This window comes from Rhinopithecus roxellana, chromosome 8 (assembly GCF_007565055.1).
Source record: "Rhinopithecus roxellana isolate Shanxi Qingling chromosome 8, ASM756505v1, whole genome shotgun sequence".
Lineage (NCBI taxonomy): Eukaryota > Metazoa > Chordata > Mammalia > Primates > Cercopithecidae > Rhinopithecus > Rhinopithecus roxellana.
The window spans coordinates 113,419,474-113,491,562 of record NC_044556.1 but is presented as its reverse complement, the minus strand read 5'-3'; the positions used below and the strand labels follow the sequence as shown (position 1 = coordinate 113,491,562).

The window sequence follows — 72,089 nt, the reverse complement described above, 5'->3', positions numbered from 1 at the left end:
TACTTATCTCTCTGGGATGATGTTTCCATGTTTCAAGGTCTTTATTACTATGTAAAGATTTTTCTTAGTATCTATTTGCAATTGCTCCTTGTTTTTTTCTCAGCTTTAAGTCCTGAGTGTTTTCCAAGTATACTGCTAAGGAGGTTTGCTCCTTCCAATACACTCTGCCAAATGTGTGCTAATTACTTACCACATTAGGAATAGCTTCGCTATTTGTCTGCTTGGTGCTACAGCTCAGCTTTCTAGTCCTTACTGCCTGTGCAATCAGCACTCTTCTCCACCGGATCTATATGCCAGGGTGAGAGGAGAGTGTTTCTCACCTTTTGGGGAGGAAGTATTTATTAAGAGCCTGATTTGAAAATAAATTTCCCACAGAACAGAAACACTGTTTCTGAAACACATTTCATCCATTCATTCCTCCTCAAATTATTATTGAGCTCCTGTTATGTGCTAAGCACGATACTAGGCCCTGGGAACATAACTGTGAACAACAAAAAAATGTGGAAGTCTAGAGTGGAAGTCAGCTATTTATACAACCATTCCAACAGTGTCAAATGTTCTTGACAGAAAATGATCAAGTTGACATGTGAGAATGCCACAGAGGGACTCTGAGATTAGGAAAGACTTTTTGGAAGAAATGATATTTAAGCTGAATAGTATTTAGTAAGCTTAAAAGAATAGTGTGAAAAAGGGATGTATGAAACAGCACGCACGAAGGTCCCTAAGGAGAGATGTAGAGGATGATATAATTGTGGAAATGAAAAGAATATAAAGGAGTCTTCAGTAGATCCACAAATATCTATGGAGTGCCTACTATATGCCGAGCATTGTTCTACAATCTGGAGGTACAGCTTTGAGTATTATATACACTGAGGAGGAACTTAAATCCTGGTGGAGGAAGACAGACAACAAATAGGGAAGTATTAATAAGCTAACCCCATGTATTGACAAGTTCATTTTAAAAATATAAGGTAATAAGAGACAAATTGAGTGGTGTGGGGGTAGGGCTGCTTTAGCTAGCCTTTAGCCAAGGTAGTCAGGGAACATGTCTTTGAGGAGGTAACATTGTGGTGAGGGCTGCATGTTGAGAAGCAGCAGCCAAATTGAGGTTTGAAAGGGCAAGAATGTCATGAGACAAGGAAGTTCTCAAGAGCTTTGAAAGCCATGTTAAGAGTTTAGGCTTTATCCTAAATGCAGTGGGAAAACAGTAGAGACTTTTCAGCAATGGAGTAATATTTTATTAAAATAGTGATTATTTTGGTTTTGTTGTAGAATCTGGACTGGAGAGGAACAAAACAGAATCTGGTGGGTGAGTCTGAGGAACGGAGAAAAACAATTGGGCCAAACAATTATAGAAGAGAGTTGACAGGTGTGCTGATTGAATTGTTGTGGAGGATAAGGGAGAGAGGGATGAGGGAAGGCTTTTTTTCTATCACGTGCAACTGGGCGGGCTGGTGGTAATATTTGCTTTGAAGAGGAGATGAAAATGATGAGTTCTATTTAGGAGGAATTGAGTTTGAGGTGCCTATAGTATACCCAACTGGGGTACCCAGAAGGCAGACAGATACATGGGTCTGGGGCTCTAAAGAAAAGTCTGGGTTGGATAGATGGACTTGGGAGTTATCCGAAGAGCAGATAATTAAAGCCAAAGGAGAGTAGGAATTATGAAAATAGAGCCTTGAATACAGCCCTAAGGACAACCAGACTGTGGCTGCTCAGGAGTATGACAATTTTCCATGCTTGATATTATGCACACTAGACATCCTCTAAACACATCTCCTGGCAGTTGTTAAAATACCTGTCTAGTGCATGATGACTTTCATCCTACAAAAGTTATTAAATACCAAGCATGCAACAGGTCCTGCGTTAGGCAAGGTATAACACATTAAGCATACCTCTAGAAAAGAAATGTGTATAGTAGGCCAAGTATGTGAATAGAATAACAAGGATATGAGGATTTTCCCTGCATATTGATTAATAACAACAATAAAGAGTAATTGAGTACCTTTGTGTCAGGCACTGCATCAAACATTGAATGCGCTTTTATTCTTGAGCCCAAGAAGCTCACAGACAATGGTACAGTCATTCAGATAGGAGTTTAATAGTACCACACTGTGGTATATGAAGAGATAGGTAAAGGATACTGTGGGACATGGAAGAGAGGGTAGTGGAAATGGTCACTATGGAGAAAAGATGATGATACAAGGTTATAGGCCAAATTCCTAACCCTAGGACACAGTTAAAGTAATTATACTAATCCTTACCAGTACTCACAAGGATAAGGCCCTTAAAACTCTCTAGGGTTCATAAAATATTTGTGACCTGGTGGGTATTTTGAAACTGTTTTCAAATACTACAGTACTGAAAGCTTTATATGGTATTGATACAAAATAATTTAACTAAATGTCAGCTCACTACCTCCTAGCCCAGATCAGGTAGCTGAATAGGAATCTATGTTCTAAGTAGGAAAGCCAGAGACTGCTTTCAGGAACTGCTGATAACTTGTTCCCTGTACCTGGGTAAACATGTGTCATTAAACTTCTCTAGCCCAAAGATCTCCTACCTGTAATCTAGGTTAATGGATATGATAATTTCTACATTTTGAGATGATCCAGAAACAGACCAAATATTCACAAGATCCTGAGTGTTCTTGTTACCCTGGTAGCACAAATATACACTTCTAGATATGTCTTCAAGTCAGGCATTGCATTTGAAATACATGAGACTGGGCATTACATCTTGGGATATCCGTTGACTTACCCAATGAATTAATAACATTATTTGCACTACCCATGAATAAACGTATTGAATAGAAAGTACAAGCAAAACCATGTTTTTGGTGGGGCTGGCTGAGATCTCCATCTGATGGATGTGGATAAAGAAAAACAATAAGAAAAACAACACAGTTGACCTTTGGACAACATGAGGGTTAGGGCATCTAACACCCCACACAGTTAAAAATCCGTGTCTAACTTTTGACTCCCTCAAGACTTAACTACTAAAAACCTACTGTTGACCAAAAGCCTTACCCATAACATAAATAGCCGATTGACACATATTTGGTATGTTATAGGCATTATATACTGTATTCTTACAGTGAAGTAGGCTAGAGAAAAGAAAATGTTCTAAAGGAAGAGAAAATATATGTACTAGTTCTTAAGTGGAATTGGATCATCATAAAGGTCCTCATCCTCATCTTCATGCTGAGTAGGCTGAGGAGGAGGATAAAGAGAAGGACCTGATCTTGTTGTCTCAGGGGTGGCAGAGGCAGAAGAAAATCTGCACATAAGTGGATATATGCAGGTCAGACCCCTGTTGTTCAAGTGCCAACTGTATGTAGAAGCTGAACCCAAATAGCCTAAGGTTGGCATTATTAATTAGCAGAAGTTATTAGTAACCAGGTGATAAGGTTGAAATTTCTCTGGGGTAAGGAATTGTTTCTAATCCTAACAATGCGATGTTATTTAGAGTCTTTAACAATTCTGGCTGAAGCCAACATATTAACACTAACTCTGCCTTTCACATTACTTTTCCAGTCCAGCCTTTCCAAATAAATCAAGACATTTGTTGATTAACCTCAGCATAAATTTTCAGTTATTTTTGGTGTACTAATAGCCTACTCAAGTCACATAGGATTAAGTAAAGGGAAGGCGATAATGCCACCTTTGAACACACCAAAAGGGTTAAAGAAGGACCAGCCAGACAGTTGAAGAGCTTACAGAGTGAGCCAAGAGACAGAATGTAAGAGTGAATGTAATGGCATTAGTTGAATAGTCTACAGAGATTTGGGGCTCTAAGGGCTGGACCCTGCTGTAGCAGGACCTACCAAAAAGATGTTCAGAGCAATTATTGCCCAATATAGACTGGAATATTCTGCTGACTTTTTAAGCAGAGGAAGGTCAGATCCATCTGTTCCATCCTATGGAGCAATTTTGGAGTTAGGAAGTGTCTGTCCTTATTGTCCAGCTCCTTCAGTAAGAGATCCTCCTACTGAACAGCAGCAATCATGCCAGAAAGACCTAATTTCTTCTGAGTTTTGAGCTAGTTTTCTCTTTTGGCTGCCTTCTCATGAGCCTCGGGAATATGGATAAATGAAAAAGTGTACTTTTCATTCTCAAAAGTCAATAAATGTACACCTCTAACAGCCACACCAAACATTTTGTCTAGTACAAAAATGAATCTGGACATTTTACAATCACATCCATGAAATGGGAAGAGCGTCACCTGCCCCTCTGAGCTCAGGTGCAGTATGAGAACTGCAGCCATCGGGCAGGGCACGGTTTTCTCTGAGCACAAGCTCTCTGAAGGCTGGTGGGATCCCTCCCACCACCGCACAAATCTCTGTTGCCAAGTAATGCCAATGAACTTCAAAAATCTAGAGCAAGCAAGTGTAGTTTAGTACATTTTTTAAAATTCAAATTCATTACCATAAAAATGAGCCACTTCTCTGTCGCAGTTTGCAATTCTCTCTGACATTCAATTGACTGATCAGCAGACCTGTGCTTTATAGTAGGAGACTTTTTGCATCCCTCTTTGATCTGATTTCCCTCTATTTAATAGACAATTATAGGCTCTTTAAATCCCAAAGGTTCAGAGACAGCAAATAATTACCAGTAGTAATTTTAGAATAAAGTCAATCTAAATGAGTTCAGTTAAATTATGCAATACTAAGTAGTGGCTTTTTTTTTATTTTAAACAAGGACAGCTAACCAAAACCCCAAACAATCGTTACGCTGCCTCAAATTTTTCCTGACAGCTGCCTGTTAAACTTCTGACCTGTTAGTAAAAATCTGCACACCATCTACCAAAGGGATACACACATGATTGCAAACTTCTGTTCTAAGGACATTAAATAAATTATTTCTTTAAGATCATATGGCAGATCTATAATTAATTAAACCCACCACGATATTACGGCAAAATAATTTAGCTTTTCTAAAAAGGTAAATGTAATTTGCCGATCTGGTATTTGGAAGAATGCTTTGCCCAAAATCAATTCCTTTAGTTTCTAGAGAATAGAAACTAGAGGCAATCTCATTTTAATTATATCTCTTTATTGCTAACAAAGGAATGATTTATGCAATTAAATTAACTGGCTAGAAAATTATTCTCAGCTGGGCTGTCCTAATTCTTTGCTTTCTGAATTGCACGCTCTTATACTTTCCTATGTAGATTAATTTTTCTGATATGCAAACAATGCCTCCTGTGTTCGTCTTTTCCTTTTTTTTTTTAATTCAAAAGTCTCCTTTTCTTCTTGCCAATGACATGAGTAATATTTGTTGAACTGTTGGGCTTTGACTAGTTTTTTTTCTTTTTAATGTTGAAAAGATGAAAAAGATCTTTTTTTCCCAGTCTCATTATTCCAGAACAGAGCAAGAGTTGAGGGTTTCTTATCTGTGGTACTGGAACAGCAGCAGGAACATGGAAAAATTGTAAAAATGTCACAGGCTGCAAAATTTGAAAGCAGTTTCAGCAGCTCCAGAAGTTGTAAATTAGCAAATGCTTTTAGGGTCATCTTTCCTCACTGCTTCCCTCTGTCTCTGCCTTCTCTACACCTCTCTACCCACATCCTAGTCCTTCTCTGTCTGTCCCCATTATTTTTTACAAAATGCAACCAGGTAAATAATGCATTACAATATCAGCAGTCACAAGTCAACATTTATAGAGTGACCTCAGTGAGCAGAACACTGAATGAGATTGGGTGGGAGTCAGGGTTACGAAAAAATTCAAACATACTCCTCTGTCCGTAAATAATTGATGACACAGGAGTCAATTTTTGGTACACATTCTTACGAAACAAGATTCATTTCTGTATTCATGAATTCAAGATAGAATGATGACATTATTTGGGGACTGACAGCATTATTTAGGGCCTAAATTTCGGTTATTTTCAAATATTCTATATATGTTGTTACTCATTCTTTTTAAGATAGGATGAGGTAAGGAGCTGCAAAATAAGCAGGCTGGTAAATGTTAAGACAATGTTAAGAAAATGACAGTAAGAGATCAGGTGTACTTTTCTTTTCAAAATTGAAAATAGCCGGGCGCGGTGGCTCAAGCCTGTAATCCCAGCACTTTGGGAGGCCGAGATGGGCGGATCACGAGGTCAGGAGATCGAGACCATCCTGGCTAACATGGTGAAACCCCGTCTCTACTAAAAAATACAAAAAACTAGCTGGGCGAGGTGGCGGGCGCCTGTAGTCCCAGCTACCTGGAAGGCTGAGGCAGGAGAATGGCGTAAACCCGGGAGGTGGAGCTTGCAGTGAGCTGAGATCCTGCCACTGCACTCCAGCCTGGGCGACAGAGCCAGACTCCGTCTCAAAAAAAAAAAAAAAAAAGAAAAGAAAATAGTAGCATGCTTCTCTGTGCATTCACCTTTACTTACTAGTCCAGGAATGGCAACCTTCCTTTGTAAAGGGCCAGATAGCAAATATATTTGGACTTATGATCCATATGGTTTCTGTCATAGCTACTGAACTCTGCTGTTATAGCAGGATAGCAACCACAGACAAAATGTAAGCAAATGATCCTAGCTGTGTTTCAATAAAGCTTTATTTACAAAGTAGATAGTGGGCTGGTTTGACACGTGGGCTGTGGTTTGCAAACACCTGCACTGGCCCCTAGCAACTGCTTTTTGCTTTATCTGAGGAAAAGAGCCCTATCTATTTCAAAAATCAAAATCAGCAGGGCACAGTGGCTCACACCTGTAATCCTGGCACTTTGGGAGGCTGAGGCAGGAGGATCACTTGAGCGCAAGAATTTGAGAACAGCCTGGGCAATATAGTGAGACACTGTCTCAACAAAGAAAAAAAAAAATAGGTGGATGTGGTTGCACATGCCTATAGTCCCAGCTGCTCAGGAGGCTGTGGGAGGATTGCTTGAGCCCAAGACGTCCAGGCTGAAGTGAGCTGTGATTGTGCCATTGCACTCCAGCATGAGTGACAGAGCAAGACCTTGTCTCAAAAAAATAAAAAATAAAAAAGCATTAAGTGGGCCCTAATATGTACAAGGCATGGTGCTAGGCCCTCAATCATGAATAACAGACATTTTTGCCTTCCAGAACCTCAAACTCTAGTATATTAAACTTTTTAATGATTTAATGGTTTTAGTGCATTAAACAGTTAATATTCAGTGGAATAAGTACTATGAGGAAAGTTGGGTTTTTTTGGTTTTAAGTGCTGTGGGAGAAGAAAGAAAAAAGACAAACCACAAATAGAAGACATTTGCAAAGCATACAACTGATAAAGGATAGTATCCAGAATTAAAAAATATGTATCTTTGAAAGCAGCAAGGAAAAAAATAAGCAACCCAGTAGAAAAATGATCAAAAAATAAATAAACGGGTAATTCACCAATGAGGAAATGTAAATGGCCAATAAACATATAAAAAGATGTTTACCCTCACTAGTAAACAGACAAACAAAAAGGAAACCTGCAGAGCAATATCATTTCACATCCATCACATTGGCAAACATTAAGAAGCCTGTAGTCCCAGCTACTCGGGAGGCTGAGGCAGGAGAATGGCGTGAACCCAGGAGGCAGAGCTTTCAGTGAGCTGAGATCCGGCCACTGCACTCCAGCCTGGGCAAACAGAGCAAGACTCCATCAAAAAAAAAAAAAAAGAAGAAGAAGAAGTCTGATTATCCCAGTGATGACAGAGATAGGAAGTAACTTAGTGCTGCTAATGTAAAATTTGGCAGACTACTTTGGGGACCCCATAATTCTACTCTTTGTTATGTATCTCAAAGAAACTTTACCATGTATGTGCAAAAATAAAAATAAATGTTAACAGATTTTCATAGTGCACAGCATGTTTATAATAGCAAGAAAAAAACAGAAAGATAAAAAGCAACCTAAACATCTTTCAAGAGGAGTATGTGGCATAGCCATGCACTGAAATACCATTCAGAAGTAAAAAATGAGACAGGATGAGTTACACATATAAATAGAAAAATTGGTCACAAATATAATGCTTATGTATTCAAGAAATACTTGAGTTCCTCCTATATGTCAGCCACTTTTCTAGGTTCTCTGGATATAGCAATGAACAAAACAAAGTCTCACTCTTAACTTGCTCCCATTGAGCAAAAACAGCAAGTTGTAGAATGTATAAAGCAAATCATTCAAAGTTTAAAACACGCAAACAATACTATATATGGATAGAGTTACTTCACAGAGTCAGGAAAATTCTAAAAAAATTCATGGGAATAATAAATTTATATTTCAGGATACTGGTTACTTGAGAGCAGTGAAGGGGCTTGTAATTGTGGAGGGCTACAGAAAGGGCTTCTCTGGCAATGCTAATGTTTTCTTCTTTAAGTTAGGTAATAGCACACAGATGTTTATCATTATTCACAATGTGGTAGTCTTGTATAATTCTGGAATAATTCTGGAATATACCTATCTTAAAACAGAAATGTTTTCAAATCCAATCATTATGTAAAGGTTTTCATTATTAAATGTTTCAATCAATTTTTTTAAAAAATTCAAAATTAACAGTCCCTTTGACATTCTGAAGATTTACTTCCAGAATAGGAATATTTGACTAGCTAATGACAGATGAAGTACATAATGGAGTTTTTATTCCATTGAACACAGTGTTGGTTATTGTGGCTTGGCAGAGTATCAATTGATGTGTAGACTTCACTTCTGTTGTATCTGAATTTCTGGACTGAGACCCCATGTCAGATGTCTATCATTTCTTAGAAATTTCCTTTTAACCAGGAAAAAAAAAGGATGGGGACCTCAGGGAAAACAAAAATGAGGAATAGTTTTAGCCAGAAGAGTTAGGGAAAACGTCACAATGGGCAATTAAACGTCTGGACCTTAATTCCTAACCCTCTTTCACTGCAGCGATGATACCTGCAAAAGAGTTAACTTTCCTCCCAAAAGTGACTGCCGATTACCTATTATGAAGACTTTCAGGCAACACGCCCCCTGGGGTTGATGGAAGCAGGGCTGACTTGGAAGGCCTGGCTTATTCTGCAGTCACTTTTGGGAAGAAAGTTAACTCTTTTGGACGTAGTTTGTACCTGTCAAATCATTGGAACTAGTGTAAAATAGACTGGTCTTGAGTCCTCAAAGAAAAATTGCAATGAACAGACATACATAGTGCAAGGAAGTTGGTGGTAAATCTGAGACTGCTACAATAGAAATGACAGTGAGAAAAGATTCATGTTTGTCTTTCTTACACACGAGTCTGAGCAAAAGAGCTAAATTGGTCTTCCCCAAATTTTCAGATTAAATCTCTAGAATTGCACCTGGCTTGTAGAGTTTAGGATATGGGTCCCTGAATTCTGGAAAAGTGGCTAATAAATATCTGATTTCTTTTATTAAAAGTTGGAAGAAGGTCAGATCCTATTTGGAAGCAAGCAACTCATGGTATTGTTCTAATACATGTTCAACTCAATGAGGAAACATTTGATGAAAAAAAATATAGGTCCAGTTTAAAGAGGACTTGAATGCCAACTAAGTAGTTCAGACTTGAACTAATGAGGTCATTGGCAGTCGTTTTAGGTTTTTGGGCAAGTGAATCAACTGGTTGCCACTAAGAACCTCTTTGAGCCAAAGTTCCCCATCTGTTTCACAGGAGATAATGAGTGCCTCATCTACTAAGTCGTGCTGTGATCACATTAGGCAAGTATAACATTCCAGTCAAGAAAAAGGTACATTGTAAGAGATGCACTAGTGTATTGAGAAGATATATTCAGCAGTGTGAGTAGACCAGTCAAAGGAATAATTCCCTAATTTTATATTACCTTAAAATATTATCTACATGCTGGTGGTAAGGGTATAGAAGTCCCAGTCTCCAGTACAGTGACTGGGGAGTGTGGTAGCCAACTCTACAAGATGGCTCCCAAAGAGCTCTGCCTCTTGGTATTTACACTTTTATGAAGTTCCCCAAAACATACACATTGTACCATAGTTGGTCTATGTGAAAAGTAGAACATGGCAGAAGTGATGGTATGTCATTCCCAAGATTAGGTTATAAAAGACATTGTGTCTTCCATCTTGGTTCCTCGCTCTCTCTCGCTCTCTCTCTCTCTCTCTCTCCCTCCCTCCTATCTCTATCTGCAATCATTTGCTTTGGGGAAAGCCAGCTACCACATCAAATAGCTGTTTGAAGCCTGTATGGTGAGGAACTGAGGCTCCTAATAAGACGCAGCAGGAACTGAGGCCCCTTGCCAAAAGTCATTGGATTGAGCCATCTCGGAAGCAGATCTTCTATCCCTAACCAACACTTCAGATGACTGCAGCCCTGAAGGTCAGATTAACTGCAACCTCATGAAACTACCTAAGCCAGGACCAGCCAGCCAAGCTATTCCTATATTCCTTGACCCTCAGAAATTGTGTGAGATAATAAACTTTTTGTTTTAAGCTACTAAGAGTTGGAGTAATTTGTTACATAGCAATAGATACAGGGATTTTGGCCAAAAGAAAGACTAATAATACCTGGATGAAGAGAGAGTCATTAAGAGTTTACTTTGTCCATGGATAATTCTTGAGAGCAGGAATTCTCTTTTTCACTTTGGCTTTTTCCAACACACTCAGATTGGGCCTGTGTGTAGTGCACTCTTACTATGTATCTATCTCTTGAGTTATTGAGGGAAGAAGACCAGCCCTAAATACCGTGAAAGAAAAGAAGCCTAACCATGGGTATAAGAGGAGGGTTGGGCCAAATAGAAGCTTCATGTAGAGCACATGTCCAGAGAGATCAACCATCCTCGTTTGCCCTGAATGAGGGTTGCCTTAAATGTGGGTTATTTAGTGCTAAAACTGGGATAGTCCTTAAATGTGGGTTGTTTAGTGCTAAAACTGGGATAGTCCTTAAATGTGGATTATTTAGTGCTAAAACTGGGATAGTCCTTAAATGTGGGTTATTTAGTGCTAAAACTGGGATAGTAAGAGGACAAAAGGAACTCATCTAAGAAAAACTGAGAAAGTTCAAGGGATAAACTAACAAAAGACAGCCTATTATTTCTTTGAATATAGTAGGGTTTCTTCATGCATTTGTTCAGCACATATTATTTTGATTCTATTACATGCTAAGTTCTGTAGGTACAAAATGAATTATAATCTCTGGCTTGAAAGAGCACGGATATAGAGTTGTCCTGATTATATAAGAATACATTTGCCCTCCCTGCTAAAATGCAATTCCTCTCTAAAAACTTTTGAAAAGATATTGTTTCTGTAACTCTTTTTTTTTCTACAAATCTAGTTTTAAATGATGGTTGTAAATTTCTCAGTACTTTCTGAGTCCTTTCTCCTTTGACGGGTGATACAACTGCTAGCAACAAATGAACATTAGTATTCTAATGGGTGCCATGTGATTTTTTTCTTCCGGGTAGAGTCTATCTCTTTCAAACAGTAAAAGCTCACATAACACCTGTTGCAGTCATTTTTGTCGCTTTATTTCTTTGGTTTTACTAGCAAAAATGGCCATTTCCAAAGAGTGCCAAGCAGTTTACATTTATTATCTGATTTAGTCCTTACAACAGTCTTGTGAAGTAAAGACTACTAAACTCCTCAATTTGAAAATAAGGAGCCTAAGCCTCAATGCCATTCTGTTTCATGCCCCAGTTTACGAAGCTGGTTAAGTTGCAAACATGGAATTCAAATGTTTGCCTCTCAAAAGTCCACATTCTGAACCATTGTACTAAATACCTCCACATAATTGCTAACACATGTAATGTGCTTGACCATGCACTGGGTGCTGTGCCAAGCATTTTACATCTCTCATCACCTCAGTCTTGAAGGGTAGAGAACTTGGTGATGTAAAGGTAGAATCGATGATGAGAAGCAGGAAGGCTATTCAAAGTGTGGTTTGTGGTCCAGCAACCTCAGCGTCTCCTAGGAGATTTTTAGAAATGCAGGATCACAGGCTCCACTCCAACTTACTGAATCAGACTCTTTATTTTAACAGGATTTCCAGGTGACTTGTAAGCACATCAAAGTGTAAGAAGCATTGCTATGGAAGACCTGTGAAGAATCTGACCCCAGGTGTGGTTAGATTTCTCTAATGCAGTGCTTCTCTAAATGTTGATCCCTGAACCAACAGCATCAGTTTTCACCTGGGAACTTGATTGAAATGCAGATTATAGAGTCCCACCCTAGACCTACAGAATCAGAATCTCTGGGGCAATAATCCGTTTTACTCCTCCAGGTGATTCTGATAAATCCTGAGGTTTGAAAATCCTCTTTCTAATGTCCTGCAATCCTTACACCTATGCTCAAACAGAAAAGAGGAGTTAGCAGTGACACCCAGTGGAGCCAAGCGAAATTTGCAACTTTTAAAAATGAGCATACCTGGTTCTTTTTTACCCTGGTAGGATAAAACTGTCATGATCCTTGTTCTTTGCACTAAAAATACAAGGCTGACTTCTTTTCCTCAAAACTCCTTGCTTTAGGGTCTCATTCCCATTTTGTATATGCAGATACGTTCTTTAATTCAGCAAATACTTATTCACCACTAACTAGATATAAAGAATTATGGAAGAAGTAGTGCAGAAGATATAAACCATATCAAATTGGCCCCAGAGCAGTCTAACAGCATCAGCTACCATTTGAGTGTTTGAGGTGTGGCAGGCACTTTGCTAATTGTTTTCCAGAATTCACTCAGTGTTTTCACGCTCGAGATACACATTTGACCATTGAACAACATGGGGTCAAACTTCACAGGACCATTTATATGTGGATCTTTTTCAATAAGTTACTCCTAGATTGCCTGCCTCCCCTTTTACCTCATCCACCTCTTCTGCCTCTGCCTCCTCTGAAACAGCCATACCAACCCCTCATCTTCCTCCTCCTCCTCAGCCTACTCAACATGAAGACGAGGATGAAGACCCTTGTGATGATCCAGTTCCACTTAATAAATAGTAAATGTATTTTCTCTTCCTTATAATTTTTTAACATTTTCAGTTCTCTAGCTTTATTGTTAAGAATACACTATATGATACATATAACATATGGAATATGTGTTACTTGACTGTTTACATTATTGGTAAGTCAACAGTAGGCTTTTAGTAATTTTCGGGGAAGTCAAGAGTTATACGTGAATTTCCACTGTAAGGAGGGTTGCTGCCCCTATCAGTCACATTGTTCAGCACTCAACTGTATTTGTTATTCCTGTATTTGTTATACTACAAGTAGTGTGAGGACTTATTCTAGTTTATGCTGTCACACAGCAGTTCTTAAAATAATCTCCAAGGATTATTGTTATTAGAATCATTTAGTATGTTTGTTTCATATGTAGAACCCCAGAAACCCACCAAATCAAATCTCTCGGGGGTGTGGCATATTTAGCAAGTTTCCCAGGAAAATTTTACACACACTACAGTTTGAGAACTGCCATACCACACTATATGGTCTCCATCAAAACACTGTGCTTTAAAGTATTATGCGTTAGCATCAAAGATTTGTAGAGCAGTGGGGAGAGATGATCATGTTTGTATTTTAGAAAGTTCTATGTCATGGCAGTAAGAATGGATTAGAGGTTGGTGGTGGTAGGAACTTACTTTATAGGATTACCAGAAGAAAAGAATGTTACACTGAGAATCCCAGGTGATATTCTAGTTTCATTTCCTAAGAGACTTGCTTGTTGTATGAAATCGCAAATTCTTGTCTCAGAAAAATTCAATTGTAAGAGTTACATAGAATCTGAACTAGAAATTTTGAACCAATTACTAAGAGGATGATTTAGACAAAAAAAAAAAAAATATATATATATATATATATACACACACACACACACGTAATCTTTAAAAGATTACATATGTATGTGTATCTTTAGAAGATTATATATATTATATATATATAGCAAGAGAGACAGAGATGGAGTCTCACTCTGTAGCCCAGGCTGGAGTGCAGTGGCATGATCTCAGCTCACTGCAACCTCTGCCTCCCGGGTTCATGTGATTCTCCTCCTCAGCCTCCCGAGTAGCTGGGACTACAGACGCATGCCACCATGCCTAGCTAATTTTTTGTATTTTTAGTAGAGACAGGGTTTCACCATGTTAGCCAGGATGGTCTCCATCTCCTGACCTCATGATCCACCCGCCTCAGCCTCCCAAAGTGCTGGGATTACAGGCATGAGCCACTGCACCTGGCCAAACTAATTTTTAAAAGATAATAAACATAAGGTCAGAATTGGAGCCTTGAGATGAGTCAACCTTTTAGCAAAATTTTAAAATAATCTTAGGATATGATTTAGAACCTATTTCAACTTTAAACAGATTATCTCTAAATTCTGACACTTTTGTTTTTTGCGTTGTTACTATAATTTAAAAATTTTCAGCTTTTAAGTTTCAAACCTTAAAATCCACAGCTATTTTAGCATTGGTTATGCAAGTTATGTTATGCCCCCTGGTGGCAATATGGATAGGAAGATTAGAAGCATATTTCAATCAAAGGGAGAGTGCCAACCTAATTCAAGTAAGTGGCAGGCCCAGAATTTGAAATGGAATTTCATATAAAACTTTTCTGGTCTTACTAAAAATAGGAAACATACCGTTAAACTAAAATCAGATGTATTAACTTCAGCCTGCAAGGTGCATATTTCAATTTCCCTTGCTTTGTCATAAAATGGATTAGCTCCTTGAAATATGTCAGTTGAACTTGAAATTAAATATTTGCTCTACATATAGCTAAGTACCTGAACTCATAAATGATAACTAAAGTCTGTGTCTGAACAGTATTTCCTTTAAGATCAGGCTTCACCACATGCCACATACCATGAGGCCACTTGCTTCTGCAGAGTATTGATTTTCCCACATTAATAAACTTTAAAAGATTACATGGTCCAAGTAGTCATTTTCAAGAAGGTGCTGGGGAAAATCCTAAATTTACTCAGTTATTCTTTAGTCAAAACAGCCAAATGTGGATTATACTGAAGACCTCTTAAATAAGGCTTTTTATTCTCTTTGGGGGCAAAAATAGAAAGTGAAAATATCAAACTGCTGAAACATATGTTGTTATTCGGCATAAAAAGATGCCTAAAAGATAAAGTTTCTTGCTGGGATAAGATACACCTGGCCTCAAGGTTATATGCTTTGGTCATAGGAGAGAGATGGCTAGTCCTTAAGTAAACATTTAAGTGACTACCAGATGCTTGGTTGCATGCTGGAGGAGAAATATTAAAACAGATGAGTCACTGACCTTGAAAAACCTGAAGTCCAGCAAGGTGTAACATGTGTAAAAAAAATACAATATAATGATACAAATTACAGTAAAAATAAAAGTAAAAAGGAAAAGCTGACAGTTAAAAAAGTATTAGATTTGGCTAGGCACCGGTGGCTCATGCCTGTAATCCCAGCACTTTGGGAGGCCAAGACAGGCGAATCACTTGAAGTCAGAAGTTCAAGTCCAGCCTGGCCAACATGGCAAAACCCTGTCTCTACGAGAAATACAAAAATAAGCTGGGTGGGATGGCGTGTGCCTGTAGTTCCAGCTACTCGGGAGGCTGAGGCACGAGAATCATTTGAACCTAAGAGGCAAAGGTTGCAGTGAGCCGAGATTGTGCCACTGCACTCCAGCCTGGGCGACAGAGCAAGACCCTATCTCTCTCGCACACACACACAAAGTCTTAGATTTGGAAAACAAGTATTTTCCAGTTGAACAAAGGAAAGACATTATAAACTATGGCAAAAACAAAACAAAACAAAACAAAACAAAACAAAACAAAACAAAACAAAACAAAACAAAAAACACGTGTAAACACATTAAGCGTGAAGTACTGTGAATGCCAAATAGCTCAGTATTGCTTAAGGACAAAGTTCAAGTGAGAATTGACAAGAGAAAAGGTGAGAAAGTCTAGATTATGAAGGGTTTTCAAATTCCTGTAGGTTTACTTTATCCTATAAGGGAATGCTCCTAAGCAAAATAATTAACGTTCTGTTTATTAAATAGTTAGGTCCAGAAAACTTAATAAGCATTTATGTCCTAACAATGAATGTTTTAAAATAAAACACAGCCTGGCGCGGTGGCTCAAGCCTGTAATCCCAGCACTTTGGGAGGCCGAGATGGGCGGATCACGAGGTCAGGAGATCGAGACCATCCTGGCTAACACGGTGAAACCCCATCTCTACTAAAAATGCAAAAAACTAGCCGGGCGAGGTGGCGGGCGCCTGTAGTCCCAGCTACTCCGGAGGCTGAGGCAGGAGAATGGCGTACACCCGGGAGGCGGACCTTGCAGTGAGCTGAGATCCGGCCACTGCACTCCAGCCCGGGCGACAGAGCAAGACTCCGTCTCAAAAAAAAATAAATAAATAAATAAAATAAAACACAAACTGAAAGAATATTTTTATTATTTTTACTCTTAACCAGTTACTAATTGGGTATCTGTGCCTACTACTCAAACCTTGGAATCAGACTAAACATTGTTATCTTCATTTCCTAGTCTATGATTTTCATGTGATACTTGCTTACCTCCTCAAATTCCAAACCCAGCTGCACAAAGATAATTGTGTCCGGAATTGGTGGGTTCTTGGTCTCACTGACTTCAAGAATGAAGCCATGGACCCTCGAGGTGAGTGTTACAGTTCTTAAAGATGGTGTGTCCGGAGTTTGTTCCTTCAGACGTTCCGATGTGTCTGGAGCTTCTTCCTTCTGGTGGGTTTGTGGTCTCGCTGTCAGGAGTGAAGCTGCAGACCTTTCGTGGTGAGTGTTACAGCTGTAAAAAGCAGCGTGTCTGGAGTTGTTCGTTCTTTCTGGTGGGTTTCTGGTCTCGCTGGCTTCAAGAGTGAAGTTGCAGACCTTCCCGGTGAGTGTTACAGCTCATAAAGGCAGCGTGGACCCAAAAAGTGAGCAGCAGCAAGATTTATTGCAAACAACGAAAGAATAAAACTTCCACACTCCGGAAGTGGACCCCAGCAGGTTGCCGCTGGCTGGCTCCGGCAGCCTGCTTTTATTCCCTTATCTGACTCCACCCACATCCTGCTGATTGGGCTATTTTACAGAGAGCTGATTGGTCCATTTTGACAGAGTGCTGATTGGTGCTTTACAATCCTTGAGCTAGACACAGAGTGCTAGAGGGAAAAGTTCTCCAAGTCCTCACTAGGTTAGCTAGACACAGAGTTAGCTAGATACAGAGTACCAATTGGTGTATTCACAAACCCTGAGCTAGACACAGAGTGCTGACTGGTGTATTTACAAACCCTGAGCTAGACACAGAGTGCTGATTGGTGCACATACAATCCTCTGGCTAGATATAAAAGTTCTCCAAGTCCCCATCCGCTTCAGGAGCCCAGCTGGCTTCACCCAGTGGATCCTGCGCCAGGGCTGCAGGTGGAGCTTCCTGCCAGTCCGGAGCCACGCCTGCAATCCTCAGCCCTTGGGCTGTGGATGGGACCAGGCGCCACAGAGCAGGGGGCGGTGCCCGTCTCCAGGAGGCTCAGGCCGCGTGGGAGCCCACCGCAGGGGGAGGAGCTCAGACATGGTGGGCTGCAGGTCCCGAGCCCTGACCCGCCCGGAGGCAGCTAAGGCCCAGCGAGAATTTGAGTAATTTGAGTGCGGCGCCGGTGGGCGGCATTGCTGGGGGACAGGTGCAACCTCCGCAGCTGCTGGCCAGGGTGCAAAGCCCCTCACGGCCAGCGGCGCCAGCCGGCCGCTCAGTGTGCGGGGCCCACCGAGCCAGCGCCGGCACTCGCCGGAACTCACATTGGCCCGTGAGCGCTGTGTGCAGCCCTGGTTCAGACGCAGGCCTCTCCCTCCACACCTCCCCACAAGCAGAGGAAGGCAGCTTTGGCCTCAGCCAGCCCAGAGAGGGGCTCCCAGGGTGCCATGGCGGGCTGAAGGGCTCCTCAAGCACCGCCAGAGTGGACGCTGAGGCCGAGAAGGCGCTGAGAGGGCTGCTAGCACATTGTCACCTCTCAATATGATGCCATTGAAAGGAATGTAGCATGCTTTAACAGTGTAATTCTGAATGACCTTCAACTAGTAGTTTGTGACGGCGTCCCACAAATATCAAATATGTTGTTTCCTTTGGAAATTTAAAATATTCCATGATTCCCCTGTGAGTTCACTAATATACCCTGGCAGGACAATTTGAAAAGCTAAAAAACTGTACAAATGACAGACACTATCTAATTTGCATGGTAGAATACTCGAATGCCTTTATAGAAATGGGTTGGAGACTGGAAGCCTGGTAAGATTATTGCAAGCACAGTAATGATGAGGATGCAACTTGCAACATCAGCAAAGGAGATGTGAAAGGGAAATTTGGGTACATTAATGTGTAGTTCTTGCTAACTAAATGGATATAAGTGAGGTGTAGTAGCATAAGAAAGTGGATGAGTCCCTTGTCCACCATGGCACAAGTGTAGTTAGTGATACTAGTAACCATAATATGTTTTTAAATATTTGATAATCATATTTGAATCTAATTGGTTTCCCTTTTTATCCTGTATTTTATATCATGTATTAAACCCATTATTCTGAAAGGGTCCATTATTAAGCTTCATCAGAATGCCAATAAGTTAAATACACCTACTGGCCGTTGGATGTGCAAGTCTGAAAATCAGGAGATATGACAAAAGAAACATAAATGTAGTTAAGTTTACAGGTGTTTAGCTTGCACTGGAAGCTGTGGGTATAGATAAAAGTTTTCAAGGAGGAATATAGAGGTTACAATAAGGAGAGGCAAGGGTGGAAGCACAGAGAACGGAAACACAAGAGGTGAAAACAGAATGAGGCTCTAGGGTGGAAAAATTAACAGGGAATTAAGAGAACCAACAGAGAGGTGTTACTGAGACAAAATGAAAAAAGCACTGGATAGGTAGAATTTGAGGAAAGATTAAAAAGTGTCCATGAAATTTTGGTAACTAGGAATTTTTTGGTGACCTTAGAAAGTTCAGAAGATTAGCATGGATAGAAATAACATTTCCGTGATGAACAAGGAATGAAACTAATTCACAAGTATAGATGAGGTTTTCTAGAAATCTGGTTGTGAAAAAAGGTGCAGTAGTTAAAGGTGGAGATAGGTCCAAGGGGTCAAACTTTTTAAAATATGAGAGATATTTGGTGATGTTTATACCTGTTACCTTGCCTTAGAGGCAGCCCTTTCTCTGAAGGAAAACTCATGAATATTTAAAGAGAAGCTAGGAAGGGAAAAGGCAATAGCTCAATTTTGTATCCCCATCTGTTCTTCCCTGCACACCCAGTTTTTGCTGCTCCTTCCATTCCAGGGCTTTCCCTTTCATTGAAAGCCTGGTCGCTCCCTAAAATAACATTTTATTATCTCTGACAAAGGAAAGTACCTGGAGCTTCCATGACCTTAAATACTAATAGATAAGAGCTATCGAGTATTTACCATGTGCCAGGCACTGTTTTAGTCACTTTACACATATTAACTCATTTTTCTTGAAAAAAATGCCAGTCGCATCAATGAAGAAATTGACTACTAAACTCAAACTTTCTCTTTCAGTTAACTACATTGGAAAGTGTGGTACATTGAAACATTCTAGACTTCAATATCATACACAGTAGAGTTCAAATTTTGCTTCAGCTATCTGATCTTTTAGGACCTTTATAATTACTTTATCTATGTAGTAATAAAAATATCTACTGGATATTTTTACTGGAATTGCTTAAGTAAGGATCAAATGAGATCTCAACCACAATGCTGAGGGCACAGTCTGGACTCAATAATGCCACAACTCCCTATGTCGATAAACAAAACAACAGCCATTATAGTAACAGAAAACATATATATGTATTTCAAAGGTAACTAGTTTTGTTTTACTCAAACTATTTACAACAAAGGGCAGAGTAGAGACATGAATGGCTGCACAAGTTATTTTAATTATAAATTAATAAAAGCCTACATTAAATTCATCTTATTAACTACTTATGAGAGTGTATAAAAACTGACGAAGCCAACATTATTTGGTACTTCTGTTACTTCCATTCGCTTCAACTTAACTATTCTTTCTAAATGGAAAATTAAAAGATGGCAAGCCATTTGTAAAAAGACATGCAATTTTGTTAATCAGGTTGACATTTTGAACATCTTCCTCTTCAGTTCAGCTGTCTTCTCATCTATCTTAGCGTAAGAGTCCTCTGCTGCCTTTTCAATACCGTCGTGGTATTTCTCCAAAGCAGTTTTCAAGTTTAGAAATATTTCCTAGGTAGAAAATGAAACAGAATAATAATTATTCCATGCAACAACCTAAACTACAAATGGTTATAAGAATTCCAAGTTTATTCATATTTATTAATATTTTAAAGCCTAAACTCTTATGCACACACATACAGATGTGCATGTCCATGTCTGCTTTTATTAAAAATCATTCTGTAAGCTGTACAAACACATCAAAAAGTTTGCTACTTAAAGAACAAAGGAGAGACATGAGACAAATGGTTTGGATTATAATACATTAAGAACAAACATATTTATAATTATCAAGGAAAAATTTACTTTAGAGCTTTCCATGTTAAACATGGAAAATAACTTCATTACTGTAGATAACTACACTCTCTGCATTTGACCCTGATTATCATTTAAAAGGTATGTAAACAGATTTATTAAGCAATCTATAAGACTGAAAAATATATTAATACCTTTTAGAGTTGTTTGAACAAACTGATCAGATAGTTCAAGCCTATATGGATGTGCTAAGAATTTTAAAAAATAAAAAAACAATTTTTATAGATGAAATAAGAAGCAAATTAGCCTGTACACATTTTCTTCCATTTCATACTCGTCAAATATAACATTGATCCTCCTTTCATTATTTATTTCTCTTAGACAAAACAATTCTCAAACTGTAATATACATAATACCACAAGAAATTGGTATTTTACAAGGTTACAGGATGTGTTTTGCCACTGAAATGAAACAGCCATCTTTTTCCAATGGGGGAAGAAAAGCAGTATATGAATACAATGTTCTCAATTTTAAGTGTCTCTCCCACTAAATTTTTCTTAAGCCTATAATTTTGGCTACTATTTATCTTAGTTTAAATTCTAGCAGAGATACTATCTGAATAAATTATATAGATTATAATTTGATATAGTATAAATTCAGTGTTCTGAAAAAGAACACTATTTCCAGCAACTCTGCCACCTATGCAAGTTTGAGAGCTATTACTACAGATTAAGTGAATGTAAATATATGCTTAAGACTAAACATTCTCCAAAAATCCAAACATAGTTATTAAATCCTAACACAAAAATAGAAGAGTGTGTTTATATTTCTGAGATCTAAGCAGGTATCAAATTACTACAACTATGATAGAATATGAACCAATAGGAAAATAAATCAAAATTTTTGAAGGCTTTATTTCTTAAATCTTGTAGGAAAAATAAGGTGAATTAGTTGCTAGCTTGTGTGAATGTCATTATAAAAAAAAAAAAACAGCACATTCAGCAGCTATAAATCAATTTAATTTTCTAGTTCTATATGAGTATATGTTTATTCATTCCAAAAAAGAAAGCTGAATAAATTTGGTAGAAAGATATTACTTATGAGAAACTATCAAAACTAAGTGTGACTAAATTAAGATATACAATCTGTATGTATCTGAACCAACCATTTCAAAATACCCAAAGGAATACTTTCCTTCTGAGAACAAATAACACTCTCAAGGAGGAGCAAAATCCTGCTGTTAGAGCCACAAGTGAATGAAACATTAAGGTCCAATTCCAGTGGCACAGGCACAGAGACAAAAACATTTGAAGTTCTAAGCCAACCCTCACAAGATGTTTAATGGTGACAGATCGTATCCCTGACAAATACTATGTATTTTAGCATTTTCAATTAAATTCTATATCCAAGTGGAATTTTATAATATTAATCCACCCTAATTCACATATAATAAGTAAGTCTTACTGTGATGGCCTCATTGAAGCTAAATATTTTTAAACTCAAAGGCTAGTTCTGTGCTGTCGAATATAGCAACCAGTAGACATATGTGGCTACTTAAATTTAATAAAATTTAATTTAATCAAATGAAATTAAAAATTCAGTTCCTCAGTTGCACTAGTCACACGTCAAGGACTCAACAGCCACATGTGCCTACTGGCTACAGTATTGAGTGATACAGAAGAACATTCTCATTACAGCAGAAAGTTCTGTTGGACAGTGTCAGTCTAGGTAACTATCTCACTTTTCAAATCAGAAATATTTAAGACTATACACTATCCATGGAGTCTTATAGCCAGTGTAGCCATTTATCACATATGTATAAATTAATCAACCCAATATATTATTGGGTACTTTGTATAAGTAGCACTGTAAATAGTACAATAGTACAATGAAAGATGCCAGTTATGCTTTCTTTCCTAAATGAACATGTAACCAGAACAGACTGGATATTGAGCACCTGAAATATAGCTAGTGCAAATAAAGAACAAAAATTTTTTATTTTATTTCATTGCAATTAATTTAAATGTAAATAGCCACATATTACTAATAGCTGTCCACTGGACAGCACAGATCCAGATTATTTGAAATAGACTGAGAGTGCCATAGTATTTGAGAGAGGAGAGAAAGATACTTCAAAGAAGTAAAAGAAAGTTATGTGGAAGACGTAATTTCTACTCAGCCTTAAATAATGGAAATGATTAGCTTAAATAGAAAATTTTAAAAGTCCTAAGGTGGAAATCATTCCTGCCATGTTCACAACTTACTCTCTGAATCAGGTGTGAAGCCTGACACCTAGCAGATACATTGGCCATTTGTTGAAATACTGACTGGGTGAATGAATGAACTGAAAGAAAATGGCCCTAGTTTTGAACAAGAAAGTGTAGTATTGAGAATAATATTTTAGCAGGATAAATGTGGTAGTACTTAGTATTCAAGGCATATTTGAGGCAGAAGAATCTAAAATCAAAGAAACTTGGCAAATGTTGCTGTAATCCATGACTACTACAAAATTATGTGATAGATGTATAATAGAGCGCTGTATGTATGAAGGGCTATGTACATGTATGAAGAGTACCACCATGTAAAAGCAATCATGAAATTAACTTGGTGATTATCTGGATGTCAGGATTATCTAAAGCAAGTCCAAAATTTCAATGTTTTGTGATAGAAAATGATGCCATTGAGAAATACAAAGAAATTTATGAAGAAGTTGAGCAAAAGAGAGAAAAAGAAAAGGGAAAGACAGAAAGTGAAGAAGAGGTCAGATGTGGGAAAATGTTGAATGTAATTTTAAAATATTATTTTTGTTGTGAGTGGCCAGAACAAGAAACATAGATTTTTGAAAGCTATCCAAATGAAGATAATAATTAAAACTAGAAGAGATAAATTATCTATGGGAAAGAATATTTAATGAAAAAAGACTATGATGATCACAAAATGCAACAGAACTGCACAAAGAACAATTTGGCAATCATAATATATCCTTTTTTCTCTTCAAGGATGATTATAAAGTAAGCTAAGGAGAGTTCTTTGACACAAAGTATTTGATTTTACCAAAGTATTTAGAGACCTTCTCATTTGTGTAACAAATAGATATCACAATGTAGCCTGAATCAAGGTAGGTAAGAACAACTTAGCAAGTTGAACAATTGTACTCAAAGTTTTGATCAATAGTTCTATGCCTCTAGGATGAAAAAATTGCAATGCAGCAAAGGACCTTGTTCTAGTAAACATTTTTATTTTGAAGAAAAATGTATGCAGATCAAATCTGAGGTGACACTAAGCAATGAGAAATAGTTACGGTGGAAGATAGAATGATAGTTTTAAACTAACCTTGACATTTTGAAATCTAGGTTGAAAAAAGACACTAAGCAATGAGAAATAGTTACGGTGGAAGATAGAATGACAGATTTAAACCTTGACATTTTGAAATCTAGGTTGAAATAAATAAAATAAAACCTAAAATAGTAAAATTCTGAATTAAAAGTAACAGTTGCACTAAAGTATGGTGAAAAACTCTTAACATGGCAGAACTGTATGTGGAAAAGACAGGAGTCCTTTAGTTGATCACAGGGTCAATATGAGTCAAAGGCGAGATGCTGTTGCTAAAAATCCACCCCAATATTATGCTTTATTAAAAATGTGTTTTGGGTCTTGTTGGTCACATCATTATTTTGGAAGATTGTGTTTAGCAATGAGTTCTAAACCTTAAGCAGAATAATGACAAATAGGAAATAGAGATGACAATAAATAGGACAGTAATAAATCTGAAAATGAAGCTATATAAAGAATGGTGGAAAACTGGGACTAATTATCCTGAATATTAGAAGGCTGAAAGAAACCATGATCATTATCCTCAAATGTCTGAAGGGTTATTAAGCAGAAAAGGATACACATTTGCTCCACAGAGAAGATCTGGGCTGACTACAGAGTATAGAAATAAATATTTTAAACTCAAAATAAGAGACAGAATTTAAACAATTAAAGCTGCCCTAGTAGAATAGCTTGGGTGACCATACCCATTGAAAACTCTATACCACTGAAAACAATTAAGCCAAGCCTATCAGTGGTTCTCAAATGCCACATTAAAAAACACAATTTCATGGGCCCCATTGCTGGAGATGCTAATCAATGTGTTTGGGTGAGGATTTGTTCATTTTAAAATTCCTCACTGAATTCGAATACACAGCTAGTTTTAAGAAACACCATGCTAGATGACCTTTCAATTCTATAAATATTTCTGGAAAGCATACTACACATAAGGCAGCATTCTAGGAATGGTTTGACATGATATGCTAAGGTTAACATTAGACAGTTGCTACCGTTAAGAAATGGCAAATGTAACTGGCAACACATACAGGCATAAAACTCAAAGTAATATAAGGTAGGCATGGGTATTTCATAACAGACAAAGATGCCTCGAATTTCAGTTAGTAACTAGTTACTAATTTGTTAGTAACTGGTTCACTAACTGTTCCTAGACCACATTATAACATATAAATATTTGTTGATTAGATTTGGTTAAGAAGCAGGACTAAATATCTGCTAAGTCTTTCTAATCGCCATACTAGACAGACTGACTCTTAGTGAATATCAAGTTAAGAGGCAGGAAAAAGAAAAGTAGTTGAGGTATACAAAAAAAAAAGGAAAAAAAAAAAAAAAAGAACAGAAAAAAGCAGGCCAGTGTATTGGGAAGACCATGGAAGTGAAATCCCAACCATTTTATTTCTTTTACTTCCAGTTTCCCTCTTCCTTTCCTTGCTCCATTCCCTTTTCTTTCCTTCCTTTTAATATTGCCTTAAGATAATGCTCACATGTGCAAGTGCTAACACCACAATTTTTCTGGGGGATAAGGTACTGAGAACAGATAAGGGAATTGTCTATTGTGGCTCTGTTAGTAGTAAGAATTTTTACAAATTGGGTGTGGATAGCAGAAAGTAATGGCAGCCGATGTTTAAATATTTATCAGGTATCAGTGGTTTTAGAAATCTGGATGTAAGTTGTCAATGTAGACAATGTAGACAATGTAGACAATGGAAAAAAAAATAGGCTAAGGGATTTTGCATAATAAATAGCAATTTTTTGTGATTTCTGGCAGAGCAGTTTGAATTATTGTTCTGGTAGAACACTCTTGAAGATATAAATCAAACTTCAAAAGATAAGGAGAGAATAAATATATAATAAATATATCAGAAATAGACTACTTGTTAGAGACTGGCAGTTAAAAGGATAGAAACAGGCAAACCTTTTATGTTTAGCATTGTACTAGCATTTTTAAAGATAAAAATGTAGGAGACAAGACGCCTGTTCTCATTAAACTTAGGACTGTTTGTGAAGCTTTACGGTAAATATATTCAAAACAAGAATAAAAAGTAATTTTAGGTATCATTAAAAGTCTCATTACACACAGAGACCAAGTAAGCTGTTTTGTTTCAGTTAACAACTCAAATACATATGAGATTATCTGAAATTAACTTCTTATGAACACATATTCACCTGGGACTTCAGTTTCTCCCTTTCAGCAGCATCTTTTAGTTGTTGAATTCCAAGTTTAATTTTTTGGATTTCTTGATTAATTGTGGTTACTCGTTCATAGACAGCACCTCTTTTTTCTTGAACTTTATTGCAATCCCTAAAAGACAATCAAGACAGCTAATATTTAATCTTCTTCAGTAACTAAAAAGGCAAACACAATTCTAGTTTTGATTCCAAAGTGACCACGTGTCAGTATTTGTTTGACAAACCTAAAACTCTTCTCAAGATATAAAAGCAAAGGCACGAAAACCCCAAAGAGTGGTGCTATAATCACATCATAACATAGCATGAACTATTTCTCTCAATATATTAATGAGATTTTTTTTTTCCTCATTGGTGGGTCAGTGAATGAGTAAATAAATAAATAAACACATTTTTTAAATGAAGATTTTTTAAGTTACATTTCCCCAGTTGTACACACTTAGGTGTGAATCAGTTTAACTTTTCTACAAGGCAGTTTGGCAACAAATATAAAATCCTTAGGTTCTGCCCTTTTTCATATGCATGAGGCAGTATGAAGGAAATACTCAATGATCTCTAACATACCTTTTAGGAACTGAAGGAATGGCATCATAGACATATCTGGGGCAGGTATTTTAAAAACACATTCTTACAACTGATGGGTACTTTACTAATAAAGGACCCTAACATACTGGCTAAAAACATACTTGCATACTTAGGAAAGTATTACTTCTTACCTGAATATAAGACTTTTTCCTCAAAACACAAATGTTGTAACTCTAAAGACCAGCTGGACTATAAGATAGGCCAGTTAGTTCATTCTGATGCAAGCTAAACCACTATCTCTAAAGTGCACTGAAATAATCAGTAGCATCAGAACCCTTCTGAAGAATGATGCAAAGGAATTGGAACTGTATATCTAGGAAAAGAGTAGCTAAGCCATCTCTATATCTAGACCTAGCAGTATAAGTTTTACAATTAACTCATCTATTTTAGTCAACTAAAAGTGAAATAAAGATAAAACTGTTTAAACTCTTTTTGAAAATAGAGGTTTTGAAATCCTGGGGGAAAAATGTATTTGCTTTTCATAGTCACTTTCTAATACACTAAAATTGAAAACAACTTCATACTCAATTACTGTGCGTTTGTATTGCTTAACGTCTTCATGTTTCTTATTTATTTTGAATTGTGCTGTGGCAAGTTTCTCCTTCTTCACAATCATCAGCCTTTTGAACGAATTTTCTTCAGTCTTCAATTTCTTCAGTTCTGACTCATCACTCTCAATTTGGTCCTCTAAGTTCAGGCTCTGTATTTTATAAGAAGTATTTAAAGTCAACATAACCAATGAGGATTTATAAATAAAATGAAAGAGTATTTTCTAGGATGAACTATAATTAAACACAATTTTTAAAAGAGATAAAACTCTAAAGCCTGAAAGCCTGGCAGAAAAATGCAGACGAACCAGAAGAGACAACAGGGAGGCACCAGAGATACTGAGAAAGGACATGACAACTAGAGAGGTGTTTTCATCACGTTATTCTATCAGCACAGACTGAAAGGGAGGCATGTTAAGAAGATTAGCTAAGAGACTAGAGTTGAGGGGGTTAGGATCTGAACTAAAGTAGTAAAAATAAAGGGAAAAGGGTAGGTGTTAGAAACAATTCAAAGCAGTAGATACACATCTCTTTTGGGTGACCCGATGGCAGATGGGGGACTATGTAGTTGGGAAAGAATACCTGGGGCAATCTCACCTTCTAATCCCTACTTATCTCAAAAAAGAAATTGTTTATCAAATGTAATGTTAGTTATCCTGGAGGTGCAGTCTGGATGAAGATGATCAAGTTAAGAAGTAAAAAAGGATTTTCAAGCTTGTAGCCTGAGAAACTGCCATTAGCTCTCATTTCTTCAGGGCAGAGGACTACGTCATAAACTTTAAATTTCTCCATAGGTCCTAGATACAGTGTTGGGCACTAAGTTGGAACTTTCTTTCTGATGCTAACATCATTTCCAACTGGTAGAACAAATTTAAAATCCCATGACAGTAGTTCGTTCTCCTTATCCATGGCTTCACTTTCCATGGTTACAGTTATTCCTGGTCAACTGTGGTCTAAAAATATTAAATGGAAAGTATTAGAAATAAACAATTCATAAGTATTAAACTGTGTGCTGTTCTGAGTACTGTGATTAAATCTTGCACCATCCTACTCCATCCCACCCTGGATGTCTGTGTGTGTGTGCTTTTGAGATGGGGCTTCACTCTGTCACTCAGACTGGAGTGCGGTGGAATGATCATAGCTCACTACAGTCTTGACTTCCTGGGCTCAAGTGATCCTCCCACCTCAGACTCCCAAGTGGCTGGGACTACAGACATACACCATCATAGCTGGCTAACTTTTTAAATTTTCTGTAGAGATAGCATCTTGCTATGTTGTTCAAGCTGGTCTCCAACTCTTAGTCTCAATGGTCCTCCCTCCTCAGCCTTCCAAAGCTCTGGGATTACAGGCTTAAGCCACCATGCCCAGCCCTGACCCTGGAAGTGAATCATCCCTTTGCACAGCAGATTCATGCTGTATCCACTACTGGCTCTCTAGTCATCAACATCCAACCGTCAACATCATAGTGCCTTGAGGATCTAGGATCACATGAAGCAGATGATCCTTACTCTGATGTATGGTCAGAAGGTTAACAGTAGCCTAGCAATATCTCACTTCAATTATTTATCTAGGCATTTTATCATCTCACATCATCACAAGAAGAAGGGTGAGTTTAGTACAGTAAGATATTTTGAGAGAGAGATCACATTCACATAACTTTTATTACAGTATATTGCTATAAATGCTCTTTTATTAGTAATTATTATTAATCTCTTACTGTGCCTAAGTTTTAAATTAAACTTTATCATAGGGATGTACGTATAGGAAAAAACATAAATATAGAGTTTGTTACTATCCACAGTTTCAGGCATCCCCTGGGGGTCTTGAAATGAATCCCCTGAGGATAAGGGGGAGCTACTGTACTATTTTCCAACCTATACACAGCAATGTGCTGGGTTAGTTATTAATTTCATCTGAAGGTTAAAAATTGGGTCTTGCTACTGCTATATTTAAAAAGAAAAGTGTCATTTTCATAGCATACACTGCCACATCTATTATATTGTAGAATGACCCTGCTTTTCTTTAGGAAAACAGTAACAAAAAGTGAAAGCAAAATCCAAGGAACTATAGTAAACTGTATATAACAAAGACATAAAAATTCCATACAATACAAACCTCCTTTAAGATACTGGCTAATTTTTCCCTATTATCTGAAAGGTCCTGTATTTTCTTTTGATACAACTGCACTTCCAACTGACATGAAGGCAGACAGTCAACTGAATCTCCATAGACTTCATATTTCTCCACCACTTCTTGCTTTGAAAGACAAAAAACAAAGACCACAGTTTGATATTCTTTTTAATGAAGCTGCAGTAATATCAATTTGTTTGCTCTTAAATAATTTCTGCATTTAATACTGAAACCTTAAGAGCAGGGAATAATTAAATTTCTAGGTCAGTAATACAGCATTATTACTGACATGTGTTTAAGCACAAATAATTGTTTTTTAATTGCCAAGTATCTTCAAACAAAGGAAAAGTGCCATAATTTTACTAAATTACTCGATGAAATACCTTCCAAAAGTTATTAATGATGATATTAAAATAGTTTATTTTGCTAATATTCAAACTATTTCTGATTACTCCTGGGCTATCCATCATATTACTCATTTATAATCTTCCTATTCATTTGTATAATAACAACTACTACAGTTAATTCTTTTAAAAAGATTAACTCCTCATCTAAAATTACAAAATGAACATATATTTACTTCAACCATGGTAACAATACAAAGACTCCTTCCCTTATTCTCACTAGCCTACCCCTCGATCTACCTAATTTTTTTTTTCTTACTAATTTGCAATCTTTGCAAATCATGGATATAATCCCTCTACCTGTCATATGCACTGTAATTATGTTCTAATATGTCTACTTTTCTCTCTAGATTTTCTGTTTCCAATCTTAATTTAAAAAATCTATCCCAGTCCAAGATTATATAAATGTTCTCCTAAAATCAGTAAAACTTAAATTTTTTAAGGTAAATTTTTAATACATATAAAATTTATTTTTGTAAAAGAGCAAAGTGTAGGCCCAACACCCTTTTCTTCTAGATGAATAGCTAATTGAGCCAGAACTGTTTCTTAAATAAATCATCCTTTTCTCATTAATACTCAAATCTATTTCTGGGTTCTCATTTCTGTTCTGATGATCTTTGTCTGTTCTTGTGTGATAATCTTAATTTTCAAGAAAGAATTGGATAACAAATTCAAAGACAAACTACATGTTTTTTAAATTAATAGTTTAAAAACAATGCTTCACAAAAGATGGTAAATTGTCTGCCCACTTCTAAGTTTGTATTGCACCACATCAATCCAGCTCCTACATAACCCATAATCTTGAACATACCTTACTCCCTACTACCTCACAGAATTCACATATGCTGTTCCCTCTGCCTTTCATGTTCTTCCATATACAATGAATTGGGCCTTGGTACTGCTATGTTTAAAATGAAAAGTGTCTTTTTTTAATGCTAGCATCTGAAGAATGGTAGCATTCTTCCTTCCCTCTTCCACCTGTACTTCCAGCCCAACACTAAACTGGGCTCTCCTTATTACATTATTTCAAAGCACTCTATACTTCCTTTCCTCTCTTTCTGATACTATTAATAGATTTTAATTTTTCAAGCAGTTAGACAGTCACAGCAAAATTAATCAAAAGGTACAGAGATTTCTCATATACCCCTATCCACACACATGCATACCTTATACTTTGTTATAGTATATATTATAATTTATAATTACAATTGTTTGTAAAATTACTTAATACTTTTCTCCCTTGTAATAAAGTAATTAAATCTCATGACCCAGCATTCTGTTTTGATCCCCCAGAGCAAAGCCTCGAAAAATTGTTGCATAATTGAACAAATGTCTTGAAATTATATTTATTTTCCCCATATCCACTCTAGAGAAAAGCTACAAAGAAATAAGGTCAAAAAAAGTTTAAGAGGAAGTATAGATAATTCAGAAATCCAAAAAATAACACATAATTAAACAAGAATTTGTTTTGTTTTTTTTTTAAAGATACAAATGCATTAAAATAAAAAGAAAACTCACTCTGGCGTTTTTAAGCTTCTGGACCGTATCTTTCATTTTTTCTTTATAATTCTTTAGCTTTTCTGGAGAATCCACAATTTTTGTTTTTAAACTCTCTTGTATTTCTTTCAAAGAAACCACTGACAATTTTAGTTCATTCTGTTGAGAAAACATTTTTACATATTAGATATAAAAAACTTGGTGATTTACCATTCTAGTATAATGGGAAAGAACAAAGAAATTAGGTCCATGTTCTCTGTAATGGGGGTAAAATTAAATTCTGAACACATCACTTACCTACTTAATTGCTCACATTTGTCTGTAGGCCAAAGATCAAGCTCCTCCTTAGCAGGACATTCAAAGCCTTTCATTACATGGCTCTTACTCTCTTCCTGTCTAGTCTCATCTCCCACCAGTTCCCTACTGCACCCTACAATCTGGTAATTCTGACCTTATGTTTAGACAAGTATAAGTGTTCTTTCTTTGACCAGTAGGGTCCTCCTAGAATATCATTATCCCACTCCTGTCTACCTGCTAAATTTGTACTGATCCCTGAAAATCCTGCTCCCATTTTCTCTACATTTCTTCTTTAAATAGTACAATTTTTATACGTGCAACTCTATAATTTTGTACTTGATATGTGTTTCGTAAGACTGAGCAAATTGGAGTTGTGAAAATGTATCTTGGTTTTCCAAGTACCCAAATAAAGTTACAGCACTGAGAAGGTGCTCACTACATGCTTGCTGAATGAAAACAAATTCCCTTCTCCTGAATTTCAAAAATGAATGTAACTATTCAAAGAATTGAAGTGAAGGGTGGCTGGAAATTGTCTTGAAAGTTTGTTGTTTTAAGTCTGAAATTATGTCAAAAAAATTCCTATAAATTTTCTTCTCAGATATTTGTTGATAAGTTGTATTTACATTGTCTGGGGACCCTCTATGACTCTATGTACTAACAGGAAAGATTTTCCAGATATATTAAGTGAAAGAACCAATTCACAGATCAACATATAAGACATAAATACATTTCTATAAAAACAGAACAACAAAATAGTGACACATGATTATGTGCCTCTATATGTGTATGCATATGGTGTCGGAAAAAGGAAGGGAATAGTACTACCTCAAGGTAAAATGGGCTGAGAGGAGGCCTTTCACATTTCGTACCCTTCTCTCTCTCTCTCTCTATATATATATATGTATACTCCCCTCTCTATATATACATATATATACGTGTGTGAGTGTGTGTGTATGTAAAGAGAGAATATTTCATAACAAGAATGTATTACTGTGTTGTGTAATTTGTCTAAATATTTTTAACTTAAAAGAAAAGATTCTTACTTTTTGATCAGCTAACTCAGAGGCCAAAACTGCATGTTCGATATAATGTATTCCTATAATTTCTGTATATTTTGTTATTTTATTCTTAGAGTTCTGCAAATCACATTATCTACTCTCTTTTAATGCTCTACAAGATTAGAGGTTATTTTCCTTACAATAGTGTTAACTTTCATCACTTGTCTCCTCTTTATAAAAGGTCTAAACTTGATAAGTACAAAGTGTTTGTTTTAACTTGGATTTAAAGGGGACAGAAAGAAGTAAATAATAAAATTGAGCCATAGGAAGTACTACTCAGATGAAAGCATTTCCCAATTTAAAAAATGATAGAAAAATAAGGGAAATATAATACCACAGTAAGTTTCTCAAGGATCTAAAGTATACATGTTAAAATAATAAGGAAACTATAAAAGTATAATGAGAAAATATAGTATTAAAAAATAATCTGATGAATAGGGCAGTCCTTTCTATGTACACAATTAAAGCCAAAAAACATAAAGGCCTTATCTATAAATTTTATTACATAAAAACATAAACCTTTTAATGGGCAAAAAATATATAAATTTGACAGACAAATATATGGAGAGCTAAAATCCCTAATTCATGGAGTTTATTGAAAAATAAATAAGTGGCCAGGTGCGGTGGCTCACACCTGTAATCCTAGCACTTTCGGAGGCCGAGGTGGGTGGATCACTTGAGGTCAGGAGTTCAAAACCACTCTGGCCAATATGGTAAAACCCTGTCTCTACTAAAAATACAAAAAAATTAGTCGGGAATGGTGGCAGATGTCTGTAATCCCAGTTACTTGGGAGGCTGAGGCAAGAGAATCCCTTGAACCTGGGAGACAGAGGTTGCAGTGAGCTGAGATCATGCCATTGCACTCCAACGTGGGCAAAAGAGTGAGACTCCATCTCAAAAATAAATAAATAAATAAATAAATAAATAAATAAATAAATAAATAAGGTACACAAACAAGTAATATACAAAATAAGAAATTATAAGAAATCACTAAGCAAGATTGCCAAAATCACTAGAATTAAAGGAATTAAATTAAAATGAGATTTTTTTTGGCCTGGCGTGGTGGCTCTTGCCTGTAATCCCAGCACTTTGCGAGGCCAAGGAGGGTAGATCACGAGGTCAAGAGTTCAAGAGCAGCCTGCATAATATGGTGAAACCCCGCCTACACTAAAAATACAAAAATTAGCTGGGCATGGTGGCACGAGCCTATAGTCCCAGCTGGTCAGAAGGCTGAGGCAGAATTGCTTGAACTCAGGAAGTGGAGGTTGTGGTGAGTCAAGATCGTGCCACTGCACTCCAGCCTGGGTGACAGAGTGAGACTCTGTCTCAAAAAAATAAATAAATAAAATAAATAAAAATAAAATGAGATTTTTTTTTTCAATATAACAGTAACAAAGATTTTAAAAGCCTGAAAACATCCAATTTTGGCAAAGGTGTAGGGAAACGGACAGTCTCTTGTTCTACTGGTAGTAATATAAATTGGTATCTTTCTAGAAATCAGTTTGGCTGCATTGGTCAATTTTACATGTGTATTTCCTATGACCCAGAAATCCTAAACAAAAAAATTTATTTTAAATAAAAGCAGCGTGTTGCAGAAATGTATGTATGTACATATGTATGCATATGATACACATATACATATATTTCTGTTTAATAGCAAAAAATTAGAAGCAATGTGAAAGTCTATCAGTAGGGGATTAAAAGGATCTACAAGACAGCATATACATATAATGCACAACTAGATGCAAGCATTAATATAAATGAGGATCTATTTAAAACTCATACCTGTGTTATATTACTAAATGGGGAAAAAAGAAGGTAAGACGTATTGAGCCTAATATCATTTATGTAAAATTACACACGTATATTTACATATGCATAGCAAATACAATCTTTGACATACATCAGATTGTATAGTGAGCTTTCAAGTGATTTTTACTTTCTTCATACATTTCTGTGTTTTGGTATTTTTTAAAACAATAGTCATCTATTATATTTAAGTTGAAAAAGATTGCTTCATTTTGAGGGGAAAAAGGGAGAAACATTTGACAATAATAACACACACAGCTAAAATACTCCTCCACACAATATATTCAAACTTCAAATGCTAGTGAAAAGAAAAGATGTTTACCAAACGCTTGGTTTTCTCTGAAATATTTGACTTCTTTTGGGAATTTCCCTCTTGCAGCACTATCTAAGGGAAAAAGCAAACACATGTTTTATAATGATTCAAAACGTTCAGATTTAGCCACTCACTGCTGTCTCATAAAATTAAGGTAAGAAAGGAGTTAAATGTGTTAGATCAGATACTCTTTTAAACTTTCTCTGCTCATGATGCTCCTAAGCCAAAAGAAATATCTAAGAGCTCCTTTACTAAGTAGTTAAGTCCAAATAACGGCCTAAGTATTTATGTCCTAACATTGTAGCCCTTTGAAAAATAATACATATAAGTTGAAAGAAAAATTTTTTATTTTGTTTTTAAATAACCTTGAGTACTTCCTAGTTAGATGTATGTACCTACTGGGCACCGCATACATTCATGTACCTTGGAGCGTGTATTTCAGACTGGATATAGAATTCTCATTTCCTATGTCACAGTGATTTTTACATTGTACTTGCTTTTACCACAGCAAATGCCAAAACCCTAGCTTCACAAGGATATGAAAGGAATGTGACCAAAAATGGAAACTGTGAACTTCCTTGAATTCAAGGATATGACAGATGCTGAGTACTACAGTGGTTCCCTTGAAAATTCAAGATATTTTGACGCATTCTTGAGAGTTTACTGCAGTATCCAGGGTGCCACAGTGCATGGTTTGGAAGCAGCAAAACCAGACCTAGGAAAACCCTAAAAAATTCTATTCAATAAGACAACAAAAAACTTTGCCAACAAAACCCATCATGGTTCTAGATGATTGAGAGAAGTATGTATCCATTATAAGGGGCACAAATAGGCACAGAAATATATTCTATTTCTTTGGTAATAGAGAAAGAAATGTGCTGTTACTATATGTCCCACCACATCTACAAACAAATTTTATTTTTTAAAGTTTAAGGTGCCTCACAACAGATACCGTTTTCTGATGAAAATCCTGATTTAGTGATTGTTGTAGCTCCTGAATACCATCTGAAAGTTGCTTGAACTCTTCTTGCTCTTCAACTGGAACAGAACTTAACACAGCAAAATAGATTAAAATACTGCTCTTCACTTTTGAAAGGCTAAAATGAAATACCTGTCCTCAAATAACTTAGATAAAGAAATCGTCTACTTTTATATTTCTGAATTACACCCTTTCATGTGGCAACCATTTAAAATGAATGATCTGGCCTCTACTACAGGCAGAAAATAAAAATCAAATGAGCTCCTTCAGTTTTCTACTATCAAATCTATGGATCCATCCACATACATACCTATCCTTTCTAACTTCACTCCTAATAAAATGAATATTGTATTCCTTCTGGTAATGCTGATTTCTCTACCTCTGTACTGGCTATCATCGCCTCACATCTCTTACTCCCGTATCATCCATTCTTCCACTACTAGTCCTTCCTTACAACACTTACATGTGTTCAAGTCTCTTCTATATGAATATTTTGAATGTTATGAATGTTTTCAAATTTAGTTTTTGCCTATCTGATATATTAGCTGTTTTTATGTATTTTAAGCCTTTGTCTATTTTTTTTTAAAGTTATACTTTTTCCTATCAGTTTATAGGGCTGCTTTGTAGTTTTGTATATTATATTTGTATATTAGGAATATTACATGGGTTTTGTTATTAGAGTTGTAAGGCTTTGTGGCATGTGCTGCAAATTTTCTCTCCACTTTGTCATTCTTCTTTTGATTTAGTTTGTGATATCTTTTACCCTGTTACAGTCTAATGTCTGCCTGTCCCCAGTCTTTTCAGCTTACTGCTGCCTGTAAAGGCAATTTTAACCAGGGGCAGGTTAGAAAATCTCTCACCTAAAACAGATAACCTCAAAGACATCTCTATAAATTAGAAGAGATTCCAAAAATCCTGCTCAAAATCAATATATATATGAGGAAGGCCAAGAAATCACAACTGTTGAGTGATTCTTTTCCCTACATTACCTTTAAGTCAAAAATAAAACAAATAGACAAAAAACTCTGTTGTAAGAGTAAACATTTGATGGAATCAACTGATCTCAAGGAACATAGTCCAGGCAGTTACTGCTCACTTACATAAGACGATATTCCAGACACAAATTAGAAGAGTAAGCTAAAGGCTTTAAACAAATCAGGCTAACACATCAACAACAGAAAAAGCCAAAGGATGTATTACATAATTAAGAGTTAGAAGAAAAACTAGTTTTTCTTTCTTCTTTTTTTTTTAGAAAAGGCAAACTCAAATACCCTGCTATTTATTAAGAGAGATAAAAGAGATTTAAGGTGGACTATAGGGTTGTAAAATACTACTTACAATTCATTTTGCATTTTGAAATTGCATTTATTTTACTTGTAAATCTCCCACTTACTCAAGTCTCTCCAGTTTCATTAATGCCTCCTGGTGTGCAGCGTTTAACTGTTGCATTTTGTCCGCAGAGGATTTCTATTAAAGCAATTTTAATCATCTCATATTAGTGCATTTCAACATAATCAGAGTGTCCAAAATCCTTACTCATACTATAGTTTGAACCATCAGAAATAAGAAATTTAAGATAGAGTTAGGCCTTCATGACAAATGAATTAGGAATTTCTTTACTCAACACAAATGTTGGGCTCTCATCATAGGCACTGAGCTCAAAACTGAGAATTCTCAAGAAGACTAACTTATAGGTCTTGAACTTAAGTAGCTAAGTCTCCTTGAGGAGCCAGATACAAGAATAAAAACCCACAAAATTGCTTGTTGCTTTTAATATAATGGGAACCAACAAGAGTGACATCTAACCCAACTTGGGAAATGGCTCGGAAGAAGGGTGACAGGACATCGTAGAGGTGATAGATGTCTGAGGTGTGTCTTAAAGATAGTGGAAACTTAACCAAGCAAAATTATGAGAGTGTGTGTATGTTGGCACATGAATGTGGTAAGCTTTGAAGATTATATGATGTTTAGGAGGTATAAGCTTAGCATGATTTGTGCAAAGAAGTATGGATCTATATAGCTCAGTGAAGCTGGAGCCTAGGGTCTAAGTGTTTGGAGTTACTCTGGTGCTTTTCTAAGAGTATGGTACCCCATTACTGAAGACAAATGGGAAAAATCACACAGATGACTCATAATCTTGCCAAATTCTCTAAATTGTTGATGAAAGGAAAATGAGTTTCTGTCTGTTAAAGAGATTGCCTTGGACTGAATCTGAGCAACCATGATAAACACCACCACAAACAGTCCAATTATGCCATTATTTAAAAGGCAATATAAACCTTAAATATGTCCATTATTTAATAAAAGCTACATCATGCAAACTTCAAAGAAAAAAATGTAAACATATCAATATTCCCTAACATTTCCTAATAAAGGAAAACAAGCCTCAGCTACAAAATTTTAAAACAAGCAGAACTCAGCCTCTCCATAATGTTACCAAATTTCAAAGAAAATCCGATTCTGAGATATGCTTTAAAGTAACTAAAATCTGCAAGTTTACATAAATATAAAAATGAATTCAATTCTAAAGGCAATACAGCAATTTGCTATCTATGGCAATGATTTCAAAACAGATTATAATGTTCATAAATAATGTTACTGATCTGGCATGTAACCCCAAAACATATTTAAATCTTACATATTGCCAAAGAAATTCCATATACGTCTCACGGCATGCTTCTCTGAAGTGAATAAAGTTGATAATGCCACTTAAAAACCGACTTGTCCGTTTTGCTTCTAAAATAGAAAGCAACACTCTTTAAATAAACCTTTGAACTAACATAATATGAAAATGAAAATTCATCCTCTTCCACTATATATTCTGCTCATAATATATAAAATAAAATTGTATAGGTTAAAATAAAGTGTAGAAAATCTGCTCAAACTTAAAGGTAAGAATTATCTTTGTATTAATAACTTAAAAAAAAAAGGCAAACCACTTTTGGTCATGAAGGAATAACAGAAATCAGAATTACCCTCCCATATTAAAAAACTAGAAAAACAAATAAAAATACATGAAGCAACAAATTTTAGATGCTGGACAACAGGCAATACAGTATAGCAATCTCCAAGAGAAACAAATGAGGTGAACTCTATTATTGCATCAGCCTATGACTGAAGAGTTTTCAGGCTGTACTCCAGAGAAAGAGAACACAAATAAAACTTGTGAATCTTGCTGGATCAAGAAGACAGAGTTTAGAGTTTGTAGAAGCCAAAGCAACTAGGATTTATGGAACTGAGTATTGAGACGAGGAAGCTGTAAACAGAAAGAGTTCTGGAAATCTGTAGAGGAAACCCCTCAAGTTCTCAGTTAAGTACTAATTAGTTCATGAATAGGAAGAAACTACTAAGGCCAGGAAAACAATCAAAAATATTTAAAGGAATAAAAAATATCCAGCAACCAACCATGTAATTTGAAGGAATAAAAAAAATCTAGCAACTAACAATGTAAAATTCACAATGTCTGGCATGGGCTAAAAATAACCAGACATGCCAAGAAAAAGGACAACATGATCCATAAGAAAATATAATCAATCAACAGAAACATATTAAAAAATAACACAAATAAATAGATGATAGATTTAGTAGATAAGAATGTGAAAACAGTCTTTATAAATAAATAAAGGGGGCAGAGAAAATAATCAGCCATGTGAAGAAATAAAAGGAAAGATTTTTTTTAAAAGATCTGAATTAAGAGTTGAAAAATACCTGAAATAAAAATTACATTGATGGGAATAACAGTAGATTAGACCTAAAATAAAAGGCTTCACGAAATTGAAGACATAATAGAAGTCATCTAAAATAAAGGCCAGAGAGAAAAAAATGAATACAATATCTGAGCTGAGAGACAGTATCAAGCAGCATAACTAATGTGTAATTGGAATCCTACAAAAAGAAGGGACAAAAAAACTTTTACAGAATAGTTGAATGTTTTCCAAATTGTATAAAAACAATAACCATATCCAAGGAAGTGAACAAACCTAAATGGGGGGCAGGGGTGGAGGGGGAGGGAAGAAAGAACAGAAAAACAAACAAACAAACAAAAAACACCCAGTGTTTGTTGAATTTAAAAAGCAAGACCCAACCATATGCTGTCTACAAGAAACCCGTTTCAAATATAAAGACATAAGTTACAAGGATGATATGACATGGTAACACTAATGAAAAGAAAACTTGAAGTAGCTATGGTAATATCAAATCAAGTATATTTCAGAGCAAAGACTATGTCATCAAGAGGATATAGCAATTCTAAATGTGTATGCTTCTAAAACTAGAGCTTCAAGGTACATACAACAAAAATTTAAAGAACAGACAAAACAGAAAAACTCACAATCATAGCTGAAGATTTTAACATCTATCAGCAGTTCAATAGAACAACCAGCAAAAAAAAGTCTGTAAGAACCCAGTAGGCTTGAACAACGCTATTAACCAACTGGATCCAACTAACATGTTTAAAACACTCCACTCATCAACAACAGTGCTCATGGAACTTTTACAAGGGTAGACCATGTGGTGGGCTGAATAACAGCAACCAAAGATGTTCAGGTCCTACTCCTTGAAATTTGTGCATGTTATCTTATTTGCAAAGTGGCTTTATAAGTATAATTAAAGATCTTGAAATGAGAAAATTATTCTAGAATAACTAGGTGGGCCCTAAATGCAATCACAGTGTCCTTATAAGAGGAAAGTAGAGAAAGATTGGACTATACACAGAAAGTAGAAAGCAATGTGATCATGAAAGTAGAAAGAAATTTAAATATGCTATACTGCTGACTTCAATGACAGAAAGAAGTCATGAGCTGAGAAGTGCAACCCTAGAAGTTAGAAAAGGCAAAGAAACTGACTCTCTCCTAGAGTCATCTGAAGGCGCGCAACCTTAGTAACACCTTGGTTTTGGCCCAGTGAAACCAATTTTGAACTTCTGACCACTAGAACTATAGGAGAATAAATGTATGTTATCTTAAGTCACCAAGTTTGTGGTAATTTATTACAGCCACTATAGTGAACAAATACAAACCATATTCTGGGTCATAAAATAAGTCTGAATACATCTAAATGGATTCAAACGATACAAAGTATATTCTCTGATCACAAAAGAAATAACTTACAAATCAGTAACAGAAAAAATTGTGGGAAAATCCCCAAAGTAGGCAACACACTTATAAATAACCCATACATGAAAAAAGAAATCAAAAGGGAAATCAGAAAATATCTTGAACCTAATAAAAATGAAAATACAACATATCAAGGTTTGGGGGATTCAGCTAAAGCAGTGCTAGAGGGAAATTTACAGCAATAAATACTTATATTAGGAAAGAAGAAAGGTATCTAATTAATGGACTCAGCTTACTACCTAAAAAAAAAAAAAAAAAAAAAAAAACTAGAAAAAAAGAGTAAATGAAACCCAAAATAACCGTGAAGAAAGAATAACAATAAGCTCAAAATTCAGTAATAATAAAAAAAAGAAGTATAATATAGAAAAGTCAATTAAGTCAAAAGGTGGTTCTTTAAAAAGTGATAAGCTGATAACCAGACTGGTTAGGAAAAAAAAAAAAAAGAATAAAGAAACAAATTATTAATGACAGAAATGAGAGGGAAGATGTTATTACCTACCACAATGACATTAAAATAATATGGGAATATAATGAACAATTTTATGTTAACAAATTTGCCAAGCTAAAAATTCCTTTAAAAACATAAATCACCAAAGCTAACTCAGGAGTTTTGACAATAAACAACCAGAATAGCCCTTAACCTATTAAAGAAATTGAATTCTTAATTTATCCCAGAGAGAAAACTCCAATCCAAGATGGATCCACCAGTAAATTCTGCCAAATATTCAAAAAAGAAATAAATAATACAAATTTTACAAAACAATTCCCAAAAATGGAAGAGAGAATCTTTCCAAATGTATTGTATGAGACTGGTATATCTTGATACTCAGATCAGTCACTGCAGTGACATTGCAAGAAAACTACAGAACAATATCCATCATTAACACAGACAAAAACACTTAATAAAATATTAGCAAATCAAATCTAGCAATATATTAAAAATACATCATAACCAATCAGGGCATATCCTGAATGCAAGGTTGACTTGATATTCAAAAATCAAATAATGTAATTTGGTAGATTAAAAAAGAGAAAACCCAAGATTATCTCACTAGAGGCCACAAAGGCATTTAATACCCTTCATGATAAAAACTCTCAGTGAAATAAAGTAAAAATTGTACATTCTGATAAAAAAAAATCTAAGAAAAATCCTACAACTAATACTTAATAATGAAAGACTAAATGGTTTCCCCCTACGATCAGGAACAAGGTAATGATGAATGCTCTCATCATTTCAATTCAACATTATACTAAAAGTCCAAGCCAGTAAAAAAACAAAAAATAAAAAAATAAAAGGCATCTTGATTAGAAAAAAGCCTTGTTCTCAAACAAAGATTAAGAATTATCAATAAGGAAAATCCTAAGGAATCTACAAAAAAAAAATCTACTCAAATAATAAGTGATTTTAGCAAAGTCAATATATAAAAATCAATTGTATTTGTCTACACTAACAATAACTAATCAGAAAATTTTAATTAAATTTACAGAACCACTAAAAATTTGACTTAGGCATAAATTTAACAAAATTTATTATACAAGGCCTGCACTCTTAAATTTATAGAACATCACTATGAAAAATTTAACAGCCTTAATAAATGCAGAGATATAGCATGCATATGGATCAGAGAACCCAATATTATTAAATTGTCAAATATCCCCCAAATGAACAATACATTCAAAGTAATCTCAGTCAAAATGGCTTTTTCAGGGGGAAGAAGAGTAGAAAGTGACAAGCTGAAAATACTAAAATACATACAGAGATGCAAAGGACCAGAATAGCCAAAATAATCTTGAAAAAGATGAAGAAAGAGAAATAACACTGATTTCAAGACTTACTATAAAGCGAAAGTAATCAAAGTACTGCTTGACATAACAATAGACATATAGATCAATGGAGTAGAAGAGCGAGCTCAAAAATAGACACATATAAATATATAGTCAATTAATTTTTAATAGACTTCCTTTTTAAAAGGAGTTTTAAGTTCAAAGTAAATCTGAACAGGAAGTAGATAGTTCCCGTATACCTTGGGTCCCTACACATGTACAAACTCCTCTCCACCAACTTCCTTCACCTGAGTGGTATATTTGTTACAACTGATGAACTTGCACTGACACATCATTATCACCCCAAATCCACAGTTTACATTAGAATTCACTCCTGGTACTGTACATTCTGAGTTTTGACACATGCATAATGACATATATCTACCATTAGAGTAGCATACAGAGTATTGTTACTGCCCTAAAAATCCTTAGTGTTAAAGGGGTCCTATTTATCCCTCCCTCACCACTAACCCCTGGAAACCACTGATCTTTTTACTGTCTCCACAATATTACCCTTTCCAGAATGATGTATAGCTGTGTAGGCTTTGCAGACTGGCTTCTTTCACTTAATAATATGCATTTAATGTTCCTCTATGTCTTCTCATACCTTGCTAGCTAATTTCCTTGTAGTGTTGAATATTTCTATTCTCTAGATGTACTACAGTTTATTCATTCACCTAGGCTACTTTCAAGTTCTGGTAATTATGAATAATGTTGCTCTGAACAGCTACGTGTAAGTTTTTGTGTGAATATAAGCTTTCGATTCATTTGGGTAAATACCAAGGAGCATGATTGCTGGATTGTAAAGTAAGAGTATGATTGATGCTGTCTTCTCTATAGTGAGTGAGTTCTCACAAGATCTGGTCACTTAAAAGTGTGTGGCACCTTCCCCCTTGTGCTTTTGCTCCACTCTGGCTATGTGACATGTCTGCTCGCCCTTTGCCTTCTGCCATGACTAAGCTTCCAGAGGCCTCTCCAGAAGCAAGCAGATGTCAGCATCATGCTTCCTGTATAGCCTGCACAACTGTGAGCCAATCAAATCCCGTTTCTTTATAAATTACCCAGTCTCAGGTATTTCTTTATAGCAATGCAAGAATAGCCTAATACACACACCAAATCTCTTAACTTATAATAACTTGATGGATAAATATCAAAGTCGAATTAAGGGACAATTAAAGCTAGAATTTTACATTCTGATATAACATAACTATTCTTTTAATGATAAAAGATAATTTCTTTATGGTAAATAGTAATTGTTACATTTCATAAAATTGGTATGATGAACCCACTATGCAACATCATACTTACATTGTTTGTACTCATATTCCCAAATTTATAGAACACTTTTAAATGGAAAGAGTTTCTAAAAAATAAGAAAAACAGCTTTTCTATGGCTCTTAAAAGGAAAAAAAAAATCCAACATGATATTAAAAATTCACACTTAAAAATGGGATATACTTTTTAAAGCCAATTTCCTTGAAGTTGTTTTTCATTTTTTTTTTTTTTTTTTTTTTACATTTACTGATGGAAAGGTGAAGGTGAAATGGTAGATTGAAGCCAGACATTAAAATTGTTTTGAATTCTCACTTACTTGGACATAGAATATCAGCAGTCTCAAAGTCATTCACCCGACAGATGGGCAAAAATGAGTCCCTTGAAGATGAAGTACAAAAAGTCTATTGAAAAGTATTTTGCACATTAAATACTAAGCCATAGGATATAAACATCTTATTTTCAAAAAGAGATTTCTGGATATACTTTTTAAGGTCAGGGGATGAAGCCAGAAGTCTACTATAATGTATAACCCTACAGCACTGAAATCTATTTTTTCTGTATATTAATCACGTAGTCATGCAATACTAAAGTATAGTTATAGATCCTAATAAACAGTACATAAACTTGGTGATGGTAAACAATTTTAGACGTACAGTATCTTACAAGTTCAACTGAAAATATGCTGAGAAAGTGGCACAGTTGGAGGCAGTTCTGTTTGGTGGCAGTCTACAATTTTGAAATTTTGAATGTATATGGGATGAAATGAAGAGGAACATAGTAGCTATTCCTTCCCAAAGAAAATTATGTCTTTAAGAAAACTTAATGCAATATAAATATGAATGTAGACTAAGAAAATAAAATCACTCTTTACTCACAGATGAGTAACTAAATTGCTGAATGGTAAGAAGCCTTCCATTAAATGTGGATACATGACTTCAGAGTTCACTGGCATCTAAATGCAATAAACCACAAAATCAACCGTACACATTGATTAGACAAAATGAGAAAAATCTTCAGCTAAGATCAAAATATATTAACTTATTATCATTAAAGACCTTAATACATATTCTAGTATAAATACAGAGTTTTCATTATTATTAATGCTAGGTTCATAGTAGGTGCTTAATAAAGATTTTTAAATGAATTTTTAAAATGGAATAAGGTTAGCATTTACTAAATATCAGGTACTATGCAAATACTTAATTTGCGAAAAGCTAAGTTGCCTCATTTCAATTGTTTCAATCTTACTGCATATCTTCTACTCTAATTTGGGAGTTCTTCCTGAGAAGAGAACAATATGAAGACTTAGCTATTGTTTATTATAGTCTCTGAAGACAAATCTACAAATTTGTAACAACTGCATAGCATCAATAATCTGTGTGATTTAAGTCTTTTACTATGGTTTTCATCTTACTAAAGCTATGGATATAAACCATTATTATGAATAAGATCCCAATGTAACTGACATTAATTTTTTATGTCTTTTAATTTGTTAAAAATAAAGTCCATAACTTCCCATTATAAAAGCCAGTATGCATTGTAAGCAGAACTGCAGCAAAACAAAAAAAACAAAAACAAACAAACAAACAAAAAAAAACCATAATTTTGCCTCATCTTAAACTCACCATGTAAAAATGCTCCAGTCGAATTCCATATACTATTTGTAAGGCTCTCATGTAGATCATGTGCAAGACTTCAGGCTACAGCAAAAACAACTTTGAATATTCTGATGCATAACTCTAAAGGTATGTCACTATCATCATTACCATACAATATTATAGTCAATGAAAGCAAAGAAGAAAAAGACAACAAAATTACTCCATTTCCCTTGAAATACTCCTTAATTCTTCCAAATTTTAAAACACGTTATGATGCTTAGTTTGCTCAAACATAAGTGGTCAAGGGATCAGCTGTTTAAGAATGAGAGAGCAAGTATATCCAAATCCAATCCAAGCAACCCAATCCACCTTAGGAAATGGAAGAAGAAGAGTTAGTCTTTCAGAACAGGCTGTCAGGCATGTGGCAGAAATAATGGCACATTGAAAATGTGTGTGTGTGTGTGTGTGTGTGTGTGTGTGTGTGTGTGTGTGTTTTAAAGAACACAGGAAACCTTGTTTGCTGCCCAGATATTAAGGTTTCCTTAGATGTGAAGTTTAAGAGAACCCTTGATCAGGAGGTATAAATGTAATAGGGTTATATATGATTTTAAAAATTGGATCTTCTAAAACAGCAGTTCCTAAATGCCGGCGTGTGAATCTGTTCTGATCCATATAGTAATACAACTTTATTGGGTGAGCAGAAAGATGAGAAATATAGGGAAAACGTGGTAATCTTTTAAGAAAGCTGAATTTACTCAGTTTGAAGACATCAGTTATTCTAAAAGTATTTCTTCCATTTCAAGAATCAAAGGGGGTGGCGAGATCAGAAAGTTTGAGTTCTACATCATTAAACCAGGTTTTACTATGTTATCACTTCAAGTCCAACACAAGAAACTGGAAGGAGACTTTGGGATTTTCTGTGACACATAAATAGTTCATTTTGTATTTAATAACTAAAGATAGAAAAAACAGTACCTGTCAAAACAAGTCAATTCCCCCTGGGGCATAATGCATGAAAATTAATCTGTAAGCTTCGAAAGAGGATTATTTCTAAGCATTTTTTTTTGTGGTTGAAAACCACTTGGAATAAGTTCCTTCAACCCCTACCAATAAATGATACTCTCAGACCACCATTCCAATAATAATAAAAAATTTAATACACTTTAATACGTTGTAGCAGCTGTTTTTTTTTTTTTTTAAGGAAACGATTATATTAAAGAGTTGAATCCTAATGGGAATGTAGAAGTCACCACACATATAAACTTGGTGTTATTTTTAAATTACGCTAGGTGAGAGATTCTCTCTCGATGAAAATGGTCTCCATCAAGGAGGGCATATCCCTTTCTTGCCACACTATAGACCTAGTAGCCTACTTTTTTCTTAAATACCATTATCCACAGGCAAACATAACCACCTTTTACCTTTGGATTTGGATAAAGATCATTCTTGGTGAGGTTTTTACCATCAGCTCCTGTTAAGATCTTATTGCGAATATGAATCACAATCTCAGCTACATTGTATCTGGGGAAAGACAAAGTCTCCATCTTGGAAGTTTCCTGTTAATCTGAAGGAAGAAAAAAATATTAGAAATATCACATAATCAGTAGCTCTCATTATCTGGAAACTAATAAATATAAGGACAAAATGAACGAGCGAAAGTTGAACTATTCATAGTTGCGTTAACTATCATCAAATATCTTAGTAAAATAAAGACAAGTATTTATATACGTATCCTAAAATTACTTTTATTCTAAGGTGACACAGTTATTTTCTGCTAATTTTCCTAGTGTTGTTCTCTTTTGTAGGAACAGAAAAACACATTTGGGAAGGAGGACTTTGGTTGAATACATAGATGAGAAACCATGTGCTTTTCTTTTATACGTGAGGGCCAAGGAGCTTAACGAGACCAATCCTAATAATTAATTCTCAAAGCAAGGCATATAGGTAACATCATCAGCAGAAGCTATATATAAACAACAGTAATATAGGGCATAAAAAATTGTATTCAGTTTTGACATCCTATTCAATACATATATGGTGAGACGGCTAATCAGGTTGTAGATGCAAACAGAAGAGAGAAAAACAAGTGAGTAAGAATAGACAGTATAATTGGTAGGAATTCCTGTCACCAGAGTGAGAACTTTAACGAAAAACCATTTCTCCTAATGTCTTCACGTGGTGAGTTATTCCTACCTGTGTTCCCCTAGAGTAGTAGTTCTCTAACTTTATCCTCAAGGGTACATCTGGCAATGGCTGCAGACATTTTTGGTTGTCAGCACAGGAGTGTGGGTGCAACTAGAATCTAGTGGGTAAAGACCAAGGGTGCTGCCAAACATCCTGTGATGTATAGGGTGGCACCCCATAGCAAAGAATTGTCCAGTTGAAAGGGTCAATAAATGCTGATGTTAAAAACCTTGTACCTGTAATCTCAGCACTTTGAGGGGGACCAAAGCAGGTGGATCGCTTGAGCCCAGGAGTTTAAGACCAGCCTGGGCAACATGATGAAACTCTATCTCTACAAAAAACATAAAAATTAGCTAGGCATGGTGGCCTATGCCTATAGTCCCAGATACTGAGGGAGGCTGAGGTGGGAGGATCACTTGACACTGGGAAGCAGAGGTTGCAGTGAGCAGAGATTGCACCACTGCACTCCAGCCCGGGTGACAGAGACCCTGTGTCAAAAAAGGAAAGGAAAGGAAAGGAAAGGAGAGGGGAAGGGAGGGGAGGGGAGGGGAGGGGAGGGGAGGGCAGGAAAACCTTGTCCTAGAGCCTTGCATTTAATCCTGTTATGATACTAGTTGCAATGTACCAAAATTATGTTTAAAGAACTCTGACACTACATTGTGAGATTCCAGTAAGTCAGGATCTTTTCATTTTCTTTGTATCTCTCTCTGTAACCACAAAAATAGCAGTAGTAACAGCAAGAGGGAAATGAGCAGCAATAGCAGCCACTGCTATTGCTCTCAGCCACTCCCTTAAATACTTGTTGTGTTACCTTCAGATCCCCTACTCTCCAGTGAAGCAAAATGATCTTAGAGACCCAATGTGAATATATTCAGTTTTGCAAACACATTGAAATGGCCCACAATTCTGAGAATCTATTTCTTTAGGCTCCTAATGTTTTTCAGAATTTTAGGGTTAAAAAGGGGAGCTTTGGCAACTTGCCTAACCTCTAATAAATGGAAGCCATTCTAAGCAATGATTAACAAATAACTTCCCAATTCAGCTTGAACATGTGACAGCATCACAGAATTCACTCTCAGTGCAACTTTTTCCCACTTTATTATGGTTCCAAATTAAATAACTCTTCCTTATAGTGTGTGGAAATATGTTTTGTTGTAATTTTACCTCCCGGTCCTATGTATAGTCACTGCAACTAAGTAGAATATATTAATCTCTGTTTACATGACACCATTTTCAAAAATGTGAAGAAAGCTATTACACCTCTGCTAAGCCCTCCCTTCTTTAAAGTAAGTATAATTTCTTTATGTATGGCTATATGTAACTTTAAAATACTCCTTATAACGACATTGTTTTAGAAACTACCATCTTATTAATCTTCCTCTAACACACACTATTTTGTAAATGTCTTCTTAAAATGTAGTGCCCAAACTGAACATGACATGGTCTGTCTAGGGCACAGTATTAATGGCCTCCACTGTAGCACTTATTGATCAACTGAAACTCCAAGAACTTCACCATGACTGTCTTGTATCAAGACGGCTTCTCCTTGTTCTTTTTTTCCCCCCTTTTCCTCTTTTTTGGTCACATCTGCTGGGTCACTTGTGTTCTTGTTGTATAAATTGATTATTTGAACCTTAAGCAAGAATTTGTACTTTCTACCATTAAATTTCATGATTGCAAGCTTTCCTGTTAGAGCTAGGACCTTTTGTCTAATTTTTTTTTCTTTGAGGCAGGGTCTCAGTTTGTCACCCAAGCTGGAGTGCAGTGTAGCACAATGACAGCTCACTGCAGCCTCGACCTCCCAGGTTCAAGCTATCCTCCTGCCTCAGCCTCCCAAGTAGCCAGGACTACAGCAGGCACACACCACCATGCCCTGTTAATTTGCGTGTGTGTGGAGATGGGGTCTATTTTGCCCAGTCTAGTCTTGAACTCCTGGGCTCAAGTGATCCTCCCACCTCAACCTCCCAAAGTGCTGGGATACAAGCATGAGCTACCTTGCCAGGCCATAGAGCTGGGATCTTTTGGAATCCAGATTCTGATGCATCACATATTAGATGTCCCCTTCAGCATAAATATGCATTCTACATTTTCATGTAAGTCATAGACTTAAAAGCTGTTCATAAAAGGACTGGACCAAAGAAAGACTTCAGAAAAAGTCACTTTTCCAAAAAACCTGCATCTGAATTACAGAATATTGCAATAGAAAGCGTAGGTGTAAAGTATCTTCAAAATTAGTATCACTGTTTCCTCTCTTCTCTAATATTTGGCACTCTACTATCAGATTAATCCTTATAAAAACACTTAATGCATCATATAATATTTGTACAAAAATACTTTAATTACCTCACCCACATCAAATTCAAATTTTTCTGCTAGGCTTCTAAAACCTTTAATAATTGAATGAAATTTGTGCTCCAAGTTAGTCTCCTAACTTTCCCAAACTTCCAGTATTTCCTTTTGGAACCTCCTCCAATATCCAAATTCTGTCATTCTTTCGGAGTACCATTTCAGTTACAATTTATTCATTAACGAGAGATGAAGAAAGACACTTTCCAACTACACAGTTTGAGTTCCTGGGTGGGATAAAGTATACAAATGACTTAATATATACGCAGTAATACTCTGTCTAACGAGTAGCAGAGATTAACTGCTAATTATTCCTCTGGTTTCTCATTTATTTGCAGCACCACGATGCTGAGCAGAGTAGGTACTAAAAGTATTATCTGTTAAATTTTACACACTTTGTTTTGTTAAAATAAACTATTTGTGGACATCACAGTTCCAGGAGGCAGAGATTAAACAAAAATAAACAGAAATGACTCCCAACTTCAATGAATTAAGTAAAACGTTCCTTGAACTTTTAAAGGGAAAAATGATCGCGTTACGCATGCGTAGTGCTATATATACGCTGCTCTCTTCCTTTGAATTTTGAAAGTTGCATTGAGAATGATAGTTTTGTCTTTTCATTCATGGTTTTGGATTTGGTTAAGAAACGTTTGGCAACGGAGATGTGTAAAAAGCTGACAAGCATCTGCAGCCAAATAAGCTACATCACCACCACCTTTCCAAAAATCACACATAAATGTATGCCTAAGTTGAACAATTTCAGCTCAAGCTCGTCTTCTTCGGTCTATGCTGCACCAGAAAACACCCATTAGTTTCGTAGAAACTGAACTCCGGTTGTTTCTGGGATTAAAATCAAATAAAAAGTAACGATGGGCCCGCCCCTCACCTCCCAGGAGCTGGTTTCTTCCGCCTCCTCCCACCGCTGAGAACAACGAAAACACCGCCAGGCCCTGCGTCCCGACACCTGCCCGCGCCTTGGGATGGCGAAGGTGTCCGCAGGCTTCCTTCCTCCGTCCTCTCGCGCTCACCTACAGTGCCGGCCGCCGACAGGAAGGCAGCGAGTTCGAGGAGCAGCTACAAGCAAAGTAAAAAATCAGCAAACGTCGACCGTTGTCACTTTTCAAACTTGCCGCCTCCTACTGGAAGTCCCGCCCCGTTCCGGCAAGCCCACGTCCAACCGCGACGGATGCCGGTTGGGCTCAAGAGACGCCAGGCAGGTGGGGCTGGAGTTGTCATGGAAGGGGCAGGGCGCAGAGCGGAACCATTGCTCGCGGAGCTGGCGCCGAGTCGGAACCTCGGACTGCGGGAAGTGGGAGCGCCGCGGTTTCGGGGAAGAGACCGGGGTTGAGCATATTGCCCATCTCAGCGTGACTTCCGCCGGCGTTGAGAGCGTTTTCGGGGTCCGAGTTGAGGAGCAAAACCAAGTGGAGGAAACTTCACTAAGTTCAGGGTGACAAGGGAGGAAGTGCAGAGGTAATTTATAGAATTCCAGAGTAATAATAATTTGTTGAACATTGATTATGTGCCGGGTTCTGTTAGATGTTTATAAGCATCATCTCATTTAGATTTCATTAAAGGGAAGGAAAGGGAGAGTGGAGAGATACTATCATCTCCTCAGGTGAGGGCTCTGAATCAGAGAATGCAGTTATCTGCGCACAAGTAGCATAGCTTGGATATGAACACACATCCTCTGACTCTGTGCTCATAAGCACGACTTCAGGAGGTGGAAGAAACGTAACAGTTCATCTGGTCAAATCCTCTCGCTTTTACAGACAAGAAAACTGGACTCAGTGAGAAGTGATTTGTTAGAAGTTATACAGTAGGTGGTACTGTCTAAAGTAGAAACCAGGTCTCCTGATTTTAGCTTCTCCCTCTTCCATCAGCCCTCAGGAGGAGCCAGGAACATCAGGTGCTTTCCACCACTGAACTGTTCCCCAAACTTGCACATTCCTGAGTGAGTTTCATTCTTCAGATAAGGGGCCCTGAAATCTGTATTTTTTTACATGGTATTTTGTTTGTTTTGGCAAGAGTGGAAACACTGCACTTAATACAAGTTAGGAAACCACGGCAGGCCTAGTTGTCAGGGGAGAAAGCCATTAAGTTTTATTGAGGTTTGGGACACGAGAGGTAGAACTTATATCTGGTCACAGGGTAGAGCATCATCTGGTGACAGTCGTGTGTTGGATGGGGAACCTGAACTGAATTATGTGAAAAAAGTGCTAGAAAGGTTGTGTTGAATGTAGGCACAAATACCGGTGCTTTGTCCGGTGGGCTGAAGGACTAAACCTACTGATAGTGAAGTCTATACCAATTTTAAATAAAAATACATTTCATATTCATTAGTTCAGGGCTTTTGTCTTTCCTTTCAATGTCTATTTACTGATGTAAGTCTCAAAGTCGGAATCTGGTAAGACTTAAAAGGAGGTTAAGAAAATAGATTTTTAAAAAATAGTAGAGTCAGTGAGGAAAGCAGAAAAAAGAGACCTGTCTCATTGACACTTGCCAAATCAAATTGATTACTTATACATGCATAACCTCCACCAAATCATATGTCCTTAGAGGCAGGGAAGGGAGCCATAGCATAGTGACTGAGAGCACATCTCTACAGTCAGAGGGAGTTGATTGAAATCCCTGGTTACACCATTTACTACCTAGGTGGACTTAGGCGAGCTATTTAACCTAACTGAGCTGGTTTCTGCATCTTTAAAATAGGGATAACAGTTCTACCTTATAGGGTATCATGAAGATTAAGTGAATTAGTTCCCGTGGAGTGCTTAATTAAGTACTTGATAAATATTAGCTGTTTTTTGACTGTTATTATTTATACATGGTCCCTAGTAAAATATCTTGCAAGTGGCAAGTGCTTAACAAATGTCTAAGTTGTTGTTGAGAATCGAGACCAAAAAAAACAAGCGATTTATGTGAAAGCCAAGATTAGAATGGAACTTGGAGAAAGAGAAAAATGAGACAAAGGAAGAAAAGAGCAAGATGACCATTTTGTTGTATCGACAATAAATATTGTTTATTTGGGGGTTAATATTACTATTGATGTGATAAATAGTTATATTAGAAGTACATTATTTGTTTAAAAAATGAGTGTTTATTCAAATTAATTTAATTCGAAGGTTAAATCTGACTTTTAAAAACTTTTAGTTGCCTGATACTGGTCAGTGTAAGGTAGAAGGTGGAACATCAGAATTCTCACCCTAGACATTAGTCTAAGAGTTTTGTTATCACCCATAAAAACACTGACAATTGCCGAAAACTTCAGTGTTCTTTCTGATTGTAGCATCATAATTTTATACCCTCACATGTGCTACATTTGCCCTTCTATTTCTTTTCCCTGTCAGCCCTCCTGCTAATACCTCCCTTCACAGCCTAGACTGCATGGTTTATCAGCATCCAAATTTCCTGTGTCTGATGCCTCTGACCCAGGTGCCTGTCAAAATCTTGTCCCTGAATCTTGTCTATAAATCCTTAACTGGAAACACGGGAGAAAATGACACAAAGTGACATATGACAGATTGTCAGTCTCTATCTTCAGCTCTTTCCCTGATTCCTGACAAGCCTTTAATTTATCATCAGTAATTTCCCTGTCCTGTAACTTTCAGCGATTTCTCACAAACTTTACCCTTTCCTCATTCCTCTTCCCAGCCTAAATTCCTCTTTTAATAGAAAGTGACCAAAGTAGTCTTAAAGATATGTTTCAAGCACATAATACATTCGTATGCATCTGCAATTTGTTGTGTCTATTGCCTTTCTAATTTTAATTTCATGTTCCTTTTCTAGACTGCACTTTAAATTCTGGATGACAGACCTATCAGGACTGAGTGGACCTTTGAGTGACAAGATGGGGGGTGTTCCAAAGAGACCATGGCAGCCTGCAGCTAGGACTTTATCTTTAATGCAAGTGGTGATGCTGTGATATCTAGTGCTTTAAACAAATCTCTTTTTTTAAGTGACAGGGTTTCCAAATTGTTATATCTACTTTGTTTAACAGATCAATAGGGACAAAAAGTTGATTCACTTGGTCTAATGTGGTAGGAATAGGTGAAATACTAAGATTGGGTCCTACACTCTACTTGCCATCAGGCACCCATTCTTATGAATAGAGATTCCATAGGGGCCACAGACAATCCCAGTACTTTTTTCCCAGTTAATTGAGAAAATTAAAGCCATCATACAATATGTAACTTCCTCCCTCTCCACTTCTGTCAGTGCCACATATATCCACCTGTCTTATTTGTCTGTCTCAGAAAATGTAACGTACTTCCTCCACCAATGTATGACTACTGTTTCTTGTTCTAGACCTCTTTTCTGCATTTGGTGTCATTAATCAAACCCTCCTTGAAACTCCTTTTGCATTTCTCCCATCTTTTTCTACCTGTCTCATGCTTCTTGGGTTTTTTTTTTTTCTCTGCCTACCCATTAAATAGTATTTCCCAAAGTTCCAACCTTGAGTTGTTTTCTGTCTGTGTCTTCCCTGTGAGGACTATCCACTCATTGTTTTAACCTATTTGCTCATGGATTCTAAAACTACTGCTATTCCTAACCTCTTCCTTGAAGTTCAGACATTTGGGAGGCTCACGAGCCCTTCAAACTCTAATTTGTCCTTTGCTTTCATTTGTACTCCCAATTCTATCTCATCTCACTGCCTCCAGCTGTAACTACTACAACCCCCACCTACACCACCAAATCCATCTTGTAAGTAGCAGCCAGAATGACCAGTCTCAAATGTAAATCTATTTCACTTGCCTCCTTAAATTTCTGATCTCCCTCCACAGTCACGTTCAAGATAGTCCGCCTCCATGGCCTGGTGTGCTAGAGTCTTCATCATCTTGCCACTCTTTTCCTTCCCAGTCTTGTTTCCCTTTCCAGTACCATCTCCCATCCTACCCACTTCACATTCATGAGGCTGCTTTACACCTGAGACCTTTCACATTCTGGTTGACTTTGTCTGGACTGTCTTTATTTTCTTTGGCTGACTCTTCCGTATCCTTACTAATTTTTTAGGGTTCTTCCAAGAAGCCGTTCCTTATTCCATAGTCTGAGTTAGTTGACTTTTCTCTGCTTTCTTGACATTCATGGATTCATTCAGAAAATATTCACTGAACCCTTATTTTATGCTAGATACTAAGCTAGATACTGGAAATATAATAATGAAAAAGCAAATATGGCAATAACCGATCTAATAATTTCCTGACAGAGTTTACATTCTCATCGGGAAAAAAAGAAAAAAAAAAAAAATCAGTTCAGTCTTACTGGCTCCATGCTTGAGAATAGCTAGGAATTGAAAGGGTAAAAGACAAGTGTTCTAGATAGAGGCTAACAATGTTTATGAAGAAGAACACAGTCTAGGAACTGAGAGATTCTAGACAGGGGTGGAGAAGTAAATAGGGACCAGATCATGAAGAGCATTAGTGATGATGTAACAAACTTTGGACTCCTTCTTAAGGCTAATAGTAGCTTTGAATGGTTTCAACATGATTAGGTTAGTATTTAAATGATTAATCGCTACTCTGAGAAAAAGAACTCAAAGGGTGGCAATACCAGCAAGAAGGAAACCAGTTAGGAGATAATTGTAGTAAACCAGGGAAAGAAAGATGGCAGTTTATACTGGGGCATTGCCAGTGTGGGTAGAAATAGATCTCAGAAGAATTTTAGGAAGTAGAAATGGCAAAACTTGGTGACTGAGTGAGGGCAGAAATGGGGTAAATCAAGGACAGATTTTCTTAAACAAGCTTTAGTGAAGACAGAGACTACCCCATTTGCTGTCATGTATTCACAGCTTAGCACAAATCTTTATATGCTGGAGATGCTTGATAAGTACGAGTGAAATTTTCTGGCTTGAGTACCCAGATAAATGGGATGCCAGTCTCTGATTTAGGTAACATAGAGGCAGACTCACTTGGGAGATAACTGGTGATTCAGTTTTGAACATGTCTAGCTTAACATGCCTGTGAAACATACTATGTCCGGATACACGGCAATTGGATGAATGATTCTGAAACTCAAGAAGAGAGGTCTGAGATGGATTATTTGTATACTTAAAAAAATAAAAGTTTATGTTATGTTGAAATGATCTGTTTTGTGCCTGTCTCCACTATCACACAGGTCTGGTTCTTAATGACCTTTGATGTTCCTGTGCCTAACACCATGCCTGGTGCAAACTGCACACCCAATCAGTGTTTGTTGTTGAACTGAACTCCTTTTGAGACATGATGCATCTAACAAATAGTAGTAGCCTCTGAGGAGGGAAATTAGCAGGTCAGAGTGAAAAAGAAATTTTCATTTTGTTGAATATATTTTAGTTCCTTTTGCCTTTTCCTCCAATGTATTTCTATTTCATGAGAAATAAAAAGATGACATAAAAAGTGTTCTAGTAGATTTATATGGACTTAATACCAAAAGCAATACTCCAACTATGTTCTGGTCACTATAGAGTAGAATATTAAAATGCTATCTGATATGATATCATATTAGTTTTTTTTTTTTTTTTTGAGACAGGGTCTCAGTCTGTTGCCCAGGCTGGTGTCATCATAGCTTACTGCAGCCTCAACCTCCTGTGCTGAAGCACCACATTACATTATTGATTGGTTTATAAATTCTGTGGTTGTATTATTGATGCCATCATTCAATTCACTTATATGAATTAGGAATAGTAATAGCAAGATGAAGTGAAATTATGAACACACATTTTATAGTAAGGGCATGAGACAGAAAATCTTTGAAACTATGTACTGTATTATGAGATATATACAAAATCTACAAAAGCAAACAAATGCCATTGTTTTATACCTGCCTAACATTTCATACAAGAGGAAATAATGATACGTCTCTCCTATCGGCCAACATTTCTAGCTTGCTGACATAGGTAGCATTTAATATGCAAAACCCTTTAATCACAAGTATCAGAAAGCACATCTTAACTGTAGTTATAAATGGAAAAGTAAAAATGCATAGCGCTTTTATATATTTTTGAGTTAGTATTGTACTGTATAATTTTATATAAATGGTTGAGGCCATAGATATTTTGAAAGTACACAATAGTATTTAAAGAAAACAGTAAATTCTAGTAACACTTTTGAATATACAGCATGTTCACTGGGTGGCGCTGTTGCATTAATGTTAACCTTACATATTTTGAAAGTTTTATTTCATTTTCTTTTATAAAAGTAAATTAGAGTGATAAACATTGAACACAATGTTCTGGATAAAAAAAAATAGATTCTAAATTTATTGGCATTAGAATATGTGTTTAGAGCCCAGGCTTAAGAAGAAAAATAGCATTGAATGCAAAATAAGCTATCTGCTTTTTATTACCCTTTAATCATTACAAGCCTGTTAATCCACTTGACTTCTCAGCTGTGTTCATCTTTTTTAGTGGATTTGAGAACTGAGCTGTACATTTGTAATACAGTATCTTTGTTAAAGACTCACAGGGAATTCTTAGTTTGGAACTATAAAGTACCTATTCTTTGCTAATTTGTGATGAGCTCTAAATGACATCTGAGAAAGCAAAAAGTTGCTATATTATACTCTAACCTCTCTAGTATCATTTTTCCCAACTTTCCCAGCAAGTTCTATTATTTTAATATGTTAGTATAGAGAATCTTATGAATTATCAGCTGAAACAAGTTAAATATTCTTCAAAATTTTTGTTCAATGTGACTTTTTAAAATTCAATTTTCTTTTGCAGAGATGGGGTCTCACTATGTTGGCCAGGCTGATCTCGAACTCCTGGTCTCAGGCAGTCCTCCTGTCTTGGCCTCCCAAAGTGCTGGAATTACAGGAATGAGCCAACTTACCGAACCTAAATTCAATTTTTATATTCTGGATATTTTCAATATCCGTATTACAATATCCAGTGCTATTTTTCAGTTATTTCAAAGGAGTTAATGAGATTCTCAGGAAAAATACTGATATTAATGTATTCTAATTTTTTTATTTGAATAAATATTTTTTTATTTAAATTTTTATTTGAACTACCTGTACTCCAAATAGTTTTTGGAGTACAGGTAGTTTTTGGAGTACAGGTAGTTTTTGGTTACATGATTGAGTACTTTGAATAGTTTTTGAAGTACAGGTAGTTTTTGGTTACATGATTGAGTACTTTATTAGTGATTTCTGAGATTTTATTGCACCTGTCACCCGAGCAGTGATTGTACTCTAATTTTTAAATTAGTCAGTTATAACACATTTTAGAAGGGTGTCTTAGTTCCTTCAGGCTGCTTTAACAAGCTACCACAAACTGGGTACCTTATAAGCAACAGAAATGTATTTTTCACAGTTCTGGAGGCTAGAAAGATCAAGGCTCTGGCAGATTTGATATCTGGTGAGGGCTTGCTTTCTGGTTCATACATGACATCTTCTAGCTGTGCCCTCGCATAATGGAAGGCACGAATGAGCTTTGTTGGACCTCTTTTTTAAGGGCACTAGTCCCATTCATGAAGGCTACCATCATGAATTAATCATTTATCAGAGGCCCCACCTCCTAATACCACCTTGGGAGTTGGAATTTCAAAATACAAATTTCGGGGAGACACAAACATTCATGCCATAGCAGAAGGGGAATTTTTAATAAATGAAACCCGTAATAACTCACAAATCAGAAAAGTTTGGGGATAAGTAGGTTTCTTTGTTGTTGTTGTTGTTTTGTTTTGTTTTGTTGGTGTTTTGTCACAGTTTTGGTGCCATGTTATCATTCTCATGAATGCTTTATGATAGTGATTTATATTGTCTAGAGTAAATTTTCTAATATGGACCCTTAGGAGAAAATTGCTTCTAAGTTCTCTACATCTTTTTCTAATCCTGTTTTCTCAAAAAGGGGTCTGAGTCTATGCATTTCTATATAAGTACCAAGTAATATTATCTCATTTCATCTTTAGTCTTTGGAAAAATCACCTGCCAGTTTTTCTTTACTCTTTATTAAGCAAATTCAACCTGGCAAACATAGGTTGACCATATATATTCAAAATTAATACCTGAATATTGTTCCTAGGACAATCTGTTAAGATAATTTACATTTATTCACCTTTTATACAATGTTTTATAATAATGATAGTGTGTATTTACAGAAGATGTACAAGGTACCAGGTCTTCTCCATGTATTATCTCATTTAATTATCACAACAACTGCATGAAGTAGTTTCTCTTCCCATTCCATTTATAAACACACACACACACACACACACACACACATATATCTCATATTTACTCTAAGAAGACTGGAACAACTAGCTCAAGGTCATATATCTAGGAAACCAGGAAGACAAAAGTTGAACCCAAGTAATTTATGTTAGAAGCTCTGTGCCTAGCTCCTGCACTGTGCTTCCTAATCTCTAACCCTTACACTGGAGGAGGCAGTGTTAATTTTTGTAATCTGTGCAGCAGACCCTTTTTATGTTCTACAGATTTTATCCCTGAATCCTTCTAGAAAGGATTGTATGCCTGGATACCTACTATTCTACCATTTCCCTACAGTGCAACACAAAATACATAGACCTGTGAAGGGTTCCTCAGTTCCGTGGGGAAGGATTTAGTTGATTGGATACTTTGAATTTCTTTGCTGTGCTTTGTTGTTCAAGGGATTATGTGTCTCTCTCCCTCGATAAGCCTTTGGGTGGGTTGGCAGTCTCACACAGACCTTCTAGGCCTTCAGAGATGTCCTACACATGTATTTTCTCATTCCTGACTCTTTCATTCTTCTGGCAGCCTCTAGGGTCTCTCCCATCCCTTTCCTAGAACCTGTCACTCCAAAGAGAGAATAAAGTTCTCAGTTTTCTTCCTTTGTCTTAAACATTTCACAGCTTAGTGATTTGTTGATTGCTAGTTGCCTCTTGTTCCGTTCATTGACTAGGTCTCTTCTGAAGATTTTCTCCTAGAGTTAATATTAACTAAAACAAAACACATTTAACCAATTATTCTACCCTGATGATTAATTTTTTAAAGAAAATAACTATTTTTCTACATAAGGAATTTATAATAACATAATTGTGACATTATTTCTTTAGAATAAACCAGACTATATTGTGTTAAGAGACATTTCTACCCTGATTGATATTGAACTATTTATCTGAAGTCACTGTTGATCCGCTTACCACAGCCCAGGTGTAACGGTGTATGGGGAATTAGTACATTTTATTTCACCCTGTTATATTTTTATTTTAGGTTGAAAGACAGAAAGCAGAATGGTAACCATGCAGGTGGTTAGCTAAGTAGAAAGTAGAAATTTAAACTAAGATTCTAGTCTCAAGATAAATCAGACTTGGCAGGTATTGCAGAGATTTTGTATGGATTACAAATACAGTAGCCATCATGCCATCAACCAGACTTCATTGAATACTTGCACTTGTCAGACCCTGTGGTTTCACAACCAAAAGTTAAGACACATTACTTACCAGTACAAAATAATGTTTTCACTTTGGATTCTTCCCTGTGTAAGAAACTATAATGCTTTTATATCTGCTTGAGTCCAGATTCCTGTCTAGTAATCCATTTTTCACATCATCACAATCTACCTTTTTTATCTGATATAATCATCCAGTACTGTTTAAAATGTATTCTCTGCTTTAATCAGGCTAGCTTCCTTACACAATCCTGGTTCATATCACTGTCTTTTTTAGCAACTTACTTCTACTCTGTGCGCCTTGCTCCTTTTCCATTTAGGATTCCCTTTGCCCTCTTTTCAACCTAGCCAAATTTAGTTCGGCTACCACTTCTTTCACCAATCCTTTAGTTTCCACTTCACTTCATACAGATCTTTCTTTTACTTAGTCTCCCATTATATATAACTACTATCTGTTCCACATAATTATTGTATTAGCCGTTCTAACACTGCTATAAAGAACTGCCCAGGACTGAATAATTTATAAAGAAAAGCGGTTTAGTTGACTCACAGTTCTGCATGGCTGGGGAAGCCTCTGAAAACTTACAGTCATGGTGGAAGAGGAAGGAGGCATGTCTTACATGGCAGCGGGTGAGAGAGCAAGGGAAGGAAGCCAAGGGGGAAGAGCCCCTTATAAAACCATCAGATCTCATGAGAACTCACTCACTATCATGAGAACAGCATGGGGGAAACCACCCCCATGACCCAGTCACCTCCCACCAATCCCCTCCCTCAATACCTGGGGATTGCAATTCAAGATGAGATTCGGGTGGGGACACAAAGCCAAACCATATCAATTATATATAAGCAAGTCTTGTTTTATTGCACGTCACTTTATTATGCTTTGCAGGTACTGTGTTTTTGACGAATTAAAAGTTTGAGGCAACCCCGCATTGAGCAAGCCTGTTAGTGCCATTGTTAACAGTGGCATGTGCTCAATTTGTGTCTTTGTCATGTTTTGGTAATTCAATATTTTAGACTTTTTAATTATGTATCTATTATGGTGATCTGCAATCAGTAATCTTTGATGTTACTATTGTAATTGTTTTGGGGCACCAAGAACCACACCCATATAAGAGAACAAACTTAATAAGTAAATGTTGAGTGTGTTCTAACTGCTTTATTGACCGGCCATTTTCCCATCTCTCTCCCTCTCCTTGGGCCTGCCTATTTCTTGAGACACAACAATATTTGAATTAGGCCAATTAATAACCATATAATGTCCTCCAAGCCTTCAAGTGAAAGAAAGAGTCAAATGTCTCACTTAAAATAAAAACCAGAAATGATTAAGCTTAGTGAGGAAAGCATATCAAAAGCTAAGATAGGCCAAAAGCTAGGCCTCTTGTGCCAAACAGCCAATTTGTGAATGCAAAGGAGAAGTTCTTGAAGGAAATTAAAAGTGCTTGTCCAGTGAATGCACAAATGATAAAGCAGAGCAGTCATATTGCTGATATGGAGAAAGTTTGAGTGGTCTGGATAGATCAAATCAGCCACAACATTTTCTTAAACCAAAGCCTAATAGAGAGCAAGGCACTAGCTCTCTTTAATTATATGAAGGCTGAGAGACAGGAGGAAGAAGAAAAGTTTGAAGCTATCAGAGGTTGGTTTATGAGGCTTAAGGAAAGAAGCCATCTATCATTAAAGTGTGATATGGTTAGGCTTTGTGTCTCCACCCAAAGGGGAAGCAAGGCACGTGTCAGGGAAGAGACCAGTGGAGGTAATTGGACTATGGGAGTGATTTCCCCCATTCTGTTCTTCTGATAGTGAGTTCACATGAGATCTGATGGTTTTATAAGGGGCTCTTCCCCCTTTGCTCGGCATTTCTCTTTCCTGCTGCCTTGTGAAGAAGGTGCCTTGCTTCCCCTTTGCCTTTTGCCATGATTGTAAGTTTCCTGAGGCCTCCTCAGCCAAGCTGAACTGTAAGTCAAACCTCTTTCCTTTATAAATTACCCAGTCTCAGGCAGTTCTTTATAGCAGTATGAAAATCGACTAATACAAAGTATAAAGTGAAGCAGCAAGTACTAAGGTAGAAGCTACAACAGAATATGCAGAAACTCTAGCTAAGATGATGAAAGTGACTACACTAAACAACAGATTTTCAATGTAGGCAAAACACCTTCTTTTGAAAGAAGATGTCATCTAGGACTTTCATAGCTAGAGAAGAGAAGTCAGTGCCTGGCTACAAAGCTTCAAAGGACAGAATGACTCTTGTTAGGGAAAATGCAACTGATGACTTTAAGTTGAGGCCAGTGCTCACTGAAGATTCTGAACATTCTACAGCCCTTAAGAATTATGCTGAATCTACTCTGCCTCTACTCTGTCAATGGAACAACAAATCCCGGATGACAGCACATCTGTTTAAAGCATGGTTTCTTGAATATTTTAAGCTCCCTATCGAGACTCTGTTGAGAGCGGAAAAAAAAAAGATTTATTTCATATTATTGCTTGTTAATAATGTACCTAGTCACCCAAGAGTCCTGATTGAGATTTACAAGGAAATTAATATTGCTTCTTGCCTGCTAATACAACATCTATTCTGCAGCCCATGGATCAAGGAATAATTTCAAACTTCAAATCTTATTGAGAAATATATTTCATAAGGCTAGACCTGCTTCAGTGGTTCCTGTTATAGATATGGCAAAGTAAACTGAAAACCTTCTGGAAAGGATTCACCATTCTAGATGCCATTATGATCATTTGTGATTCGTGAGAGGAGGTCAAAATGTCAATTTATCATAATAGAAATTTGGAAGAAGTTAATTCCAAGCCTTATGAATGACTTTAAGACTTTAGTAGAGGAAGTACCTGAAGATGTGATGGAAATAGCATCTGAATTAGAAGTGGCACCTGAATATGTGACTAAATTGCTGCAATATTAGAATAAAACTTGAGTGGATGAGGAGTTGCTTCTTGTGGATAAGCAAAAAAAAAAAAAAAAAAAAAGGGGGGGGTTTCCTTAGATGGAATGTATTGCTGGTAAAGATTCTCTGAACATTGTTGAAATGACAGCAAAGGATTTAGAATATTGCAAAACTTTATTGATAAAGCAGTGGCAGGGTTTGAGAGTACTGACTCCAATTTTGTAAGATGTTCTATAGGTACAATGCTATCAAATACCATCACATTCTACAGAGAAATCTTTCATGAAAGGAAAAGTCAATTGATGTGGCCAACTTCATTTGTTGTCTTATTTTAAGAAATTGCTGCACCACCTAAACCTTCAGCAACCACCAGCCCCCGCTTTTTTTTTTATCACCCAAGTGGGAGCGCAGGGGCACCACCATAGCTCACTATGACCTCTATCTGCCCAGCTCAAGTGATCCTCCTGCCTCAGCCTCCCAAAGTGCTGGGATTACAGGCATGAGCCACTGCACCTGGCCTGTCAGCCACCACCCTGATCAGTCAGTAGTCATCAATACCAAGGCAAGACCCTCTATAAGCAAAAGATTATGACTCACTAAAGACTCATGAGCATTAGCATTTTTTAGCAGTAAAGTATTTTTAAATTAGGATTTGTATATTTTTAGACATAATATTATTGCACATTTAACAGACTATAGTGTAGACATAACTCTTTATGTGCACTAAGAAACCAAAAAATTTGTGTCATTCCCTTTATTGTGATACTCACTTTATTGCAATGGTGTGGAACTGAACCTACAATATCTCTGAGATATGCCTATACATAATTATATACTATTTTATATTGGTTTTGAGTCATTTCATGCACGTAAATTTGAGTATCTTAATTAAATTGCAATACCTTTAAAGTCAAAGACTGAGTCTTCTTTGGACTGTGTATTCTCATGACAGTGAACTATTGACATGGCTCAGGATGTTGACCCGTTTTGGTTCCCGATGAAGTTTTGTTAATTTAAATGAGAAAAATAAGGACAGTGAAGTAAGTTTTTTTATAAAACTAAGTGTATTTGGTTTATAAAACAGTTTACTATTATGCCCTTCCTATATTTTTTGTGTCAAGTTATCTCTTTTTCTAGATGATTATAATAAATGATAATTTTTAAATGTTTCTATTTGTCAAAGTACAACATTGTCAATCCTGTGTCAATGTCTAAATTTTCCTTGTACTCATTCAAATAATCTCATAGTCAGAGCTTATTAAATACTTATTGTGTCACACAATATGCTGGTAAACATTGAAATGGGGACGGGTTACTTTCATTCTATTTTAGAGTGGCACAGTTTCTATGGTATAGTGACTAATCTGAACTAATATGTAAAAGATTAAGAATCACTTGAGAATCATTTTCAAAGAATAACTTTTTTAAATGTAGCACACTGCTGACTTGTGTAAAAATTAAGTGTGATGCTGAACTTGTTTGAAACTCAAATTTTTGGACCCCACCCACAGACCAACTGAATCAGGATCTCTGGGTTTAGGAACTTTATTTATTTATTTATTTATTTATTTATTATTTATTTTCTTTTTTTTTTTTGAGAAGGAGTCTCGCTCTGTCACCCAGGCTGGAGTGCAGTGGCCAGATCTCAGCTCACTGCACACTCCGCCTCCCGGGTTTACGCCATTCTCCTGCCTCAGCCTCCCGAGTAGCTGGGACTACAGGCGCCCGCCACCTCGCCCGGCTAGTTTTTTGTATTTTTTTAGTAGAGACGGGGTTTCACCGTGTTAGCCAGGATGGTCTCGATCTCCTGACCTCGTGATCCGCCCGCCTCAGCCTCCCAAAGTGCTGGGATTACAGGCTTGAGCCACCGCGCCCGGCCAAGGTTTAGGAACTTTAAGCTCATGCTTTAAAGTAGTTCTGCAAGTGATTAGAATGCAGATGCTTCACAGAGTTAAGAACAACTGCTATCCTAGAAGGCTGATACAGATGTAAATTTCTATCTCATTTCTGCCAGTTACTGGTCATTGTTTTCTGGATAAGGTTTCTAAACATCTTTAAGTCTCAGTTTATTCTTCTATAAAATATGGTTACTAATAAGGCTGCTGTGGTGAAGGTTAAATGAGATAATGGACATAAAGTAGTGTTACAGTGAAGGTGGTCAATAAATATTAATTTACTTCTTTTCCTTACTTTGAAATTCCGTTGTACTTCAGTGATGAGTAGTATAAAAAGTTTCTGATTCATGTACTAGACATTGCTTTTGGCCGCAGATCTCATCACTGAACCAATCATGTGTTACTAAAGCTCCTTTTCTTTTTTTCTTTCTTTTCTTTTTTTTTTTTTTTATTACTCTTGAAGCCAAAGTTATCTCACTTGCTATTAAGTTGGAGAAGTACAGTACTTTCCTAATCCCCAGGCTTCTGCTTCTCCCATCCTTAACCGGCATGGGACCCAGTGGAAAGATTAATGGACTAGAAATCGTTTGGGTATTGATTTCCTACTTAGTAAAATGAGGGACTTTTTCACATGATTTGATATATCCTTTCTGTTAAAAAAAAAAAAAAGTTCTCACTTTCATGTCATGCATAAAATTGAGAAGACATTATTAAGTTCTCCCACTATTTTACCGCTTGCCAATGTAGACTCCTAGATTTACGTGGAAGAAAATTGTTTCATTTCAGAGAAGAAAATAAGCAGAGAATCTACTAGAATCAGTTTTTACTTGACATTGTCATCTCTTTGACTTAGAAAAGGGATGTGGTAGAGAGAGATAGCAGCTAGAGATCTAAGGGCAGGGAAACCATGCTTTGAGGAACTTTATCCCATATCAGAATCTCAGTAGCTCTTCCCTCTGTTTCAGCCTCACCTCTTATAGGAGTTGTTCCCAAGTGGAAGGTGAGCTCTTTTTATATATTCAGAATATATATAATTCAGAAATTGGGAGATTAGAAGTAAAGTATAATGCATTGGTTTGCTAGGGCTGCCATAACAAAGGATATTGGAGTGGTGCATCTACAAGCCAAGGAATGCCAAAGATTGCCAGCAAACCACCAGAAGCCAGGGAGAGGCATGGAACAGATTCATTCTCACAGCCTCAGAAGGCATCAACCTTGCTGATATCTTGATCTAGTACTTCTAGGCTCCAGGACTGTGAGACAATGAATTTCTGTTGTTTAAGCTACCTAGTTTGTGGTACTTATCTTCACATGGCATTCTTGTGTGTATTTGTATGTCCAAATTTCCTTTTTTTAATAAGGACATTGATTATATTTTATTAGGGTAAGACCCACCCTAGTGACCTCAGTTTAACTTGATTTCCTCTACAAAGACCCTATTTACAAATAAGATCACATTCTGAAGTGTTGGGGATTAGGATTTCAACATATCTCTTTTGGAGGACACAATTCAACCCATAAAACATGGTTGACAGCATCATGAGCCAGAGGCCTTCCTGGGCAGGATCTATATAAATAGCCTGAGGGCTCAAACCAGGACAGATATACCAGCTTGCCTCAGAACAAAATGCAATTCCTGGACTTTTACCTCCTTTGAAAACTGAGTACTAATTACTTATTTTTATATTACCAATGCTCTTTGAGTGCCACATACTGAGTACATGTGATTCATTTTATTTTTCTTAGAAACAGAGCTCTTAAAAAGCACTGTCTGGATATCTTCAGAGGGAAAAAGGAGAAAGTTAATTGAATCGGTGACACTTCAGGTCTCTCACAGAGGAAGGTAAGGTTTCAGTCAACAGCACATAGAGGATTATCCTCATTTACCCAGGACTGACAGTGTTTGTGAATTCTGAAGCTGTGCATGTAGTGAATATACAAGATAAAATTGAAATAAGAATAATAGAATAGCAGTTTAGAAATGATTAAAATGTGCCCAAGCCCTGAGTTTTCAGATAACTTGATAGTTTTCTAATAGTGAAAATGTTTAAGATGTATAGCCATAAAAAAGATTTAAAAAAGGAAGAAACAGATGTATAGCCAACTTTTAATAATCTGTGCTATACACTTCATAGCAGGTCTGAAGGTAGCTGTATACCAGCAACAGAAGGTGTACCGTGGAGCACAGTTTTGTGGCAGTACTCCCAGCTGACCAGCTGAGGATTAGTGACCCTACTTAAGAACAGTTGGCTAAGAGAATAGTCAAGTTAGGGGAATGTGCTACAAGAGAATCATGGTAGATAGAGATGCCTACAAAAGGGAGTGTCTGTCTTCTTGTTCATTTCTGATCTGTAGAACCTGCAGGTTCACTGTAGAGCTCCCATTGGAGCACAGTGGAGCATGAAGAGAGAATCCTTAGGAGAGCTTACCAAGGAATTTGGGGGAAGAGTGTGTTTACAAACATGGGGGAAAGTACTTACTTCTCGTTTAGACGTTCTTCAGGCAGAAAGCTTACTAGTGTAGCCTGTATTTGTAGGGCTGCAAGCCACCAAAGACTACTTGGAAGAGAACCAATCTTTTCTGAAGCTCTGTGTGAAAAGATACAGTGGTCGGGGTGGGGTGCAGAATCTCTATAGCAGCTCATACAGCCACAGGGCAAAGAGAGGGAACGCCTACACAGAAAAAAAGATTGCAGCAGGGACGGAGGGCTAGTAGTTTTAGGACAACTAGACACTTCTGTAAGTACTCTGTCCTTACAGAGACCACCAAACCAACAGAAGCCACCAGGACAGCACACAGCCATTCCAAAATTCCAAACCAGGATCATTCCAGAAAAGCCTTACATCTCAGTCTAGTATATGGATGGTTTTGTAAGATGACCTATGATTTTTCTGTTCCTCCTTCCTGCCCCTAACTTCAGAGAAACAGACTTGGAAAGAGGGAAGGGAGGAGTGAAAGAGCGTGCCATACTTTACCTTCTCCCCTTCTATTTTAAACTGGACAAATCTGTATTTTAATTATTAAAAGTAACCAGAAAGTTATATGATCTGTCCAGGATGGCATTAAAGAAAATGAAAGAGAAAAGTTTAAGATTGCGTGGTTGGAGACAATAATTGTAAGAAACCAAGTAGTTCAAGTTTTCTAACACCCTGTCTTATAAACACTCTTGAACCAATAATAATCCTATTACTGGAAGACATCTTCAGGGTTGAAATGCTACACATAATTGAAGACTACTTGTGAGACCAAGACCTTAAGAACTTCTTTACTGACTATTCCCAACATGTGGCGCTGGTTATCATTAAAGAATCATTGTATTGGCTGTTAAATATCTCGGGATCCCCTGTTTAAATCAAATTAGCAAAACACTTATTTAACAAATATATATTGATTGCCAATTATGAAGTAGATGCTATGGTAGGTGTTGGCAGTATAAATATGAAGAAGACATTGTGTGTGCATATTAATATACAGCGAATTAAACTTCAGCCAGAGAAGTACTATACTAGAAGGTTGATAGAAGTGTGGTGGTAGCTCCCAGGAGGAAGCAGTTGGCCTCCTTGGAAATGAGTAGTCTTCACAGAAAGTATGACATTTGACCTGCTTCTTAGAGGAGATGCATATTAAACCTATTAAATCCATATCAGCCTTTAACACCTTTGCTCAGATTAGTTTCTTGAGCTGTTTCTCCGCCTGGTGAGCAGATAAGAGCAGGACAGGAAAGTTCTGATGAAAGGAAGAAGTGCCAGAGAGAGAATGCCTTGCAAGGAAAGAAGCCTGGCAGGCAGGACCCCCTGAGTATCCTAAGGAGAAGTACCAGCAATTTAGGGAACAAAATTGCTGCCAGAAGGGCAGGAAATAAAAATTATGACCTAGATCTTTTTACTTATGTCTTCTCTGGTTCTATGAATATATCTCAGGTGTCCTTTTATAATCACATTTCATTAACCAGGCAAGATTAATCAGTGACCAGATAGGACAGTCACTGACTCTTAAGACTTTACGCTTTGAAACAATGTGTACAAATGTATAGAGAGACATGTAGACCAGCGGTCTCCAACCTTTTTGGCACCGGGGACTCATTTTGGGAAGACAGTTTTTCCACAGGATGGGATGGCGGAGCAGGAATTTGTTAGAGGCGTTGGATGGGGGGGGGGGTTGGTTTCAGGATGAAACTGTTCCACCTCAGATCATCACACCTCAGATCATCAGGCATTAATTAGATTCTCATTAGTAGTGTGCAATCTAGATCCCTCACATGAGCAGTTCACAATAGGGTTCACACTCCTATGAGAATCAAATGTGCAGCTGATCTGATGGGAGGCAGAGCTCAGGCAGGTGGTAATGCTCACTGACCGCCACTCACTTCCTGCTGTGTGGCCTGGTTCCTAACAGGCCACAGACCAGTACCTGTCTGCAGCTAAGGGGTTGGGAACCCCTGATTGTGTACCAGTAAAACAAGGGCTGATAGAGCTGCTAATGCCAGCCTCAAATGAGTGAATGAGCAAATACAGAAGTACAATTCAAGTATACAGAAGTTCTCTTCATCCTTGTAGCTCTCTGAAGTTTTGATGATTCTACTTTGTATTTTTAAGTTCCAATTTTAATGCAAGGTGTGTAATTGAGTGCTAGTTGTGTGATTTGGAGCAAGTCTCTGAGAGATCTCTTTTTTAAAAAATAATCCAAAAACTAGAAGATTGGACTAAATTACCACTATGATTCTTTTCAAAGCTATCTTAATTTACGACTATTTGAAGTTACTTCAGTCAGTGCTAATGATACCGTAGTCGCAGATTTGAACCTCTGAGATGCAATTCACTTATTTAAAAACTACTTGATAAAGGTTTGTTGGGAGGATTGCTAGATAAAATATGGTACACCTAGTTAAATTTGAATTTCACATAAATTTGAATCTTCACATAAAGAATGAAGATTTTTAATGTAAGTATGTTTCATATAATATTTGAATATGTAAAAATATCCAAATATACTTAAAATTTATTTGTTCTCCATTTGAAATTAAAATTTAACTATGTGTTCTTTCAAAGTCTAGCATTCTTACATCTATGTTAGCTTCAATATAGAAGCTATGCTCTGTGGAAGACAAAATGGTGTATCAGTCATAGATCCTTCACTCAGTCTAGAGGGGCAAATGAGAGTCAAATATTAATAATGATATTACAAAATGAGTTCATGAGAAATATACTTAGAGAGTGCTATAAAGGTTTTGCAGAAGGGACAAATTACTTCCAGCCACAAAAAAGAAGAACTGGAGCTGGGCTGAGAAAGATGGCAGGATCAAGGCTTCTGAATGTGGTGTGAGGAAGGGGTAAGGTTATTTCCAGTAGAGTGAACGGCTTGAGTAAAAGCGTGGAGATGGGAAAGCACAGAGGAAGAGAGGAGAGCTAGTCATTTGGTTTGACTGTGGCTTGATTGGGTAAAGGGAAATTAAAACAGAAAATATTAGAAAGGGAAGGCAGGGCCATACCAAGGGAGCCAGAGGTAGGAGGGATGAAGGCTAGAAATCTGAATAAGCAAAGGCATTTGATTTGATGCTTGAAGGTTTTTGATCCAGGGTGACACTGCGTGCCAATAGCAACAAGGGAGGGTGTAAAGAATCATCCCAAATGAATCACTTCCAAGAAAAACTTGGGCTATTAGTGTAGTTTTTAACACACAGCTTAAGAAACATATTAGGTGAAAAGGAAATATAAGTAAGTGGAAAAATCACAAGCTTACGTATGAAAAGATTCTGGGTTCAAATCCACATTCTCCTTCTGTATGATTGTAAGTTATTTCCTATCTGAAACTCAGTTCCTTGCATATACAAAAGACTACAAATGCTCTCATTATGCTTGGAAGTTATAAGTACCACTGTATACCTGGCATATATTAGGAGCTCACTAAATACTAATTGCCACATGAGTTATTATTTACTTATTACTTATTCTCCTCTAGTCTTCAGAGTATCTTATTTTTTGTAGCAGGTGAAGATGCTCCCAAGAGATTAAAAAAATTTTTTTCAAAATATTTTTATTTTTATGAAAAAAATATTTTTCTTAAAATAAAAAACAACATATCTATCTGAACTTAAAAAAAAAAGGAAAAATTAAGAAGCCAATATTTAGAAAATTTGGTCCTAATACTTACTTTAAATTGATTCATTCAATACTAGAGAAAGCAAAATTTTCTTCCTAATTGAAATATCACATGGTTAAACCAGGAACCCTGGGAAAAGCTGGGGTATCTTTCGATAATTCTGAAGTGAAAGCAAGAATTTCTATTTAATTATTTACAGCCTGACCAAATAGTATAGAATTTAGGTCAGCAGGGGAACCAGGGAGTCTCACGGATCCCGTGTACTTAAAGGAATAACAAAGCAGGGGACTCGTGGCCCGTGAAATCCAGAGTGAAGGGGAGAATTGAGCAGTAATAGGCTCATTTTTTTTTTTTTTTTTTCTTTATAAAGACTCATTCTGGCCCTGGCGTGGTGTCTCACGCCTTTAATGCTAGTACTTTGGGAGGCCAAGGTGGGAGGATCAGTTGAGCTCAGGAGTTTGAGACCAGCCTGGACAACATGGTGAAACCCTATCACTACAAAAAGTACAAAACTTAACTGGGTGTGGTGGCATGCACCCGTAGTTCCAGCTACTCAGGAAGCTGAAGTGGCACGACCACTTGAACCCGAGAGGCCTGGGCTGCAGTGAGCTAAGATGGTGCCACTGTACTCCAGGCTCAGTGACTGAGCAAGACCCTGTCTCAAAAAAAAAAAAAAAAAAAAAAAAAAAAAAAAAAGACTCATTCTGAATAATTGCCCTTGTTTCTGATTTTTTTCCTCTAGAATTCTGATTTTTTCCTCCATCTCAGTTGTGTCTTTGTCCATTAAAATAGGCCACAATCATTGATGATACATTTGTTCTCTGAGATAGCACCTAAAGGAACAGTTACCAAAGTGTCCTGTGCCCTGTCAAAGGCTGAAATAACCACCATTGCTGAAATTATGTGTTTATAGATAACACCTCCCTATTTTGGCATTTTTCTTTCAAAAATGAATTATCACCAATACCTGCCTTTATTCATATATTTTCTCCTCAACCTCGTTGCTGAGTA

The 72,089-nt window shown here is 36.6% G+C and overlaps 1 protein-coding gene and 1 long non-coding RNA gene across 4 annotated transcripts; one reads left to right on the top strand and one right to left on the bottom strand.

The window, feature by feature from the left end:
* Positions 1–19,681: 19,681 nt before the first annotated feature.
* NUF2 (NUF2 component of NDC80 kinetochore complex) lies at positions 19,682–51,031 on the bottom strand. Of its 2 annotated transcripts, none has more exons than XM_010373357.2 (14): positions 50,723–51,031; positions 46,728–46,870; positions 45,334–45,408; positions 44,584–44,660; positions 44,025–44,086; positions 38,134–38,231; positions 36,889–36,962; positions 35,469–35,565; positions 34,526–34,588; positions 31,061–31,198; positions 29,124–29,264; positions 26,985–27,160; positions 25,855–25,990; positions 19,682–20,115 (listed from the first exon to the last, which is right to left on the bottom strand). In XM_010373357.2, the coding sequence occupies exons 2-14, from the start codon at positions 46,848–46,850 to the stop codon at positions 19,981–19,983; spliced, it is 1,395 nt and encodes a 464-aa protein (XP_010371659.1). In that variant the 5' UTR covers positions 46,851–46,870; positions 50,723–51,031; the 3' UTR covers positions 19,682–19,980. The 2 variants fall into 2 exon arrangements, with proteins under 2 accessions (XP_010371659.1, XP_010371660.1); XM_010373358.2 differs by having other exon boundaries at positions 19,683–20,115; positions 50,865–50,996.
* Positions 51,032–51,153: 122 nt separating this feature from the next.
* Positions 51,154–55,116, top strand: LOC104670169. Of its 2 annotated transcripts, XR_004058767.1 has the most exons (3): positions 51,154–51,309; positions 51,720–51,790; positions 53,626–55,116. It is a non-coding gene; the product is annotated as an uncharacterized LOC104670169 (long non-coding RNA). The 2 variants fall into 2 exon arrangements; XR_004058766.1 differs by lacking the exon at positions 51,720–51,790.
* Positions 55,117–72,089: the final 16,973 nt, after the last annotated feature.

What these genes read in the sequence shown, in the direction of transcription:
- NUF2 (XM_010373357.2), bottom strand. Translation starts at nt 46,850, where the DNA reads ATGGAGACTTTGTCTTTCCCCAGATACAATGTAGCTGAGATTGTGATT. An exon ending in CAGAGAAAACCAAGCGTTTG is followed by an intron (nt 31,199 to 34,525) that starts GTAAACATCTTT and finishes TTTTCTCAACAG; the next exon opens with AATGAACTAAAATTGTCAGT. An exon ending in AGAAGCTTAAAAACGCCAGA is followed by an intron (nt 29,265 to 31,060) that starts GTGAGTTTTCTT and finishes TGTCTTTCAAAG; the next exon opens with CAAGAAGTGGTGGAGAAATA.